The 57989-nt window shown below is 36.2% G+C and overlaps 1 protein-coding gene and 2 long non-coding RNA genes across 3 annotated transcripts in view; 2 read left to right on the forward strand and 1 right to left on the reverse strand.

Annotated features, from left to right (window-relative positions):
* Positions 1 to 1261: 1261 nt before the first annotated feature.
* gli1 (GLI family zinc finger 1) lies at positions 1262 to 49690 on the reverse strand. The gene is made up of 13 exons (XM_051113355.1): positions 49303 to 49690; positions 16596 to 16697; positions 13331 to 13515; positions 13156 to 13254; positions 11502 to 11700; positions 11240 to 11396; positions 9694 to 9801; positions 9446 to 9583; positions 9210 to 9359; positions 8958 to 9122; positions 7336 to 7572; positions 6934 to 7246; positions 1262 to 5409 (listed from the first exon to the last, which is right to left on the reverse strand). The coding sequence occupies exons 1-13, from the start codon at positions 49326 to 49328 to the stop codon at positions 2963 to 2965; spliced, it is 4326 nt and encodes a 1441-aa protein (XP_050969312.1). The 5' UTR covers positions 49329 to 49690; the 3' UTR covers positions 1262 to 2962.
* A 4580-nt stretch (positions 49691 to 54270) lies between these two features.
* LOC127166423 (uncharacterized) lies at positions 54271 to 55860 on the forward strand. Its single transcript, XR_007827905.1, has 3 exons — positions 54271 to 54347; positions 55507 to 55560; positions 55768 to 55860. It is a non-coding gene; the product is annotated as an uncharacterized LOC127166423 (long non-coding RNA).
* Positions 55861 to 56086: 226 nt separating this feature from the next.
* The window catches only part of LOC127166425 (uncharacterized), a 3694-nt gene continuing 1791 nt past the window's right edge, over positions 56087 to 57989 (forward strand). Inside the window, exon 1 of the long non-coding RNA XR_007827906.1 lies at positions 56087 to 56176. This is a non-coding gene — a long non-coding RNA (uncharacterized LOC127166425). The remainder of the gene's footprint in view (positions 56177 to 57989) is intronic.

The following is a 57989-nucleotide window of genomic DNA, read 5'->3' on the forward strand; positions in this document are numbered from 1 at the left end:
GTGAAAACCTCAGCGCTTATTTTGCCATTTCCATTTGTATCAGCAACCTCAGCTCAGTAGATTGTGGCTTAAGTCAGGCTGTAGATCAGAGCTCTGTTAAACCTCTGCACTCTCTCTTTAGAAATCAACTGAATGCTGCGTTCCACAGATGTTAATTATAGAACGACTAGTACGTTTCCTATGCATCTGTGAAACGAGAATTGAGTGCATGCATGTGTAACAGTAAGGGTTTGCACTGATTGGAGTTTCAGCATTTATAGGCATTGCAAAATAAACATAATTTATTTGTGTTTAATGCATTTGAATTTTAAATAACAGCAAACTGTTTTTTTTTTTTTTGCAAAAAATGCAAACATGTCAGCACTCCTCAACACGCCACATGATTTGAGAGATCATTCATGTTCGTAGCACAAACAGTGCGGGACAGCTTCAATACTTGAGGTAACCCTAAGTATGAGCAAAAGTAAAGGGATCCTTGCCTGAGCAAAAACCACTAATGATGAAGAAGGGATAGCGCAAGATGAGAGATGGCTAACGGTGCTCAAGTCACGAAAAGGAGGCTGGCAGGAAGGTACAGAGCGAAAGGAAGAAGCGGAGACGATCAGTCACGTTATGTAGCAAATAACAGATGGGAGACAGGGAGAATTGAGTCAGCGGAGTTGGCGATGGCGATGTCGAGGGCAGGTCTTCATTGGATGCATGCCGCACGCAGCATTAGATCCGTGGGGCCGAATCAGGGTACCAGGGACCGGGAGCCACAGCATTATAGACTCGAACGCACACACTGGCATGTAGTCCAGGAAAATCTTTCGTTTGATCTTATAATCAGGGACAGGGAAAGGGCAAGTATGGAGAGGATTAGCTTTGTCACAGAGATTTCAGTATTAGTGAGCAAAAATGTTCTCTTTGTAACTAAAGAAGGAGGGATCTAATATGCCAGTGTAACATAAACCCTGTGTGTGGCTTTCAAGACCTCACAAAGATCGTGAGCTGTAGATTTGACGCCATCTAGAGGACATTTGACATGCTTTTACCTGAAAAAATAAGGGCGGACTGGTTGAAGCATTCAAAATGCACACAAATGCATCATGTTTTTGTGGGATATCTTGTTTTTCCCAGTGTATATCCTAAAATTAAAATAAAAATAAAAAATAAAATATAATTTTTTTAAATATTACTTAAAAGTATCTTGGTGATACTAAATTAACTTTGACATGGATATGCACAAAGAAACAATTCAACACATAATTTTCTTCCATCACAGGCTCTGTTTATTTATAAACTGGTATAATATAGTACCTTTGTACAAAAATGTAGAAAACGGTACGCAAAAATATCACTTAGTTTCCTTGTAAATAGATGAGATAAATGCTAATATCATAAATCTGTTGCTACTTTATGAACTTTTGCCAGCAAAAAGGTTTGAGTGAACTGTGACAGATATAAAAACACACAGAAATGCAAAAACCACAAAATATGTTTCTTTTTTTTTCTTTAAAAAAGAGGAAATGATAAAAAGAACATTGTTACATTCTTTATCACAGCAATATGGAAGCATATGACGTTGTGTCTTGCAAATATCAAGTGTGGACTCGTCTCAGTGCCGGTCGTCTTTGGTATGCCACAGAAAGTGGAAACACTGGGATTTTAAAAGGGATGCAGCCCTTGATAACACTTAAATGATAAAATGATACTTAAAACGAGTTAGGCACAATGTAGACAAAGTGTCGAAATAACAGAGGACTTTAAAATACCTGCACTGTATGTACCTTTCATACTATATGGAACCTTTAATAAAAATTCATCACTTCTCCTCAGCTCAGTGCTGTTGTCAGTGCAATGCATATGCATGCTAGCTTGGGTTACGTAGCGCAGCGTAGACTAAAAGAAACCTTACAAAAAACACTCAGTGCCGTTACCCTTTAACGTATCTGTCTGAAAGCAGACTAGTCAAATAATCAGAAAACAAACACTAAAACTCTGAATGAATATTATGACTCAAAGGCTCCTGTCTAGACCTAGAGATAACTGATAAAGCTTCAAAATACTGTTCTGTAATCTGCCATTATGACAGTTAGCGATGTGTTTTAGTGAGAACACCCTTTCTCTTAAGCCCAAAGTATATTCATGTACTCTTAATGCTCAGCTTGTCCAAATGCTTTGAATTTCTTTTCACTACTTAGTTGGTCCACAAGGTGGCGACACTGGTTGTTTCGCGGTGGAACAAACAAAGGAGGTGAAACAATCTACTGGAGGCACAACGAGAACGTACAATGATTGCTTGTAACTTCTGTAGAGGAATAGCGCAGACATCGGCAAAGATTAAACTTTCTAGCGCACTACGTGGTGTATACTTTGAAAGGCTATGTGTTCGGCTGTACTCGTACACCAAGTGTTTGTGAACTGAAGTATACTTTGGGCTTTATACTAAATTTATCTATCTGTCGAGTTTTCTCCAACATGTACCTGTGAGGAATCAAAGAGGCCACAATGGTCAAAGGCACTGGAGTCCTGTCTTTACCAATACTTCTAGAGAACGTGCCAGCCAGCTTCTTCCTTTGCACATTCGCTCACTTAGTATTTCAGTCTTCTTATGTAGAGTTCATGTGGCTTTTGTGCCATGTATCAAAAAGTAGATTTTCTTTATACTATCTTGCCAGCATTTACAGTCCAAAGCTCATATTTACATTTTAAACAAAGATTTCCATCGTAAACAGTCTCACAGTAGTGACTGGAATGCCCCTTCGGTAATAGTCATCAATAGGCCTCTGTGGTAATGTTCAGCAACATATTTTACACAATTACAAAACTGTCAGGCAAAATCTGTGAGATCCCCTATAGGACACCTGGAGAGCCATCAGTAACTGGCGTACGAGCAAGAAAGGGGACGTCCAGAGGAAACTTTAGTGTCGTAAGGGCAATAGAGTCTGTATGCTCACTTTGGCCCAAATGTATAAACACTTTAAGACAGTGTGTTCAAATACTTGTTCTCCCCAGCAAGAGATGTCAACATTGAGGTCATGTCCCCGATTGCCATATTAGAAAGGCCACTTGGAAGGGTGATGGAGGTTTGGGGTGTGGTGAGACGGGAGGAGGTCTGAGAGGAGCACTGGTGGAGTCCAAGTGGAGGGTTTATTGGACTGTAAGATGAAGGTTCTGGATCATCAATGATAGAAGCAAAGTCAATCTGAGCATTCTCCAGGTCTAGGTTTTCTAAGGCGTTGGACATGGGTGCAGGGTCCGAGTAGGCCATCGAGGTGGGCTTGGTACTAGGGTCTATCCCTGTCAGGTGCTGCTGGGCCAGGCACGGACCATCCTGAGTCTTCTCTATGTCGTGGTGCATGTGTATCTGGCCTGAGTAGTACATGGGGTTGTTGTTATTGGTGAAGTTTTCCGAATGCTGCTGTTGTTGCTGAACCGGCGGGAGCCGCACTCCTCTTCTGGGACTGGCGGTGGATTGCACCGGGCTGAGGTGAGTCGGGCTGCCCAGGTAAGTTCCACCTGTCTGCTGGGAGAGGCTGTTCTGGCGACTCAGAGGCTTTCGTCCCTGAGGTGGTCGTGGCACCATGTCCGGCCCGTAGCAGGATCCCTGCATCCCAGCTGTATGCTCCTTGATGGAACCGGGAACTCGATTTTGCGGTGGGTTCATCAAGTTCTGATTCGGGTAGCCTTGGTAAGAGTTTCCAGGATAAAGGTTCTGGTTTGCTTGTTGATGCTGCGGGCTGTGCTGCATCATCGCCGCTTGTCCCCCCATGTCCATGCCATCGGGCTTCCCAGAGAGACCATCGACTACCCTTTGCTCCTGCTGCTGTTCCCAAAGGAGTGCTTGCTGGGACTGCACATAGTTCCTCACCATCATTTCTTTCATCTGATGCATTGGCGTCTGCGACCTACGGCTCTCCGCCAGAGCAAGATTTATCCCTCCACCACTCGGGAATGATCCCGCTTGACTCTGCTGCGGAAGACTGGCTTGCGTTCCCATTTGGCCGTGATGGAAGTCACAATTCATATTGGAGGACCTGCCCATGAGGCCCTGGCCTGACTGCGATGGATACGCCTGCATATTCGCGTTATGCCGATGCTGGTGTAGAGGTTTGGTGTTCTGGCAAGAGCTGGATCCTCCCATGGATGGATGGAACTGCTCTGGTTTTACAGTAACTCTTTGATGGCCGGTGTCAGATGTAGGGTCGTATACACCCTGTTGAGGGTAGTGCTGTCCTTGCATGCCTGCACCTTGGTACTGCATGTCATTCTGAGGGCTGTGAAGTTGGTTGGTCTGACCCCAAGGTCCTGATCCATCACCTTGACTGGGATAGTGTGGACCGGAGGGGCTGAGCTGACAGTTGCTCATGCCGTACTCAGCTTGCTGTAGAAGATTGTTCGCAATGTCAGCCTGACCCATCATCCCGGAGGCGCAGATCTCCTCACGCTGGCCCTGGTACGGACCTTGCATTTGAGACTGGTAGACTTGATCCATGCAACCCAGACTTTCTTGTCCGGGAGATTGCTGACTGGCATTGTGAAGGTGGTGTTGAGTTTGCTGGTAGCCCATGTAAGCTCGATCTCCACCTTGGATCATGCCTTGTTCTCTGCCTTCGGCATTCCCATGGGGTTCCATGGCCATGGCCTCCATCATGACATTTTCAGTGATGCTCGGTGGACGAGGTGAGTACATGTGCCTGCTGAGAGCGGCATCAGACCCGCACTGCTGCAGTGCATTGCGGCGACTCATGAGGGACACGTTGCTTAAGCTATTAAAGCGTTGCACCTTGGGTAAACCCTGTGGGTCGGCTCCTGAGCGTACTGGGTCGCTGGCGCGCCTCGTGTTGTTGCCAGGTGCCTGATGCGGATAGATCACTCCTGTGCCGTATTCGGCATTGGCGCTGTGCCTCCTCGTGCCGCCGTGCTGCAGAAATGGAGGAAGAGGTTGGCCGTGGCATTCCCTCAGGAATCGGCCAGGGGTGCTGGGTTGGTCCATGTTGGGAAGTGGGGTTGGCGGTGGACCGCCTGTTGCTGCTGCATATTTCGCCTTCAGACTATACTGCTGTGCAGGAGTCAGACTTGGCAAACCTGGCAGTCCCCCGGAGTTCTGGCACAATCCGGCCCTTTGGCTGTTCTGAGGAGACAGTGGGTCGCCGGGCACATCGGCCCCCATCCCGGACTGGCAGTGACCCACTTGGGACACGTCACTGGAGCGTCTGCTTGATAGGTAGGGCGAGACCATGGACGAACGGCGGCTCACTGTGTAGGCAGAGCTGAGGCTGCTGGTGCCGCTGCCCCGCCGGTCGTTCGGTGGGCAGGGCATTCCCATTCCACTAACTCCGCCCAGATCTGGGGCAGAAAGCTCCATTACACGCCGGTTGGAGAGCAAAGGTGAAGGTGCACACATGCCCATCATCTCTCCTGTTGCTGAAAGGAGCAGAGAAGGAAGTAGAGTTAGCATGAGAATTATTCAATGGCAGATTTTCAGGAAATGCATGAGACCAGAAATGCAAAGTTCATGGGTTTGATTACTATAAAATATAAGGTATTAACCGTTAATCTCACAGCACAGGTCACATGACCTAGCACTATATATATATATATATATTTTTTTGGGGAATAAAAATAACCTGAAAGATGTATATAAAAATAACTATAAATAGAAACAGCCTGTACAGTTTTAGAATAAATTAATACAGCAATAAACTGCAATCAGTGTTTGTACATTTTTTTGTTTTAGTTTTACAATAAAAACAGCATGCATTTTTATAATAAATTAATTGCAATAAATTGTGATCAGTGATAATTTTTTACTGTCAGTTTTTTTTTTACCTGCAAATGTTTTATAATAAATTATTGCAAAACAATAAGTATTTGTAGTTTTTTGTTTCATTTTGTTTTAGTCCTGCAACTGCAACCTTTCCTTTATAATAAATAAATTGCAATAATTGTGATGAGGGTTAAAGTTAAAGTTTTTTTGTTTTAGTTATAGATTGTCTTTTGACAGAAACAACCTGCAAATGTTTTATAATACATTGCAATCTGTGTTTGTACAGTTTCTTAGTTATAGGTTGTTTTACAACAGTTTTGTTTATAATAAATTATTAGCAATAATTGCAGTCAGTGTTCATTTTCATTTATTTTTTAGTCATAATTTTTGTCTTTCGACAAAACGTTCCTGCGAGTTTTATAATAATACATCTAATAATTTTAGTCTGTTTTTTCCATCTAAAATTACATCTAATTTTAGTAGACAAAAAAAACATTTGTGACCCCAGACCACAAAACCAGTCATAAGCGTATTTTTGAAATTGAGGTGTATACATAATCTGAAAGCTGAATGAATAAGCTTTCCATTGATGTATGTTTGTTATGATAGGACAATATTTGGCGATACATCTCTTTGAAAATCTGGAATCTGATGGTGCAAAAAAAATCTAAATATTGAGAAAATCACCTTTAAAGTTGTCCAAATGAAGCTCTTAGCCATGCATATTACTAATCAAAAATGAAGTTTTGATATATTTACAGTAGGAAATTTACAAAATATCTACATGGAACATGATCTTTACTTAATATCCTAATGATTTTTGGCATAAAAGAAAAAATATTTTGACTAATACGAATGTATTGTTGGCTATTGCTACAAACATGCCTGTGCTACTTACGACTGGTTTTATGGTCCAGGGTCACGTTTTACAAATTCTGATAAGCACGAAAATTCAAATTCACTTGTGCAACTGTGTTATTGTGTGCAGAATGTAATATTGTTTACGTTGTGCATTTATCTCACATAGCATTAATCCGCTTTAGCATCATTATGATGCACATTTTTCATCTGATATTTGTTACTGTTAATGAAATCAAAATACCCTTTGTCAATAAAAATTTTCATCAGATTGACACTGATTGCAAACAAAGAGCAAGTGCTTGATTGACTTAGTCCTTTACCCGAGAGAGCTGGAAGTTTATTCCCTGCGCTCCGGCCAGGTGGTGTTGGCCGGCGAATCTGCTTCAGTTTGTCAATCTTCAGGTTCTCCAACCTCTTCAAGGCCTGAACAGACATGCACATTCCCCCCGACCCGCCGCCGCCGCCGGATTCGGCCACACCGGTGTTCCCGCTCTCCTCCTGTGTCGTCAGGTCCTCCAGACTCCCCGCCGCATTGAGGTTCATCTCCACTCCGCTGTCGTTGTTGTTGGCGCTCCCTAGTGGAGAACGTTCACTACTACAGGATGACTGGCCGCCAGGACTTGGCTGCGATTTCTAGAAATGATTCGAGACGTATTGTAGTTATAATGCACACTATCTGTTACAACAAATGGAGAGCAGACTGAACAAGCAGCTCGTCTTACCAGTGTGGTTTCTGGAGCGAGTAATTTGCAGTCCTCTCTGCTTCTCTCCTCTTTTTCTATCAGAAGTTCAGAGCTCTGTCCAGGATTGGACAGACCCGGAGGACGTGGTCCGGTGTCTCCGCGGTGCTTTTTAGTGATGTGAGCCTCGGGTCCGTGTACCGTCTTCACGTGCTTTCTTAGAGAGCTCGGGTCAGTGTAGCGCTTCGTACAGCCTGGGATCTTACAAACGTACGGTTTCTAAAGGCCAGAAACAGGAGAGTGTGGTTGGCATGTTATATACAGCTGTAGCCAAACGTTTGGAAACAAAGCTAAATTTATGCATTGTTAACTACTGGTTTATGGCTTTTGCTATTTCTTGCAGACAGCTTAAGTCATTTGGTGAAGTTAAGAATGATCGTCAGGTTTAGACTGTATTAAATGTTTTGAGGCATATATTTGGTGCTGTATTTATATTGTGAAAAGTGTTTCATCGAAATATAAAAAATCTAAATTTAAAAAAAAAGTTTGCATTCTTTTTTTTTTTTTTTTTTAAAAAAGATGCTGTTTGGAAATGCTTTTAACCAGTACTTTTTTCTGTATTTGTATGTATGGGAAAACAAAAGCAATTAATAAAATTAAAAAATAAACTGGAGCAAAAATTACAAATTATAATATACAATTATAATTACTAAATAAATAAATAACAAATAAATACAAATAACCCGCACGTTTATAAAATATTTAAAAAATAACAAATTAATGCAATAATAAATTGCAATTACTGTTTGTGCCATTTTTTAGTCAGTTTTTGCCCTTTAAGAATTTTACTTTATAATAAATTATTGCAATTATAAACTGCAATCAGTGTTTGTACTTTTTTTTTGTTTTGTTTTAGTAGTAGTTTTTGTCTTTTGGCAAAAAAAAAAAAAAAAAAAACCCTGCAAATTTTTAAATAAATACATTTATTTATTTAAAATTAATTGTTTTCTGTAATTAATGTAATCAATGTTTGCACAGCTTTGTTTTAGTCAGGTTTTGGTCGTGCAACAAAAACAACCTGCATTTCATAAATAAACTGCAATAATAAATAAATTATTATTACATTAATCTAGTTTTTTAGTCAAAGTTTTTGTCTTTTGACATCATTTTAGTCAAACATTTTATCTTAAACATTGTATCTGTTGTCTTAAAACAAAAACAACCTGCAACTTTATACTTTTAATAAAGTGCAAAGATTTCTATCAAGGTTAATTTGACAGTTTTTTTGTCATCGTTTGTGTTATCTGATAAAATGTACCTGAAAGTGTTTTGTAATAAATTGCAGTTAGTGTTTGTACTTTTTTTTCCTTACAGCAAAAACAACCGCCATTTTTGTATAATTAATTTCAATAAATGAAATCTTTTTTAGTTATTATTATGGCATTAATCTAATTTTTTAGTCATAGTTTCTGTCTTGACATCATTTTAGTCAAACACAAACACTGCATCAAATTGCAAGTATATTATAAAAGACAAAACAGGCAAAATGCAATATATAACCAGCAGATAACATCACAATGTTTTCAAAATTCCCAAAGAAAGAAATCAGCCAAAGGAAACAATGTTTTATATAAACCTCTGTTTTATTAAGTGCATGAGTTTACCTCGTTAGAGTGTGTTCGGTTCTGGTGTTTTGCACGGTCCGATGCATTGGAGAAAGCCTTATTGCAGCCCTCGTGTTCACACACGTAGGGTTTCTCGCCGGTGTGCGAGCGCAGATGAGTCTTCAGGTTCTCCAGACGTGAATACGCTTTATTACAGCCTTCAAACTGATACGTACAAACAGAATCATTTATATTATATTGTTTCAAGAGGTTTAAACACAGATATAACTGACAGTCAGAGAGCGCGCTTACAGTGCACTTGTGAGGTTTCTCTCCCGTATGTCTGCGCATGTGGACCACGAGCATGTACTGGGCCTTAAAGGGCCGCTGCTCTCGAGAACAATCCTTCCAGTGACACACAAACTCCTTCTTCTCCCCGTGGATGTGCTCGTTATTGATGTGCTGTACAGAAAAGCCGGGGAAAATCAGATTTAAAAGCATGAAATGACATGCCGGTGCGGAAACGAATCTCTCTTTCTCTGTCTTACATGCACGAGTTGTTCCTGAGTGTCGAACTCTTTGCTGCAGCTCTCCCAGTGGCAGTTGGTCTCATAAATGGCCTCTGGTTCAGGTTTCTCCTCCTTATCAAGATCATCTCTGCCTTCCAGTAAACCCAGAAGAGGATCCTGCAGAACACATGTCAGAACAACATAAACATGGACCCATTTTACTGCAACCAAAATTCTGGAGGATGTGCATCAACTAGTCAAGCATTAGCAAATGTTTGGAAGATTACCTGGGTTCCAGTTGAGGATGGACTCGCTACGTCTCCCTCTGAATGCTCCTCCAAGTTCTTGATGTTAATGCTGTCCATCACACTGCCCAGAACCGGCTCTGTCTTCAGCTGAAGACACACAGCTGGGTTATTATCATTAACTATAACTTAAATAAATCTGTAAATAACTAAATTAAAAATAATAATAAAAAAAGTAAAAAAGCATTCACTTAAAAAAAACTTACTTCAGTTAGCTGACAAGGCAACATTTATAATTTTCATTTAATTAAAGCTGAAGCACAAAAATTACTAACTGGAAATCAAATAAATTAAAACTATAACTGAACTAATACAAAGACTGCAATCAATATAAATCAAATGTAAACTGTTATATTAAAAAATAAAATTAATAAAAATGACAAAAGCACATAAAATTACTCATTTTCATTTAGTTGAAGCTGAAGCACAACAAAGAAAATTAAAATTGAACTAAAAATAAAAGTGGAATACAAATAAATCAAACCTAAATTTTAATAAAAAACGAATGACAAAAGCACATAAAAAAAAGTTTCGTTTACACTGTACCACAAAAAAACTGGAAATAGAATAATTTAAAACTAAACTTGAACTAAAACTAAAATAAAAAAAAAATCCAAACATAGATAGTAATATTTAAAAAAAAAATAACAAAATTACTAATTTTCAAAATGAAAAATTTTGAAGCACTAAAATTACTAATTGAAATAAAATAAATGAACACTAAAATTGAAATAAAAATAAATTAAACCTAAATAGTATAGTATACTAATATAATACATTAATAATAAACATGACAAAAGCTCATATCACTTTAATTAATATCAATTAATAATTTTCATTGAGTTTAAGTTTGAAGCAATAAAATTACTAACTGGAAATACAATAAATAAAAACTAAAAGTGAAATAAAATGAATGAAACCTAAATTTTAAAAAGACAAAAGCAGATAACAGAATCACTAAAAAATGAACTGAAATTAAAATAAAAAAATAAAAACAAAGTATAAATTTAAAATATGTAACCAGGGACCACAAAACCAGTCATAAGGGTCAATGTTTTGAAACTGAGATTTATGCTGAAAGATGAATAAATAAGATGTGTTTGTTAGAACGGGACAATATTTGGTTCATATTATTTTGCCAACTATTTAAAAATCAGGAATCTGAGGGTGCAAAAAAATCTAAATATTGAGAAAACTGTCCAAATGAAGTTCTTAGCAATGCATATTACTAATCAAAAATGAAGTTTTGATATTTTTACGGTAGGAAATTTACAGAATATCTTCATGGAACATGATCTTTACTTAATATTCTAATGATTTTAGCATAAAAGGAAAATCGATAATTTTGACCCATACAATATATTGTTGGCTATTGCTACAAATATACCCGTGATACTTATGACTGGTTTTGTAGTCCAGGGTCAAATATAAAATTTGTAGTATAATACCAAAATAGCACTGACACGGAGTACACGTTAAATCCAGTGACTCTGTGCGCTGTGTGAGAGCAGGACGGGACGGGACTCACATGTGTGTGTTTGGGCGGAGCGTGAAGTCTGGGGTTGTGTGGCGGCAGGCGAGGCGGCGGCCCGTGGCATGATGTGTTGGGATGAGCGAGAGAGCCGTACATGTTCCCTTGTGGTCTGGACGGGTAGTTCATGGAACTGGAGAAACCCAACGACGGACTGAAATCCGAAACAACCCGTATTAATGGATCATATTCAACCGCATTCGTGAGGAATATCAAAAGACTGTTAATCATGAATGCAGGCTGTACGGCAGATCTTCACCTCATGGTGCCCACGGACAGATGCCCGTATGAGCTGGCAGCGTTCTGCCCACAGCGTGAGTTCACAAACGCCACCAGAGAGTTGGGCGAGGTGCGGATGACCGTCTGCAGATCCACGCTGGCGTCGGACAGGGGCGAGATGGACAGCGCACGCTTCTTGCTCAACTTCAGCATGGAGCGAGGCGTCGAGAAACAAGACGCTGCCGGACAGACAGAGAACAAACACATAAAACTACTGAAGATCACATTTAACAGTTCATTAATGATTTTAGAAACACTTTAGAATCAGACTATATTAGTTAGCATGCATAAGATTTAATCAACTAACAAGATTCATTTTAAATGATTTTTAAAATTAAACAAATTTTTAACATTTCATTTTGGATAAATTAACTAGTTAATGAAGGGTTTCACAAACTGGTGTTCACTAATCAATGAAAAGCAAATAATTAATTGAAATTAATAAATGCATAAATAACTTAAAAATAAAAACAATCAAAATTGAACACTTACATCTTCAATTTGGATAAATTATATATATATATATATATATATATATATATATAAATTAACTTATAAGAAAAACAAAATTAAAAACGTTTAAGATTTCAACTTGGATAAATTTTTATGTAATTCTATGTAAGGTGCTTCCAGAAGGTGTGAGTTCATTAAAAGCTAAAAAAAAAAAAATAAAATAAAAGATAATAAAATAAAATAAATAAATAATATATTAAATATTTTAATTAATTAACTTTAATTAATGCAGGGTTTGTGACTTGATAAAAAGCTAATAATGTAAAAAAATAAATAAATTGAAATTAATAAATGCATAAATAAATAACTTAAAAATAAACACAGAATTGAACACTTACATTTTTAACATTTCAATTTGGATAAATGAACTTGACTTGATGCGGAGTTGATGAAAAGCTAATATGTAAATGTAACAAAATTAAAACAAATAAGCAAACCAAAATTAACCAAAATTAAAAACTTTAAAATTTCAACTTGGATACATTTACTTTATGTAAGGTGCTTCCAGAAGGTGTGAATTGATTAAAAGCTAACAATAAAAAAAATATTTAAAAAAATAATCAATAAATAAATATATATTATTATATATATTAAACATTTTAGTTTAGATAAATTAACTTTAATTAATGTAGGGTTTGTGACTTGATAAAAAGCTAATAATATAAATAAATCAATATTTTCCACTTCAAAAAACAAATTGAAAATTGACAAAAAATAAATAAATAAAAATAAATAAATGAATAAATAAAAAACAAATTGAATATTTTATTTGTTTACATGCATGTTATGTGACCATTAATCTACATTAGAGAACCATGTGAAAGCAAATGTGTTGTAAAATAATTGAAAATATTAACTTAAAATCCTAAGCAATTCCTATTTGGGAGTTCATGTATTATGAATGGACATGAATTAACAATGAAAAATAGTATACTTATAACTGAACATTAACCTAGATTAATCAAATGCAGTTTTTTTTTTCTCTATGAAGTTACAGTTTTTTTTTCTAAAGTAAAGTCGTCAACCAAACAGGTCGGCTCATTGTGAAGCTGACTGTGTGGAAGCAGTCACCGGGTGAAGGGTTTATTGTGACGGACTGTAATGCAGGTTTGTCGTCTCACCGTCTCCTGCTCCCATGTGTTCAGATCCCGGCTGGTTATGCGTGAGGTTGTGATGAGATCCCATCATGCTCTGGTTACAGTAGGGGGCGCCGCTGACACCTAAAACAACAACAATGCTTTTAACACACAACCTCTGAGACTCTGCATCTGATGAGTGACAATGACGAGCGCTCACCCTCTGGCGGAGGCATCCCGCGGTGTCCCATCATGCTGTGCGGTGGGGGGGCGTGTGGCGGCCTCATATAGGGGTCCATACAGGCTCCGGGGGTCATGGAGGGGTTGTACATCTCTCTGCTGTCCGGCGGCGCCGCACACACAGACGACACCTCGCTGTAGGGCAATCTTACTGACGGAGCCAGTCTGCACACAAATAATTATTATACAGAAAATACTTAAACAATTATACATGCGCACACACACACCAAAAACATGATCTTTACTTAATATCCAAATGATTTTTGGCATAAAAGAAAAATTAATAATTTTGACCCATACAGTGTATTATTGGTTATTGCTATAAATGTATTCATGGTACTTCTGACTGGTTTTGTGGTACAGGGTCACATACATACACAAAATAATATATATTAATAAAATTAAATACATGCATATAGAGTATATCCAGAGAGTAGAAGAAAATGTAGAAGTAGGTTTAGTACATATATATTAATTATTATACTTTTATATTATTACATTTACATGTAAATAATATATACATTTATATTTTACTAAATGATACATCTCTAATTTACATTCTTTTACTCCCTATACAGTACATACAGAGAGCAGCAGAAGAGCTGTAAATGTGCCATTCATACTTTTAATAACTGTTTTCACATTTAAAATTTATATATATATATATGTGTGTGTGTGTGTGTGTGATTTTAAATACAGAAATATACATAAGTAAATATAGAAATAGGTTTAATACATATATTTATATATACTTTATAATTAAAATATTGTCATTTACAACTTTTTTTTTTTTTTTTTTTTTGCAGTAAATGACAACTGGTCAAAATAAGAATTTTTTTCATTTGTTGTGATTGAAAATCAGGGTTATTCCACCAAACACTGATTTCAGAACTGTTCTGAAGTTAAAACATTGGTACTGTGTTGTCTAAAAATAAATATAAACATGCCATCTTTTGTTGTTTTGACCAATTGTCATTTAATGCACAAAAATAAATAAATAAATAAATAAATACAATAAATTAGGAAGAAGTGTAGTCAGTAGTTTTCTAATAAAACAAAATTATATACTTTATAAATACACGTATATTTTATAAAAGCATTATAGGCTATATATTCTATTTAGCATTTTTTAAATAAAAAAAAGTGGAAGTATGTTAATGTATAGATAAAGTAATAAATGCATAAATGTAAATAATTTATAGCAATATATTCAATACATAATAGGATAAAATAAAATGCATATATATGCATGTTATATATGTGAGTGTCACTATGAGCACGAGTACTACAGATGCTCGACTAAGGGTTTATTGTGATTCATCCGTACGGCCACTAAGAGGCGCCACTTCCTTCAGCTTTTCTTCAAAGTTCCACAAAAGGAAAGACTAGAAACACATCAGTGGGAATCCCCAACATTCCTCCATATTCCTCTTTCTCTACCTTCCCATACCGATCCGTTTTTCCCATCTGTGTGCGAGTGGTGATGTGATGTGATGTAGTGTGGTGTTCAGTGACGGTGGTCTGTCTCCGTCATTCCTCTGAACACTGTGTGTGTGTGTGTGTGTGTGTGTGTATTCCAGCGCTTTAATCTCTTCACACTAATCCAACACGGCTCTCTCTCTCTCTCTCTCTCTCTCTCTCTCTGGTCACACTGCTGTGAATCTGTTGTTCTCTCTTGTGCAAATTCGTTACTGTTCTCTCTCTCTCTGGAAAAAATTATATTCTTAATGAGCTTCTTTGTTTTGTTTTTCTAAACATTCCTAAAAGACAATATGATAAGCAAAACTGCTATTATGAGAGAAATATTAAATATTTAGAATTACTAGATTATTTATTTTTTACTAATATGAATTTATCTTCAAAAAGAGATCTTTCATTTGTTCTAGTTTGTATAAACAAGTGAAAACCAAAACAAAAATTTTCTTTTCTCTAAAAAAAAAGTTTTGTTTCTCAAGTGAACTTAGGTTGGATGTTTGTGCGAAAAAACATTTTGAGACATTTAGAATGTTTTTCCTTTGCAAAGTTTTAATATACAGGAATCAACTTTTGTTGTAGCTATTCCATTAAGATCTGATTGTTTTTTGTTTGACACTGAATAAAGTTGTTATTCTAAAATTCAATTCTCTCTCTGAGGTAACCCGAGTCTGGTTTGGTCAGTCATGCGGAGAGTTTCTGCTCTCTGACCAGTAATAAGCAGCTGTGAGAGAGAAAGCGGTCGAGAGACACAGAGAAACTCTGAGGGAGAGAGAGCGAGCGAGTGTCTGACGCCGGCTCAACATGGGTGGCATTCAGCAGGAGGAGGAGGAAGAGCGGGGGGAGGAGGAGCAGCGATCTCGCTGAGAGGAGGAGTGAGAGACTGTATCTGACCTCATCATTAATAACCATCATTAAACTAAAAAGAGACTAAATGAACCTGGGAATGATGATTAGATACATTGCACTGCTCAGAGAGAATGAGCCAAACACTTTACAAGAATACAAGTCATAAATAATTATAAATAATTAATAAATATGAATTAAAAAACAATTGTGTTGTAATTCTTTAAAAAAAAATGTTTTATATATATATATTTATTTTAAATAAAAATATATTTGAAGAGTTTATTTGCAAAAACAGATAACTCTGTTTTTAACAGTTTTCAAAAATAATAAATGTTTTTTTTTAATAAATGTTTTTTCATTGTGCATTCCAGTTAATCTAAATCAAACTGCAGTTGGGTTATTTTGATATAAAGTAAAAATAATTTTAAAAATACAGCTAACTAATACAATAAAACATAATAACATAATAAAAAACATGATTTTTTTTCCTTAAAAAAAACAAAAAACAATTATATATATATATATATATATATTCATAAATATTATTTATTTCTAAAATAAATAAATGCTATTTAATTTATTTAAATAAATATAATTGTTTTTGTCTTAAATTATTTATGCAAAGTTTATCATTTTTGATTGAACTGATTAACTTTGAATCAACGTACAAACCCTGCAGACCCTCACAAACTCTGTTTTGAAAACCCTATACATAATTCCAGCAAAAGCATTATTTCTGTTACAGAATCAGCGCTTGATCTATACAATATGCATTATCTAACAGTAAACACATGAGCTTCACACTGAACAGGTTTTGTTTGTTGGTTAGTTTTTGCTCTACCTGTCTGTTGATGTGGAGGACGGCTGATATGAATCAGATGTGTTTTACAGTGTGGGATTGTGGGTAATGTGAGTGATCGTACCCTCTGCTCGGCTGGTTGGCGGTGTTGTCGTAGTGGTACAGCCCCTGGTGCGGCTGCATATCCACTGGCATTGAGACGAACACACCCGCTACAGCCACAGACCTCTGCAGGAACACAAACACACGACAACATTAGACCTGACGCAGCACACACAGCAGAATACTCTGTTTTCATCATGCACTTTTCTTTAAAGTCAGTAGGTGTATATTAAAACAACATGGTATGAGTCCAACATAGTACTTTAAAGAACATTTTCATTTTTCTAGACACCTACAAGGATATGCAATACAACACAGCGTCACGCGAGCATGTGTGTGTAGGTGTGTATCTGGTAACGTGCGCTAATGACTTTCAGGCGCTAAATAGAGATCCTGTATGAAGCCACAGCTGCCCGGCCCAATAAATACCATGAGGGAGGTCCACACACACACACACACACACACACACACACACACACAGGACATATGGACACACACCTGTCAGAACTCACAGGGGAATCACAGGCATGACAGGGACAAAAATGTCACTGTGTGACCATCAGTCAGGTAAAAAAATAACCTGTCAAACAGGTGAAATTTTATTTTTAATTTATTTAAATATTTTAAAAAATATTTCTAGAATATATTTTAATATTATTACTTTTTTATTATATGAAATCTTTTTTTTTTTACATTTTGAATGTATGCATTTATCCAAAAGGACCTTTTTTCATGCATTTCCTTGCAATTGAATCCATGGACCTTCTGTTTGAGTTACAGGATGGCTAATTTATACATTTACTTTCTACAAATTTGTTCAAACACCTGGTTGGAAAACCTTGTCCGACAAGCTGCCCTAACCAAACATGATGCCGCATGTTTCCAGAAACAAGCAGGTTTCAATTCAGTGTTACATGATACAATATTTGGAGCGGGACTTTGGACCAATGAGATTTAACTGTGGGAGGAGCTACACAGAACAACAACACAGAAATTAAAACCAAACAATTACAAAAAAAAAAAAAAAATCACTCATCACTTGTTGCTATTTAGGACAAAACTCAGATTGAGTCTGGGGAAATTAATACTTTTATTCATCAAGGACACATTAAATTGATCAGAAGTGACAGTAAAGACATTTGTAATGTCACAAAAGATTTCTATTTTAAATAAATGCTGTTCTTTTGAACTTTCTATTCAATACTGAAAAATAAAATATTGTGCAGCACAAGTGTTTTTAACATTGCTAATAAGTAGAAATTCAGCTGCACGTCACCAAAACAAATTACATTTTACATTATATTCAAATAGAAAAAAGTTATTTTGAATTTTAGTAATATTTCACAGTTTTTACTGTATTTTTTCTCAAGGAAAAACAGCTCTGCATCAGAAGAAACTTAAAATCTGACTGATCCCTGTTTTTGATGATGCATCTTTTCTATGATGTTGAGTGTTGGCGTTTTTAAGCAGACAGACTGTAAAAGGGTGTAAAAGTTGTTAGAGTCTCGTACGCCCTCATCTGCAACAGCTTTTCCCCTCTCTCTCTCTCTCTCTCTCTCTGTTGGCTGCTGGTCTCGCTCCATCTCTCCTCCCTTCCCCCCTCTCTCTCTCTCTCTCCCTGCGGATCCTCCTCCTCCTCCTCCTCCTCCTCTCTGTCGAGGTGGGTGTTCTGGCTGTTATGACTTGGAGAGGATAATGGCAGCTCTAATGTAGCCAGCCGTTCCTGATGTGGCCCAAAACGAGAGAAATGGGCCGGGTTTGGGATCGGACCAACCACAGCCAGATTCCACCTCCATTTTTCCCGTCCGTCTCTCTCAATATCGTTGTTTTTCTTCAATGGTAAATGTTGTTTTCCAGCTCTGGCTTTGTTTTTGTAGCCCGACTCGAACACCCCTCCATCAATTCTTCACTCAGTTATTTCGTCAGAGCGAAGGACTAAACACCACAACAACCCGTTGACAAACCCAACAACTAGTTAACTCCAGCTCCAGCTCATTAAAATGCAAATAATCACACAACAGTCTGATTTCTGCAGCATTTGAGTCTGTTCACAACAGGGTTATTATATAACAAACTGAAACTTCAATTGATGAACTTGACACTTATTTTGTTGTTTATTTTTGTGAAGCTGCTTTGAAATATATGTAATGTATCGTATAAATCACTATTTAAATAATAAATGTGAGTTGATTTGACCTGAGAGAGACTGAAAGCTGAAATATGTAGTGTGAGTGAGTTAATATCTCACAAAAGCATTAATTTAGGTACACGAATGCCAGATCGTTGCAACGAATGTCGCAAGAAAGATTCTTTTGGAATTAAATCGCTCGGCTGTCGTCATGGCAACCGTAAACTGTTTAAAGGAAACTTCAGTGTAAAGGGCGTCTTCTTTTTCCAACCTCTCTCTCTCTCTGTCTCTCCTGTGCCGTCCATACCTGTGGTTTCACCAACCTCACACCTCCATCTGCTCTCCTTCTCCTCACTCATTTCATCGTTTACACACGACCGTACTCAAAATCAGCCCCTCTTCTCTCTGGGCGAACGAGTAAAGCAGCTCCAGCGACACGCTCACAGCTGCCATCCAGCTGCTGGACACACGTGTGCTTACCTTCACACACACACACATGCACTCTTCCTCTATGACCAATCTGGCCTAGAATAGCATCGTAATAACAGCAGAGTTCCTGCGACCACAAGAATCATGTGTAAGATAGACAAAATACCCATAATCACCATGTGCGGCCCTACTGATGTGTGTGAGAGAGATTTCCAGTGCTGGCTAAGTTAGTAATGACTAGTGCTAGCCCACCCATAACACCCTAGCAACTGCATAGCAACACCCTGGCAACCACCCTAAACACCTGAGCTGCAAAAACGACTCTTAATTGGTATTTTTGTGTTCCAGTTCAAATATCAAAACATTCATGAATATTTAAGTTCAAGATGCATTTACAGGTGACACAACGTATGTTTTCTGAAAAATGTATCAAAAGCAAACTATAGTTTTAAAAAAATTTAAATAATATTGTTTTCTCTTTGAATTTTTCCAGAAAATATATCTTCAGTGACTTTGCAGCGCCAGTAAATGCATCTAGATCTGAGAATGTTTAGATATTTGTACTGGAAAACAACACTGAAATACTGAGAAGAAAATTCTGCAATGTTAAAATATTAGCAACCACACAAAAATCTGCATAGCTACACCCTGGCAACCACCCACAGTTGCACAGCAACACCAGAGCAAGCCAATCACCCTCAGCTGCATAGAAACAGCCTGACAACCACACACAGCTACATAGCAACACCTTGACAACCTCTAACAGTTGCATATAAACAGCCTGGCATCCAATAAAAGCGGCATAGCAACACCCTGGAAACCACCTACAGTTGCACGGCAATACCAGAGTAAGCCAACCACCCTCAGCTGCATAGAAACAGCCTGACAACCACACACAGCTACATAGCAACACCTTGACAACCTCTAACAGTTGCATAGAAACATCCTGGCAACCACTCACAGCTGCATGGCAACACCCTGGCAAGTCAACTACACGCAGCTACATAGCAACACCTTGGCGACCTCTAACAGTTGCATAGAAACAGCCTGGCAACCAATCAAAGCTGCACAGCAACACCCTGGAAACCACCCAAATCTGCATAGTAACACTTTGGCAAGTCAACCAACTACATCTGCTTAGCAACATCTTGGCAACCACTCACTGCTGCATGGCAACAGCCTAGAAAGCCGATTGGCCATATCTGCTTAGCAACACCTTGGCAACCACTCACAGTTGTATAGCAACACCTTGGAAAGTCAACCACCAACAGCTTCATAGCATCAGCCTGGAAACCAACCACCCACAGCTGTGTAGCAACAACCTGGTAACCACTCACAGTTGTATAGTAACACATCGGGAAGTCAACCATTCACAGCTGCATAGCAACACCCTGGCAACCACCAACAACTGCATAGTAACATCTTGGAAAGTCAACTACCCACAGCTGCATAGAAATAGCCTGGCAACCATCTACAATTGAATAGCAACACCTTGGCAAGTAAACCACTCATATCCGCTTAGCAACACCTTGGCAACCACCCACTGGCCATATCTGCTTAGCAACACCTTGCTGCATATAAATAACCTGGTATCCACCCACAGCTGTGTAGCAACACCCTGGCAACCATTCACAGCTACATAGCAACACCCCGGCAACCACCCTCAGTTACACAGCAACACTCCAGCAAGCCAGCCACACACAGTTGCATAGAAACAGCCTGAAAAGCACACAGACACAGCTACATGGCAACACCTTAACAACCACTCATAGTTACATAGCAACATCTCAGATAGTCAATCATCCACAGCTGCACATAAGCAGCCTGGCAGCCACTCAAATCTGCATAGCAACACCCTGGCAACCACCAACATCTGCACAGTAACATCTTTCAAAAGTCAACTACCCACAGCTGCAAAGAAATAGCCTGGTAACCACCCACAGCTGTGTAGAAACACCTTGATAACCCACAATAGCCTCGTAGCATCACCCTGGCAACTGCTCAAAGTTGCATAGTAACACCCTGGCAACCATTCACAGCTACACAGCAGCATCATAGCAACGAGTTTTCCACATGCAAGCATCACTTTCATCTTCAGGAAATGTCAATGTAGTTTTTACACTGCTGTGAACCCTTACTGTAAACAAACACACAGCCGCTGCAACACCACAATCACTGCACTTACTGGAAACAGACATGAACATGAACAAGAGGAATCCAGCAGAACATCATGACTGAAGAAACACAGGAGACCTTTAGACAGCACATCAGCCCACAGAGTAACATCCTCTACACAAACACAATTCAGCAGCCCCAAACGCTGTTTGAACACTTCAGTATTTACGATCATCAAAAAAAAAAAAAAAAAAAAAAAAAAAAATCTGCTGAGACCCACAATAATGGTTATTATGAAAAATGACAAAAATATAAATACACAAAGTGTTAAGATTTCACTCGTATCAAGAGTCATTTATTTTAAAGGCAGAAGCACAAAAACATTTTTCCAACATTTTCCAAGTCGATGTTTGTGTGTTCTGACAAAAACAATGAATAAGACGACGGCAGTCGATTCAAAAGCGCTGAAGCTCCTGCAGTGTTGGACTGTGGATCTGACGAAGGCGTTGTAAATGCAGGGCTGCGTGTGCGGATGGGCTCACTGTGTGGTCCTGTTGGGTCAGAACTCATTCATTGCACTGCGATAAAGTCATTCTGAGTGTTTATACGCATGTGTAAATCATCTGTAAGAACGTGTGTGAGAGTCTGTTCAGTGTTACAGTTCGATTGGACTCGAGCCTGAACATCACAGTAACAAACACCGGCCTTTACATGACTCACATCAGCAGGAATCTCAGAGCTTTCAGATATTAATTCATTATTCACACTCGGTTATCACTTAACAATGGTGACACAACTGCAATATGTAATAAGAAAAAATATGAACATTTGACATGTATTGCATGCTTTAATTTCGTACATACATACATACACACATATGATGACTTTATTTGCAAAAACAGATAACTCAGTTTTTAACAATTTTCAAAAATCATGTTTTTTGTGCATTCCAATTAATCTAAATCAAACTGTGATTGGGTTATTCTGATATAATGTAAAAATAACAAAAAAAAAATAGAGATAACTACCTCAATAAAATACAATAAAGACGTAACATCATAAAAACATGATTTTTTTAAAATAAAAAAATGTTATGTGTTTTTGCAAATAAACTCTTCATAAATAAATAAATAAATAAATAAATATGAATATTTAAAAATTTTCAATTTAGTTCTGACTGCTTAAAAAATTATTATAAATATTGGACATTAATAATAGTAATAAATCAATAATATATTTTAAATACAAAAATATATTTTTTAAAAATGTGTTTAATTTTTTTTTCATCTTGATAAAATATTTGTCATTGAAGTGCAGTTGCATTAGTCAGATTTTTGGAGACTGCAGATTTCTAAAATTACAGTAACAGCATGCAGGCCAGTTCTTACAAACCCTGATGTGATAAAACCACATGAAATCATCAAATAATCACAGTTCTTTGCACAAAAACCATCCACAGATTAGTCTGATGACTAATTTTGTGAAATATTTGCACAGTAAACTATGATGAAGCGGGCGATCGCTCATCAGCGGGAACATTCATTTGTTCGCCACACTTCAGCTCCTTCTTTCAGGCGGTGAAAAAGCTTTTGTTTCTTCGCTATACGGATCCCGGGAGCTCTAAACCGAGCCACTCACACAACAGCTCCGTCATCGAGGGCCATTTACATAACTAAACACTAACAAATGAGCACATCAACTCACTGAGAGACACAGAGATGAGAACTAAATGAGTGTTAGCTGTTCTCCGGCTCAGCCGTACCGTGGTATTCCTGCGTGTGTGTGGCCTGTTCCTCAATGATTCACCGATCATATTACACACACACACACAGACAGAGCCTGCCAAACAGCTCTCAACACCCAATAGCAGATAACAGCCTCACATCTACATAAAGAGCACAGAAAGACTTCAGAAGAGCCTCGACCAGAGTTAAACAAACACCAATCACCAGTTTATAAGGGCTGACAACATTTCAACAATCACTTCAACAAGTGTGACAACACTGTAATATGCAATAGGAAAAAATATGAAAATACGACAACAGCATTTCACAGTCATGCCCTTAATTTGTACTGAGATAAATTCATAAATCATTTTGAATAATAAATACTATTTATAAATGCAATTTTATAAAAACTAAATAAACATGAATACTAATATAAATATTATGTATAAATATACATCTAAAGAAACATATGTGAGCCTGGACCACAAAACCAGTCTTTAGCAATAGTCTAAAAAACCATTGTATGGGTCAAAATGATCAATTTTTCTTTTATGCCAAAAATCATTAGGATATTAAGTAAAGATCATGTTCCATGAAGATATTTTGTACATTTCCTACCGTAAATATATCAAAGCTTAATTTTTGATCAGTAATATGCATTGCTAAGAACATTTTGGACAACTTTAAAGGTGATTTTCTCAAAATGTTGATTTTTTTGCACCCTCAGATTCCACATTTTCAAATAGTTGCATCTCAGCCAAATATTGTCGTATCCTAACGAACCACACATCAATGGAAATCCAGCTTTCATTTCATAAAATTGACCCTTACGACTGGTTTTGTGGTCCTGGGTCACATATTCATTAACTAAAACTAAAAAGAAACATTTTTGTCAACTGAAATTAAACTGTAATTAAATATAAATATTAGAAACATTAGTAAAACGTAACTATTATAAATATTATAAAACACTTAAAGCAAATGTTACCTTGGTTAACTACTGATATAAGTTGAATAAAACTTACTAATTGAAATAAAATTAAACTAAACTAAAAGTAGTAAAATAAAAATACAACTAGAAAAAAGTATCATTAAATGATTACATATTTATAAATATCTATATATATACACATATATATTTAACTATTATATTTATCAATAATGTATTAATAAATAAATATAACAAATATTAATAAAAACAAATATTATCTATTTAAAAACAAAAAGAAATAAAAACCAAAAACACAAGATTAAAACTGAAAATACAAAAAGTAAAACCTAAATATTAATAAACATACTTGTAAGCATATATATGAATGTGAATGTATGTTAATATTGTTCTTTATGAAGGTAAAGCTTGATTTCTCCAGGATGGTGAAGCCGTGAGTCAGAACATTCTCAGACAGACAGAAAGAGAGAGAGAATCCAAAGAAATGAAAACTTCCAGCGATCTAAAGAAAAAAAGGAGGCTCAGAGCTGAACATGAGATGGAAAAAATGTGGGAGCAGGAAGTTGGCGGCAGCATGTGTGTGCGTGCGTGTCTGACTGTGTGTGGCATTGAGACGCCCTCCAGCTCCACTTCACCACCACACACACACTCTACATATATATACTGTATGCATACAGACAGACAGCAGATTCTCCGGGGTTCTGAATGGGTTCAGAAATGACTAGAGGAACAGCAGCAGATCTTCATCATCCTCATGTACGGATGTTTTGAACACTAGAGTCTCTCTCTGATTTATATCTGATTACACAGAAAACAATCACTCCAGATCCACTCATCTCAGAGCTAAACATGTGAAATGACCACACACATCTACCTGAGGCAGGTGAAGGCCAAGAAATAGTTTTAGTTAAACAAATCAAAAGTGCATTTATAGTCGGCAGATTACAGAAATTCATATTACTGTAAAAATACACCAGCATTTCATCTTCAAATCACAATAAACAGTGTTCAGGCCTGTTCACACCTGTCTGATGCAACTAAACGATGCAAAATAAAATATTTGCGACCAAGACTAATTTCCAGGATTAGAGCTCAACATAGTCATATTAGGACACCTTCATAAAAAATAGTAATTATTAATTATTATTTATTGTAATAATGTTCTGAAACTCACAAAGGGTAAACAAAAAAGAAATCAATTATTTGCAAATGTTTTGCACCAAAACTACTAAAAAATTTCATCAAGGTTTTTATAGTTAACTAAAACCACTAAAACAAATATGAAGAAATGTTTTACTTCAGCTTTTTATTTTTAATTTAGTTTATCTTGATGAAATTAAATAACTAAAAGCACAACTGAAAAAAATATATAATTATATATATATATATATAATATGAGATAAATAAAATATGAAAATATACAAACATATTTAAAAATTACAAATGTGCCCAAACAAAATTACTAAAACTAAAATGGAAATGAAATGAAAATATAAAAATCAAAACAATTCAAAATATTGATACAGATTATAATAGTATCTCGATGATAATAAAATGTGACTCTGGACCACAAAACTGAGACTTATACACAAATAAATAAGCTTTCCATTGCTGTATGGTTTGTTAGGATTGGACAATATTTGGCTGAGATACAACTATTTAAAAATCTGGAATCCGAGGGTGCAAAAAAATCAAAATACTGAGAAAATCGCCTTTAAAGTTGTCCAAAGAGAATGCATACTACTAAAGAAAAAAACCTTTTGATATATTTACGATAGGAAATGTACAAAATATCTTCATGGAACATGATCTTTACTTAATATCCTAATGATTTTTAAAAAAAGTAAAATTGATCATTTTGACCCATACAATGTTTTTTTGCCTATTGCTACAAATATACCTGTGATACTTAAGACACTATAACATGCACAAACTAAATCCAAACAAGAAACTATGCTTTAAATAAGAATAAGATGTATCACTGAAGAACAGTTTTGGGGGTAACGCAAGTAACGTGAGTAACGTAATCAGATTACTTTTTTTTAAAGTAATTAGTAAAGTAACGCATTACTTTTTAATTTACAATAAAATATCAGAGTTACTTCTTCAAATAAGTAATGTCACAGTAAGATGTTACTTTAGTTCTAGAATAAATGTGAACATGCATTAATTCATCTCACTCACAAAAAGAGAAAAAAAAGATTCAGTATTCCTTAACATGAATAAAAGCAGTGAAATGCAACTCAGAATATGATGCAAACCTGCAATAATTAAATATGTTAAATAATATCAAAATAGCCCTTACAAATACAAATATCCTTTATGTATTTAATCCCATTTTATTAATCAGTGTCTTTGCTGCTGACCTTCGATGATCCAATTCAACCACACTAATAAACAAGAGATGAACTAATATTTGTTGTTCTTTTTTTTTTTTTTTTAATTTCTGAAGAGTGTTCCTCTCATGTGTTCTACTGTATAGATGTGAATTTACGTTTCCTTCAAGCTTTTGGTGTTCATTTGGCTAAAAAATGTAACTTTTTGTATTTAGAACAAACAAGCAAGCCTGTCCAGATTCAAAAAGTAACACATTACTTTCAATAAAAATTAACTAAGCAATGTAATTAGTTACTTTTTTTAGGGAGTAACGCTAAATATTGTAATGCATTACTTTTAAAAGTAACTTTCCCCAACACTACTGAAGAACAATATTAAGGTGTAAAAGGAGTTCACACAGATGTGTGCAGTTTGGTTTAAGCCTTTTAAGCCTTTTATTCATTAGTTTTGAGTGACAAAACTCACTACGAATGCAAATTTACTGCCCAGTTCCACAGCAACCACACAGCAACGTCCTAGCAACCCATCAAAACGCTTAAACTAGTTTTTAAAACTTCCTGCACGCGTCTGATGAGCATTCGCAGCACCGATCTCATCGGTAACGTTTCCACGTCCTCTGGAACGATCAGGATTTAAAGAGGGTCGGCCCACAAAAACAGGTTCCCGCCACCTGATCCTGACGGGTCATCAGCTATTTCCTCATTCATTAGCGCACAAAGAGCCGGAGCGGGACGAGGCTGGAGAGCCGGAGGAGGTTAAACTCTCTCCTACCTGAGGAGCGCCAACATTTACAGATAAGAGCGGGAGAGAAAAGCGAGCGAGCGAGAGCTCTCGAGTCGGCCGGCTGTAGGGCTCTTGGGAAGTTTGTCTTGTAATTGAATCAATTGTTGACCTCCTGTTCAAACTGCCCGAGCTGCTCGGAGAGGAGAGCCTGCGGAATAATAAACGCCTCTCTCTCCCAGTGCGTTGCGGGTTGCGCTCGCCCCTCCTCTCCGCTGCGATTGTGTCGTGAGTCAAAGGCCGTGATTTAGGGGGGAGCCGTACAATCCTTTCACTTTCTCCGCCTTCTGCATTCTCTCTCTTTCATTCCTCCTTTTGTTGCAGCGTGGGATGAATTCTAATCATCCGTCTCACCGCCACCCCGTCTCACCCCTAAACCTCCCGTCTCACCTTCACACTGTACGTCTGTCTGTTTTACCCATCGTGACACTGTCCTGACACACACCAACATCCACCAGTCGAGTTTGGTGAATACTGACTTAGTCAAAAATGTGGTTTAAGTTATAAGGATCATACTACATTTGATTTAAAAGGTTGGATTGAGCAAACTAAATCTGAATCAAACTGATTCAGTCATATAAATCGGATTCGCATTATATGGATCATACTAAATTTGATTCAATTTGATTCATGTTTAATGAATCATATTAACTTTGATTCAAACTGATTTTAATATAAATTTGATTCAGGTTGAACTGGTCAGATTACATATAATTCAGATTGATTAAGTCATATTAATTTGATTTAGGTTGGACTGAGCATACTAAATCTGAATCAAACTGATTTAGTCAAAAATTTGGTTTAAGTTATAAGGATCATACTAACTTTGATTTAAAATCATTCAATCATATACGTTTGATTCAGATTGGATTGAGCATACTAAATCTGAATCAAACTGATTCAGTCATATAAATTTGTTCCACGTTATATGGATCATACATTGATTCAAATTGATTCATGTTTAATGAATCATGTTAACTTTGATTCAGACTGATTTAGTCTCATAAATTTGATTCAGGTTAAACTGGTCATATTACATTTGAATTTAAAATGACTTAGTCATTTCAATTTGATTCAGATTGGATTGAGCAAACTAAATCTGAATCAAACTGATTCAGTCATATAAATTTGTTCCAAGTTATATGGATCATACTAAATTTGATTCAATTTGATTCAGGTTTAATGAATCATTAACTTTGATTCAAACTGATTTAGTCTTATAAATTTGATTCAGATGGATTGAGCACACTAAATTTGAATCAAACTGATTCGGTTGTATACATTTGGTTCAAGATATATGGATCATACTACATTTGATTCAAATGGATTCAGTCATATCAATTTGATTCAGGCTGAATTTATCATCTTAAATTGGATTTTATTTAGTCAAATCAATTTGATTCAGATTGAACTGATCATACAAAACTTGGTTAAAACTGATCTGTCATATCAATTTGATTCAGTTTATATGGATCATATTAAATTTTATTCAGATTGAGACATAAATTAAATTCAGGTTAGTCATTTTAGTCATTCCATTTTGATTTGGGCTGAAGTGATTATATTAAATTGAACTGAAGTGGATTCAGTCACACTGTTTTGATTCCAGTTGAATTGATCATACTGAATTTGATTCAAATTGATTTGGTCATAAAAATTTAATTCAGATTTAACCAGTCAGATTTGATTCAGTTCTATCAATTTGATTCAGGTTGAATCAGTTACACTAAACTTTATGTTTTTGTTCCATTTATTTGTGAATCCTAATTAATTTGATTTAAAAACTGATTCAGTCATACCAGATGAATTCAGGTTACACTGACGATACTAAATTTAATTTGAATTGATTTAGTCATAGAATCAATTAGAATCAGTCAAACTAAGTTTGAATCAAATTGACCGGTCACGTCAGTTTGATTCGGGGTGAAACAATCATATTAAATGTGGTTCAAACTTAAGATACAGATTATAGAAAAACAGGATTGCTCAGTATTGGTCAATAAATTGGACCAATCAGCAGTGTCAGTTCTTCTGCGAACACTTTCAGAGTTTCGGCAGCATTCATAAGGTTTAAGCTGTTTTAGATACACTTAATAATGGGTGAATGGAGAAGAAAGAGGAGATGCTCCTATAATCTGCCTCTGTTTGCTCCAGAGCTTTAGGTTTCTGCTCCATTGTGATGTTTCTCCAGATCATCTCGCATACAGTCTCAATCCAAAACAGAGAGTGGCCTGATATCCAGCTGGAAACAAGCTGATAACAAACCTGTTAAAAACATTCTCTCTTTGTCAGTCTGAGTCATATTTATGATGCAAAATACTGAATACTTTTGAAAAATTCTTTGCATTGACTTCATATTAAATGCTATAATTTACTTTTACATTTATGCATTAGGCAGATGCTTTTATCCAAAATGACACTGCATTCGAGTGCGACATTTTTTTTAATTCATGGATAGATGACTTTTTGCAAATGAGCAATGCAGATATTTGTGGAAAGTAATTTTACAGAATATTAGACAGAAAACTTCTGATAAAAATAATAGGTTGCTTTGGACCAGGATTTATTTCCATACAAACAAACCGCACTGAAGAAATGCATTATTATTATATATATTTTTAATATTAGTTTAATAATTTAATTTGGTTTTGATACTGTACAATGACAACTAATTAATTCATTGAATTTAATTATTAATTAATTATTTAATTAAACAAATTAATTTGTAAACTAGGTTTAAACAATATTGTTTTACTAATAAATATAAATAAATATCTAAAGCAATATTGCATTTGCGTGATGCTTTTTTGTCAATTCATGCAAAGATGATTGCTTTTTGTAAATTATATTGTGCAATTTTTTACAGTAATTCTACACAATATTGACTTACACTAGTATATGTAAATAAATAAATATAAACCAAGTATAGAGCTAAATATCATCCTAGACTGCCACATATCAGTCTGTTTCTAATACTGTGATGTAAAAAAAATAATAAAGTAATAAATCAAAATTCTGATTTTTTAATCGAGCTATTATTTCATACATGATGAATATCTAACTTACACCTGTCATCTGTAAATCATCATTTATTTTACAATCCACAAGACAAACTGTTCTGGAATCAGTCACAGCAGTCACATTTGGACTCCAGCAGCGTATAAACTCAGCGTCCTGATCTAAATGGCACGTCTGACCCGGGGTCAGTGCTGAGGAGAGCGTCTCACCGTCTGAAGGAGTGCGAAGGGTTCTTCAGCCACTCTCATTCACTCTGGATCCTCTCCTGAAGTGTTTGTTGGGAAATCCTGAGTAAATCACAGTGTTTGCTCACGCTTTGTCGGCAGCACGTTTTTATGGACTTCCACTGTTGACAATCGCCTCACTTCTGTTGGCCTCGCACAAGCAGGATAACGCTGTGCAAATATGCTCGTGTACACTCGCACAATCGCTCTCTCAAACACACACGCGCTCCAGTGCCAATGTCCCGAACCGCACGCTGATATCGCAAACGCCGCACAGGTTAGGTCACTATTAACACCACTAACCAGAAGTCATTACCTCACAGCAACAAATAACTAATGATGACAGACGAATATATCAATACGACTGATTGATCAGATCACATCTGCTCAATGCATCTGCATGCAAAATCATCATTAGCCAGACTGCTCTATAAATATCAACAACTGAAAAACACTACAAATTTATTAATAGGCCAATATTTTGTCATATTCAGACGCTTGCATTAGCATTTAAACTTGTTTTAAACTCAAACTCAAGTGTTCAAATTCCCAGACAACAGATCAAAATCCATTATTACAATAATAACACACATTTATTTTCTGTATTTTGAAGTTCATTTTGTGCAAATATTATGCAAAATAAATTATGTGTTAGTCAACATTAATTTACCATCATTAAATTTGGGATTTTACACCTTGGGATTAACAGGCAATGTTTTTCAAATAATTTCTAGTGAACTTTGAGTAAATATAATGCAAAAAAGTGATATTTTATTTTTCGTAATTCTGTTTATCCCTCTTTTGCTGTCATTGCTATAATAATACATTATATATGGAATGTTATATATAATATAAAGGCAAAATATCAGCCATCAGCCAGTGAAAAACACAAACCATGGCTTTTATGATAAAATAATTCAGAAAGTAGTTTCAAAGCAGGGTTTTTCAAACTGGAAAATGCAAAAAATTGCAGAGAAAAAAATATTTGAAATATTAGTCATAAAAAATATTTATTTTGAAAAGGGCATTTAAATAAATTATTTTTTATAATTTATTTTGGCTTGGCAAATTAGTGAGTTATTTAATTAAATGCAATATTTTAATATTATTTAATTAAACTAATTTAATTATTATATAAATTCATATATAAATATTATCCATAACACTGCACTTTTTGTCACATGTGTGCATCAAAATGTGTAAAAGCCCCTATTTTAGTGCATTAAACAACAACGCATGAAGCGCAGTAGTACGTGTAGCTGTTCCAGGTGCATGATGGGTATATGTGCGCGTGTGGCGGTGGGCGGTTCGGATCGGCGGCTCATTAGTAGCTCTTTGACCTGGACTGCAGGCCTGAGTCTGAACACATTCACATGAATGCAGCAGATCATGAGGCTCACCGGGACCCTCGAGCACCAACAATAGACCCCCTACCAGAGCCCAGCACTTAATACCAATGTCCCCGTTTCACACGTCATTTCAAAGGCCGGTCCCTCCCCCATCTGTCCGCCTGTCCTTGTCCCTGTCTGTCTCTCCGTCTGCCTGTCTCTCTCTACAGCTCGGGTTTGTGTATTGGCCAACAAAGCAGACGCGACACAACCGCTGGAACGGCTTCCTCCTTCCACACACCAGTGTGTGCACGGTCAGTGCTAAATGAGTAATTAGCATGTGAAGGTAAAACAGAAGGCCCGTTAATGACGGCTTTAGAGTGACAGTGAAAGTGTGTGAGGATTAATTGCCTCATAGTTCTACAGTTTACTGTATTGTATTTGATGCATGAATTCCTAATGATCAACATAAACTTTGCTGTTGCAGATAATCTACTCCACGCCTTCTGTCATCGATAGTTTAGAGGGGTTTTTTACCCAGTCAAAGGTATTTTAGTGTAACTGTATAAACATTTTGTAAATGTCAGAATTGAGTCACATTTCAAGATGAAATGTCAGAATAACTTGGCTTTACATTTCCAGAATCATTTTTTACTGGAATCTGATCGTCAGGATCTTTTGAGGAATGTTTGTTTCCAGAAGCTTTACTTTCACTGTTTCTCAGTGGAGGAATGATCTTCACAACCCTCCAAAACATCTCACATCTTTTGAGGAACGTTTATTTGGCCCTTTCTCAATCATCATTGGATTGTGTTGCATTATATGTTTGGATCATTTACATCGCATCTTACTAAGACATATTATGGGAGATATGGGAATTATTTGTGATCATGAAAGCTGAATAAATGAGCTTTCCATTGATGTATGGTTTGTTAGGATAGGACAATATTTGGCCGAGATACAACTATTTGAAAATCTGGAATCTGAGGGTGCAAAAAAAATAAAATAAATAAAAATATTGAGAAAATCGCCTTTAAAGTTGTGCAAATAGTAATTCTTAGTAATGCATATTACTAATCAAAAATTAAGTTTTGATATATTTACGGTGGTCAATTTACAAAATTGAAACATGATTGTTACTTAATATCCGAATGATTTTTGGCATATAAGAGAAATCTGTAATTTTGGCCCATACAATGTATTTTTGCTGCTTAAGACTGGTTTTGTGCTCCAGGTTCACATTCTATGTCAGTATCTGCTGTACTGTTATAAATATCTCATTGATTTACATTGCAAGCGTCAGAATTTCATCATATAAAAATCAGCATCAAGTTATTTTTGCTCAGTTTGAGTCTATGAATAAAACTGAGCTGTTTTTTCCTTCTTATTCTGAGTAAAAAAAAACCCTGATGGAGCAAATGTGATACTCATGCAACCTTTTGAAAATGTCTGAAGGTTCAATAAACTATTCCATTTCAAAAACTGCCTATTATTTCATGTGTCAGGGTAAATATCTGGAAAGTTCCCAAGGAAAGGATGATGTGTATGATGCTGCTACGCTTCAGTCTCGCCTCACTCCATCAGGAGCTGGAAAACACAGATCAGCGGTTCGCGTGTCGCTGCGGTGGATCTGAGGTCAGACGTATTAAACCGGTGTTCTGAACCTGGCGCGCCCAGAACCAGATCAACAGATGTGCAACAACCAGCTGAACTCAAAACTCAAAACTCAACACCAGCAGAGATCCAGACAGACTGTGTAATGCGAAACGTGGAAAAAGGTAAAAATGATTTTCTGTAGTCATCAGCATTATGAAACACATACTGTCCATGTCAACTCATGCTGAACGTCAAATATTCATTTTAAAAAATGTATTTCTTCTTGATCTGACAGTTAAAGTTAGTTTAGTTGTAGTGAGGTTGATTCAGTGATGTTACATTAGAATCAGTTTGATTCAGTGTCAATTTGATTCAAGCTGAATCAATCGTATTCAGTTTGATTCAGTCATATAAATTTGATTCAGGTTGATTAAATCATATCAGTTTGATTCAAGTTAATTCAGTCTTATTAATTAGATTAGGGTTGATTAAATCTTTTTCGTTTGATTCAAGCTGATTCAGTTACATGTATTTGATTCAGGTTGATTACACTGAGTCAGTTTGATTCAAGTTGATTCAGTTATTTAAATTAGATTCAGGTTGATTCACTTTGACTAACATTGGTTCATTCAGTTACATAAATTTGATTAAGGTTAAATCGTATCAGATTGATTCAAGTTAATTCACTATTTAAATTTGACTCAGGTTGATTAAATCTTATTTCGATTCAAGTTGATTCACTTATATACATTTGATTCAGGTTGATTAAATCATATCACTTCGATTCAAGTTAATTCAGTCATATCAATAAGATTCAGAATGAACTGATCATACTGCATTTGATTCAATTTGATATAAGTTAAAGTCATTTAAGTCTTTTAAATCTGACTTGGGTTAAAGTGATCGTATAAAGTTTGATGCAGGATGATTAAATAATAAATCATAAACAATCATTGTAAAAAAAATTGGTTGAACTAAAAATTCAGGTTGAATTGACCATACTAAGTTTCATTCAAATTGACTCAAACTGAATCAGTCATATTAAACATGATTCATGTAAATGAAGTCATATCAATTTGATTCAGGCTGAACTGATCATATTAAACTTGATTCACACTGACTCAGTTGATTCAGTTTGAAGTCACTATATTAGATTTGAATTAAGCTGATTCATTGATATCAATTTGATCCAGGTTAAACTGATCTTATTTGATTCATGTTGATTCAGTCTTATCAGTCCGATTCAGGTTAAATCAATCATATTACATTTAATTTGATTCAGTTAAATCAATTTGATTCTAGCTGATTTAATAATATCAATTCAAATAAAAATGGATTCAGTCATCAATTCAGGATGATTCAGTCATACTAATTTGAACAAAATTTGCTAAGTAAGATGTTACCACAAACACATTTAAGATGTGCTAACAAACCACATTTTCAGCTCAGACAGCAGCAGCAGAAGATCCGAATCAGGAAAAGTCTGAACCCTAAAGCCAAATGGGACATTAGCATTTTAACAGGCAGACGGGAGGCTCGTCTAAACCTGTCATCCCACACACACACACACAGGCTGGCTGCTGGACGCTGTTTGTGTGTGTGTTGTGTTCAGACTCACGAATCTCTCAGCCGGACACACGTCCGTCCTCCAGCGACTCCACTCACCGCTAAACATGTTTGCTCTGCTGCTTTCTGTTTACACATAGAGCAGGCCGTGAATCACACATCCGTCAGGACGAGAGGAAAGTCCTTCTCCAAACCCTCTTCTAACTCCTGCAACAAAAGGCCAAAGACAACCAGCTCCTTCACGAGTGTTTGTGCGGCTTTAAGGATGAAGCTGAGCCTGAGGTCTCCGACTGACTAACTGTGTGTGTGTGTGTGTGTGTTTGCGTACAGCGAGGTAAACCACACACACCTCAGAGGTTTAGCAAATACAACTTCACTAACTGGAGGAATCCCAACCGAAGACGGTCAACAACAACAAATAACAGTAACTAACCGTAATCCAGCCACACCAATAAAACACAGACATTAATACTCATGTTTAACCTACTGGATACAACAATCACAAATAAGATTTATGAAAAATCCTGATGGATTAGAGCGGCACGATTACTCAAAATGAAATCAAAGGCCAATTATCAAATTGCTAAAATACAATTTAATTAAATATCAGCGTTGCATGTTTAAGAGTGAAACGTGCCACTTAAATAGCTGTAATTTTAAAATAAAATTATTATTTTTCCTAAAATATTTATATATTTTTTAAATATCATAATTTATTTTAGAGTAAAATAAAAAATAATAAATGTTTTTGGTATTTTAATAATTATTTTTATTACTATTTATTATTATACAGCCATATTAATATACAATATATATAAATTACAAAGTTTTGGCCAAATTGTGTAAGCAAAATCTTTGCAAAAAAAATGTTTGTTTTTTTGAGCACATTTTAAATTATTGCAATTAAAGAAGAAAAAAAAAATTGCAATTCAAATTATTTTCCAAAATGTGCAGTCGCGAAAGTGTTGTTTCATTTCCATTCATATTTCCATCAAAATATCAACACCAAGGTACTCAAAATTAAGGCATTGCACAGATCACATCAGATGAGCATCCATTATTTTTTCTAGATGAGGCAAAACTAAACAGTCAAACTTCTACTGAAATCTCTTGCTCCTCAGATCTTTCTCCTGACAAAAAAACCCCTGTAATCTCAAGTGCGTCTCTTCTTGATTTTCAGGATAAGTCTCAAACTATGTTCAGATCAGCCAAAGTCTGTATCAAAAGTCAGGGATCTCAATATGAACTCAAACACCTCTCATTAAAACAATTTGAGACGTTTCACATTCATTTTACAGCTCTATACTCAATGACAACTAGTGACTCATTTTAAATTTTTTTTTGAAAAAACATCTGAGACAAAGCTGATACTTAAATGCAATAACTGAGAACTCAATCAATCCACAAAACAGCATCTGTGAGAAATGACAGTAGGCTAAAAATAGTCAACGCACTGTATAAAGCAGAATATCGCAACAGGAATCAAAGATCAATCAGACTATTTCCGTTTCATAGATCTTTATGTGTGTTAATAAGGAGGTTCACTGCTGGTTTTATTACTGTTCGACTCGCCAGCAGCTTGTTTGTTCCTGAAAATCACGCAGCGCTGCCAATGAAATTCTTTAGCTGTTGATGAAGGTGAGAAAAAGCTTTTTCTCCTATTCAGTTTCAACACATGCTGAAACGCTCGAGCATATGAGCCCTGAAAATACCTCGTTCACTGAATCGGACGAGCTTCGCCACATTAAACACAATCAGCGTCAAAACACTGCAAACAAACAGACGTGAGCATCATTTGCCTCATCGTCGTAGTAAAGCGACACGCCACCGAGGGTCGTTCCACTTTCACACAAACTCTGCTCACAAGAGTCCAGCTGACAGGCCAGATGAAGCCCATGAGACCAGGTGTCTCCACAGGGAGCCACACACACACACACACCTGCTTATCTGGGAAATGAACAATGGGTGAGGCAGGGAAAGGCATCATCATCATCATCATCATCATCATGATTTTCTGGGAAAGAGTTCCCGCAGTGACTGTTTAACAACCTACAGGTGGGTAGTTCACGTGAAACACTCTTGGGTAGTTGACATTATTATAATCCATCATTTTAACCAGCATTTCTTGTATAATTATTATGCAGACAGTTTTATGGCTCATATTATTAAAAAAAAAATGAAAAATTAATGTAGTAAAAAACTTTTTATTTTAATATTTTTTATTACACTTTTTATCTTATTTCAAGATTTTATCAAATAAACTGAGTGCATTTTAACCTATAATTTCCCAAATTCTGTGTTTTCTGTTTTAATATTTCTGGAGTCCATTTTAATGGGTTAATGACATTTTAATTATTAAAAAGTGTGTCTAATTAACTAAATAATACTAACTTTAAAAACTGAATCCATTTTTATAAAACAATTATAAATAATATATTTCTGTCATAATTTCTTCAAGTAAAACTAAACTTTTAACTAAAACTAAACTTTTACTCTGTTGGTTTGTAATGAAGATGACTGTTATTTTATCAAATAAAATTGTGAAATTTCAATGTCTGCTCTTCTGTTATAGAACAAAAATACTAATGACTCATACTGCACTACACCGATTCTTGTCCAATCAGACGCTCTCCAGATGAGAATGCCCCTCCCACTATATTATAAGTATCAGCTGACAGCAACAGGAAACAGCAAGTAACAAACAATCAAAAAAGTGGGCAAAAAAGTGACGAGTTCTTCAATATTTCTTGATTCAGTTCAAGAAAAAAAGAAACCTGCACTCATTATGCCCTAAACCTCTCTGTATGTGCATGTGAGGTTCCCGCATTCTGGTGTTTACCGCAGCAGTGCGGTAAGTGAAAAGGTAAACACAGCGTCTGTTACCTGTGGAGGAGCTACACACACTGTTTGAGCAGGTGTGACACACACACACACACACACACGTTTTGTTTTTGTGAATTGTGGGGACTTTCCATAGACTTCTATAGATTTTATACTGACCAAACGATATTGTCTATCCCCTAACCCAACCCTAACCCTAAACCTAGCCCTCACAGAAAACATGTCTGCATCGTTACACTTTCAGATAAACATCATTTACTATTTTTAATCATTTTTTAACATTGTGTCAAAAATTTCAGGTTTTACTATCCTTGTGGGGACATTTGGTCCCCACAATGTAGCAAAAACAAGTACACACACACACACACACACACACACACACACACACACACCTCACGAGAGTCTCACTAAACAACACTTGAGAAGACACCAGTGACAATCATACATTCTCTCCAGGGTTATTACTGTTAACTGGAAAATTCAATTAAATTCATTTGTATAGCGCTTTTCACTATACAAATTGTTGCAAAGCAGCTTTACAAAAAAATACAGTTTCCACATTATATTTAGTAGTAGCTTATCAGTAACACTTTACAAAAGGTCACAGTAAGTAACATGATTAATACATTAACTTAAAACGAGTTATACATTTGTTACTGTATTTATTGATTTTTATTAATGTTAATAATAATGCAACTGTTCATTGGTGACATTTGTTAATTAATGGAGTTAATGTATTAAATAACATGAATGAACAATGAACAATACACTACAGAATTGATTCATCTTTGTTAATGTTAGTTAATGTTATTGTTCATGTTAAATAATGTACCTTATTGTAAAGTGTTACCAAAAAAACTAAGAAACATGACAAACATATTACTAAACCTTTTACCTTTACCCAAAATTAAAATGAAAAATATAAAAGTAGAAGCTAAGTCAAAATATTAATAAAAACTATTTAAATTGGGTCAAAGACATTAAGATGTCCACATCAAAATATTTTTTACAAAAGTGATTTTATGTCCATAGAAAACACATTAGATGCAAGTAAAGTGTCTACTTTTAGGTTTCAAATAAGTTTTTGGAGAATAAAATGTCAAAACTTGGTTGAAATAATGTTATATTGTCATTCAGTGTAATAATATTTATGTAAAAATTAATAAACATGCTTATTCTGACTTGTGCATACTAAAATATATAAACTGTAAATTTCACTGTGTTTTAAAAAAAAATTCTTACTAGGACAGTGGCACATTTGTAAAAATGTAGAATTACAACTAATTAGTGTTTGGGGTGAAAGTAATTTGTCTTTTAATTTGTCATAAATTAATTTTTGTTGTAAATATGCCTGACAAGATTGTTACTCTGAATGACATTTTAGTGGGCGTCTTTTTCTAATTTTTCTGGAAAAACAATTTAAAGCATTTTTACACTTATTGTTTTTATGATTAAACCCTTTTTCGTCTTTGACCCATATAACATAAATTGTAACTTTGTAATGTGTAAAAACTATATAGGTATATTTTTTTTAAAAACTAATAAAAATGACAAAAACATACAAAGTTACTAAAACAGAACATATAAAAACAAAAAATACTAATAAACACTAAATGGAGTATCTCAGTGATCTGAAATGACACTGATGTGATCTGATTGGGGAAATCATGACTAATATGAAACCAGAGATTTTCCAGATCAATATCTTACTGACATCACAGATCAAAGTATGACATCAACAGCACAAGACTGACTCACTGCATTCAGACGAGACGCTCTCTGCACATACCTGCGCTTCTGAGACCTTCACCGTCCCACAGTCAGGTGGACGTCCTCCCGACAGAAGGACTCGTGCGTGTGTTTACATGCGCGTGAACAAACATGAAGTCAGTAGCTGAAACAACAACAGCTGCTGCAGCTACGACACTTTACCAACCTGTCCCCTCAACCGGACCGCTAAAGTCCTGACTAAACCACCAGGATGGGAAAACCACGCAGCTGTCCCGTCCAACACCCGCTCAGCAGAACCTGGGACAGTTGTGAGGAAACTCAAATGCAAGAGGTCAAGCCTGGATAACACTTTATCTGTGTCTGTGAGCATAAGAGCTCCGGCGACCCGAAGTCCTGAAACTCAGCGTGTGTGCAGTCCGTGCGTAATTAACGAGCGCAATTATTATAACTCTGAGGAGGAACAGTGTGTCTCAATGAGAAACAGATGCGGCGCACAGGGAAAGGTCAGTCGTTCACACACACACACACACACACAGCGCCGCCTGTAAATAATAACTTACGAGCTCACAAGCACAAACGACTATTACTATAAAAGCCTCATGCTGCATTAGCGGCCACACGGCTGACGGAAGTGTGACCGAACGAGAGACGGCAAGTTATGGAGGAAATCAACAACACAATGACGTATAAAGGCAAAAGACATATTTAAAGAAATTACTCAAATCAAAAATATTAGCTTTTTTTTTTTTGTAGATGTAAGGTGGAAATATTATAGTATTATACATTGAAATGAATACAAATATATGAATTATTAATATGATAAAATGAATAATAATAAATGTTGTTGGTAAATGACTGCTATTTTAAACAATAACAATACATTCAAATAAGTTTAACGCATACAGCGCATTCAGAGCTGAAGGAAGCTTTAGATTAGTGACACAATAATGAAAAGGTTGAGCTGCAGCTCAGGTTTCACGTGTCTATCAGTCACATCTCCTGTACACACTCAAATCCTGCTGGAATTACGGAGGATATGCGGGCCCTGATTTTCCTCCGACTTTTTTTGGTTTTGTAAAACAAACAGAGCAAACTGGCACGAAAACAACATTCTGAGCGGAGCAACTCTTATCAGATCTGCACTTGAACTGGGAACAAGCAGAAACGAGCTCTCGACGGCACGCTAAACGTCTCTAAACGTCTCGCTCTGTCCCTCTGACGCCCACCTTATCTTGAAAGATTTATATTAAATGATTTCTGAGATAAAAATTAACATGAAGTCAATTAATGCATCTACAGACTTTCATACAGAGGCCTGTCAGGTATTTGGGTAGCTGACAAACTATATATGATTTTAAGTTAATGTGTATGTGCATGCAATTTAAAAGTTCATTTTTAAATGGTTCTGTAGTGTGAGACATTTATAGTAAGTGTACCAATAATCCATGCATCCTCTCTGTTAATATGAGCTCATAAAAATGAATGTCTATTAATTATACAAGAATTAGAAAAATGTTGTTTAAAAAAGTTTTAGATGAAATATAGCATATTACTACCCACATACACCTCATCCATACTGCACTTTTGTGGTAAACACCGTCAACCTACAAATTAAAGAAAAGCAGCACGTCTGTTGAGTGAATAGCTCTAATAATGTAAAACGTATTGGCTGTGGTGTAACTCTAGAGCAGTGCATTCCTGCACTGATACTTCACTCTTCAGCAACATAAACACATTTAACCAGTGCTGCGGCTCACGAATCATTTCTGCTCAAAAACAACGAATAATTAGGACAGTGACGCAAACACAGTATTAAAGGAAGTCTCGTGCATCAATGTTACAATTTTTATATTGTCTCTGACAACAGATGGATGCCAGTGTTATTTTAGTATTATTGAGATACTATTATAGTTTTAATTGATATTTTGAGTTAGTTTTCATTTTTAATTTTAGTTACAGTTTTAGTAATTTTGTTGCTTGTTTTTGTCATTTTTACTTTTTTAAATGCACTGTAAAAAAAATTGAGTCAACTTAAAATAAATTACCCTGCTGCCTTAAAATTTTAAGTTCAGTCAACTCAGATAAGTTTAGTCAACTTGAAATGTTAAGTTGTACTAAGTGACAACTTAGATATTTAAGTTGACTAAACGAAAAAACTGGTTCGTTAAACTTAAGAGCTGTGTTTGTTACCGGGCTGCCTTAAAATTGTAAGTTGAATAAACTCAAATATCTAAGTTGTCTTTTTTTGAGTTGACTGAACTTAAAATTTTAAGGCAGCAGGGTAACAAATTATTTTTAACTACTCAACAAATAGTTTTTTTTTTTTTTTTTTACAGTGTATCTAAATAGTTTATATAAATGTTATACTTTGATTTTAGTGTTAGTTATTTTATTACATCAAGTTAAAATAAAACGGCAAAAACTGCTTTTCTTACTTAGAGTTTTTTGTCTTGGTTCCAGCCCAGATATCTAAAAATTCTGAAATCAAGAAGGATTTCTTGACAAGTAATAATTATTGTCTTGGTGTCCAGAAACAAGTCAAAATTAAGTGAGTAACAAACAAATTAAGTGAAACAAGCAAAATACTCTGCCAATGGGGTAAGCAAAACAATCTTGTTTTTTGTTTAAAATAAGATTATTTTGCTTGTTCTAAGCAAAAACTCACTTAATTTTGACTTGTTTTTCCCTGAAAACAAGACAATAATATTTACTCATCTAGAAAATCTTTCTTGATTTAGGAATTTTTAGATATCTTGGCAGGAAACAAGACAAAAAAAAAATCTAAGTAAGAAACGCATTTTTTGCAGTGAGAAATCCATGTCTTGTCCTGGCAACTAGCTAAAATAAGTACAGTTTTAGATTTTATTTCAGCTATTTTATTTCAAGCAATTAACTTTTTTTATGGTTTCAGTTAACTATAATAACTCTGATGATCTCCACACTGCAAAAACAACAACAATAATAATTAAATTAAATTAAATACAAATAATAATAATAATCTCAATGAATGAATATGTTTGTGTTGTTTTCAAGAATTGAAATATCCAAACATCTTTAAAAACAAATAAACAAACAAACAAAAAACTGCACAAAACTTCTGGTATGAGTTTGAAAAACGTGAGATGGTGGGTAAGTTATGCATTTTTTATTTTTGGTGAACTACTTCTAGTTAGAAGAGTTCTGAAAAAAGTGAAGAATGAAAGAAAAGATAAAGAAAAAGAGAGAAAGAAAGAAAGAAAGAAAGAAAGAAAGAAAGCGAGCGTCTGGGCAGCAGTGTGCAACAGCAGGAAAGCAGCACTGACTTTGTGCGTCTCTGATTGGTCGACTGCGTCTGTGCAGCCCACCCAAGAAGCCGCAGCAGCCCATGGGCATAAATCTGAGAGCCTGACTCACAGCGCATTTCAAACAATCTGCAGCTCTCTCTCTCTCTCTCTCTCTTAGTCTCTCTCGCTGCGCATTATTCTCTCCAGTGCTAATAAAACTCAACTCCTCTCAGCTCCGGCCAACAATATTATTTTTGTAAAGACTTAATTGGGTTTGCCTTTGAGTGAAGGGAACATGTGTGCGCATACGTGTACGTAACGGCGGAAGTAATGCGCTCGGCATGCGTGTGAGGTGACGGCAACCTTATGCAATGAGCGCGCTCTGACAAACACATAAAAGCGTGCGCAGGTAAACCTGTGCGTAAAGGTGAACATATGCGTGTTTGTGCATGTGTGTGCGTGCGCATGTTTGTCTGCCAGGGTCTGGATTATTATCTGCGCTGCTGCTGCTGCTGCTGCTAAAACTTACTGGAACCAAATACTCGGAGTAATTAATTTAACGTTCTTTTGATGATTCTTCTGGGTTGCATCTAATTTGTCAAATGCCAAAAATCCAAAGCGCAAGAAACACATCAAAGACGCGTAATTACAATGATGTGAGTTCAAAACTCTAGCGTCTCCATGACAACCGAGTGAATAATAAACACGCCCCCTCGCAGCTCCGGACACCAGTGAGTCATCTCACACACAAACACACACTCGTGCAAGGCACACTCACGCACGATGACATTGGGAAAACATGTACAGATAGAGAGAGACCCCAAACCTTCAATACCGTTTCTACACAAACCAGTAGGGAAGAATAAGCACTAGATATCTCTGTAGTAACACAAATGTTTCTCCTTTACTGTAAAGATAGACACAAGTTACAAATAAAACAAAGACTGTTGGAATAAATCTCATGCAATACATTTTTCTACTTCAAAATTTCACGCATAATGCATTTTAACCCAAAGAGGATTTTCTTTTTGCTAGTTAATGTTATTGCGTTGTATTAAAACCTACTAACTTTGCTCACAAATAGCTTTAAAAATAGCTTTCATCATGCTATATTATCACCAAATACTGGATTCAATCTTTTCGTCAACTTTTTTCTTTTAATTTTTTTTAACCGATTGGTTAATCTGACTTTATACACTTCACCGTTTGAATGAAAATTGCCAAAATTAACCACAAATAATGATTTCCTCACCCATAAAATGGTGCATAAGCTCAGATCAATAAAGCCTACGATCAATCAGAGCGCAAACTGAAAGAAAACAAGTTATCATCAAGTTTTCTTGGATCCAAGACTTGGTGATAATATAGCAAAAGGGATTTACAAGGAATTTTAAAAGGTTGGTCAGCTTTGGGATTTACAGCACAAGGGTTATTTAGCATTTACTACCAATTTCTGAGTGAAAATCATTTCTACACATTTTTTTTTTTTCAGTGTAAACTAATGGAGAGCTATTGGAGTCCCAAATGAGTTATTAGTTGTCATACAGTAAGCATATTGAGTTCATTAATAACAATGAATGTAGAAAGTAGTTCAGATCATTTGATGAGTTCACAATGAGATCTATGAGTTGTGTTTGAGTTTGAGACATTGTTGTGATCTCTTCTGAAACTCCAAAAGAGACACATGTGAGATTAATGGTGTCATTTTCTTAGAAGAAACATCTGAGGAGCAAGAATCACTGGCAGAAAGTCTCCATTTGCTAAAAAAAAAAAACTAATTAGTGATCTTTCATTTTTTTCAGACACCAAACTCTACCTGGAGATGAATTGGACTATTGAAACTTGCTGAGCTGGTTTAAAGTGATTCATTTATTCGGAGACTAGACGTCAAGATGGCATGAAGTGAACAAAGATTGAAGTGAAAGGTAGAATCAGGAGAAAAAAGTTGATAAACAGGTCTCACTGTCTAAATCTCAAACAATTCCTGTCCTGTATCGACAGTATGGTTCATTTGCAGAGCATCTTCTTGCCACCAGATATGTAGATCAATGATGTGAACATGGCACTATCTGAAACACTCATGATTATAATACACGGATAGTCTTCATTATGGACAATGGCTGCTTGTAAAGCTCAATTGTCCGACCCTTTCGTAACATAATCCAGCCTCTAATTTGAAAGCTACACTGCAATCAAAGCGGTTCCTTTCTGAGCTCTCGTTTTTCACCAATGCAAAACGTCCAAAAACCAGTGAAAGAGTTATTGACCACTTTATTCAGATCTAAATCAGAGAGAGAAAACCGATGCAGAGAGACAGAGGTGTGGTGAGAGAAAACAATGGTGGTTTAGTGGTCTGTGCCAGCGCTTCGTTATTTAAACATTTATACATTTGCTTATGTTCTGTTCAAACATGACGTTGCAACATTTTTCCACCCGAATCTGATGACAGATGATCCCGCATTTAATGTCAGCGCAAAGCGAGAATGACCACTGAAGAAACGCTTAGACTTCTCCTGAAATGGTCATTCAGTGACTTGAATATACGTGAAGGAAAAATTCATGCAAAAATTTTATTTATTTTACAAAGATGATTCCGTCATCACCCTCATGTTATTTCAAACCCGTATGAGTGCATTTCTGCTGTCAAACACAAAAGGAGATGTTTGGCAAAATGTTCATGCTGCTCTTTGTTTTTAGGTTTCTTTTACAGGCACTGGGGAAAAAACAGTAAGATAAACATCTACTTTCATGTTCTAGTGCAAAAAGAAAATTATGCAGGTTTGTAAGAAAGACAAAGCAAAAAAGAAGGCAAAAAGACGCAAGTAAGACAGAAATAAAAAAACAAGCAAGTAAAAAGAAGGCAAAAAGCAAGAAAAAGAAAGCAAAAAGGACAGAAAGAATGCAAAAAAGCAAGCAAGAATGAAGGCAAAAAAGAGAGAAAGCAAGAAAAACAGAAAGACAAGAAAGAAAGAAAGAAGGGCCAATCCAGCAGACTCATGCACTGTAAGACTTGAGAAGACGCGCAGCATCAGTCCTGAGCTTTATTCTGTCTCTCTTGTCCTTCATGAATGAAAGAGGGACAGAAAAGAGGATGGAGGAAAAGCCCGAGGGGCATAAAAGAGGGAACAGGGTATTTAGCGGGTTTTACCCTCTCTGACTCCTTCCTTCCCCGCTTCGCTCTCTGAGCTCCGGCTCTGTGCCGCTCGGGCCGCTGACTGGATGGACAGCTGCTATTAAAAGTTGATTGTTTCAGGTTCACGGAGTGTGAAAGGGTGTTATTGGGGTCTACGATCCCCGTGAGGGTGGTCTCCACGCCGCAGAGAGGGCGAGAGGGGGAGGCAAAGGAAAGTGTCACGTGACACAAGTCTTGCTGCGCAGCCCCAAAAAGGAATCTGGCGGAAAAACACACCACTTGTTGCCGCCTGCCTGCCTGGATCCTGCCTTGGCGAGCTTTCGTGAACGCTGTCTCTCACACACTTGGATTCACACAGTAAAACACAGCAAGGAACATCCCACCCACAAATACACACACATCTATTTAGACTAAACAGAAAAAAAGAAAAAAAAATGCACACTATAGTTGCTCGTAGGTGCGGAAGCCTGGTTCCGTCACAGAATTAAAAAACGTAAAAATGTAATGTGACTACTTAATTACACAAGCCTTTCCCCCCTCACTATTCTGAGTTTATATCTTGCATTTCTGACTTTTTCTAGTAGTTAAGAGAAAAAAAACCCCTCAGAATTAAGAGATATAACTCCGATCTGTAAGATATAAACTCAGAACTGCAAGGTATAACTCAGAATTGCAATAAACTCAGAACTGTGATATATATATATACTCAGAATTATGAGATACAAACTCAGAACTCTGATATATAAACTTAGAATTATGATACATAACTCAGAATTGTGAGAAATAAACTCAGAATTATGATATAACTCAGAACTACAACATAAGCTCAGAATTATGAGATATAAACATAGAATTACGAGATATAAATTTAGAATTACAAGACATAAATGTAAAATTACGAGATATAAATGAAGAATTGTGATCTAGCCTAAACTTAGAACTGAGAGATATAAACTCAGAATTATGAGATATAAACGTAGAATTATAAACTCAGAATTGAGATATAAAATAGAACTGCAAAATATAAACCCAGAATTGTGAGACATAAATGTAGAATTCTGAAATATGAAAGGATTTTAAAAAGAAAAGTCAGAATTGTGAGATGTAAACTCAGAATTTTGAGAAAAATATAATAATCGTAAGATAATATATATATACACACACACACACACAGTCAAAATTGTAACTCGAATTGCGAGAAAAAAAAGTCACAATTCAGAGTTTATATTGCACAATACTGAAAAAGTCTGAATTGTGGTACAAAAGGTCACAATTAATCTTCTATACATAGGGCTGTGAGATTTTGGATAAAACTGTTAATGGATTTTTCTGATAAAAATGTATCAAATGATTAAAAATTTGATTTGATTATTTGTTTGCTGTACTTGCACTTCTCATTACAAGTTTAGGAAGATGGTTAGTCCATATTGCATATTCAAATGCACATTATAAGTGACTCTAACTCTGAGCAGATGCAAACCAAGTCGCTCCAAGACACTGAAAACACTGAATCATGAGCTGCTCGTGTGCAAACGAACACACTATGAAACACACTCCACATATATTTATTTAATCAGACCACAAAAACCACACTAAGTCATTTCGCAATTTCAGTTTTTTTTCCAGATTAATCATAAAACTGTTTTTGCTCCAAAACACCCTTAAAACTCAAGACGTCTCTCATGCAGAAGTGTGAATCGCTCTCAGTTTCAGGATATTACAGCAGCATTACTACTAAACCGTCATTTGACAAGTTCAATCTCTGGATCTCCGCCCACAAGTTAGCAAAAGGTGACACACATGCATCGCCTCTTTAGCACTTCCGTGCGTTACATCTCAAGCTGTCTGAAAGCCCGACTCAGAGGGAGGTTTCAGGCCAGATCTGTGTGAGTGCGAGTATGCTAACGGAAGCCTTTTGGCACTAACGCAGGTCCATCAAACACTAATGAGCTCGGGGGGAAGAGGAAGACACCCTACAGAGTCTTTCTCACCTCCAGACCAGATACCACATCAACCTGGAGTGGATTCGTGACCACTCTTCACTGACTACAAACCCAACCAAAAAGAGTAACTGTATTGCACCTAAAAGCTTGACAGCTGTAGTCATGACTAATAGCTGACAACATAACTGAACTGTTGACATATTAGCAAGCCTGACAATTGACAGAAGCCTCCAGAGGTCAAAACGTGGTCAGAAAAATACTTTTTAAAAAGCTTTTCCTAATCACATAATGGACCAGTAACTTCTTTTAATTTGTTGCAGCCTTTTCTTTAATGAAAACTACTTTACGTAACCCTCTTTACATTAATGTTAAGCACAAAATTCAATGAGAAGTAGGGCTTTATGGCATTATGACATCATCCCCTCATTACTGATCTATTACAGTGACTCATCTGAGATTTTCACACGGCAATTACACAGATTTGTGAAGATTATATTAGATGTTTGTTTTTTCCCCATTCTAAACTTTCACAGTCTCTCTTTCTCCCTTGATCTAACATAATATGTAGTTTGTGTTTAAGAACCCATGACCACAATCAAATGCCTCACAACAAAATATGTAATCCCCCTGTCCAGGATGGTTAAAGTCCTATTAATGAAAGTGCAAAAATTCTTTGAGGATTATATAAAGTTTACTAGGGATTATATCGCTTTTTTATATAAAGAATGCTCTTACTTAGAAAATTCTTTATATTAAAACCTAAATAATCAAACATAAACATACAGTATACATGCACAAGAGAAAAATTATGTAGCCTATGGGCTTAAAAAAATAATTCAGTATAATTACATACAACATTTTGTGTATATGAAGACGTCCCCGTCAAAAGACACGTAGCCAGTGTTGTGGTGGGGCTTCAGGTTAGATAGACACATTTGGAAAAGATATTCGGCACTTCAAGTATTTCCCGTTACAAGAAACAGCTGTTGAGATGCGGCCTGTAGAACAGACTGACCTCCACACTGAACTCTCACATCAAACGACAAAATACATTCAGAAGAGAACCAAATGAAACATATGAGCATGCAAATAAACACTGTATACCACACCTCGCCTGCTTAGTTAGTTGCAATGTCTGAGTCTGAGATACGACTGCGAGACCACCGGGATACTACAGTAAAAGCTCCGAGAGACCACCATCATACACGCTTCACAAGCAGAAATAATGTGCAAAATTCAATCCAGGACAACCCCAATAAATCATACAGATATTAAAACTCAGAATAAAGCCGTGCTGAAAAGAGACTGACATTTGCGCAGTTTGCTCTTTAAATGTCCTCCTGTTTAATAAGCTTTAGTTGCTTTAGTAAATACTCCTGTGTTCATCATTTACTCAAGAGCCCCTCAGCGTGAGTGTGTAATAGACACACATGTTTGGATTGTTAATCAATGCGCAAACATTCCACTTGATTAACACTCCAGACAGCACCGAAGAAGATCCTATTCACACTTACACTGACATGATACAAAGTAACATCACATCTGTAAAAGTTCGCATCACATTTGATACATTTCACACGAGTTGCACACATCTGTGTAACAAGAAGGAATAGCGCGTTACCTTTGAAGACTCGATTCTGCCTTCATCAGTCTGTGTGGCCCCGCGCTGATCCCAGCAAACTCCACTTTTCCCTGGAAAACTTGTGCGAGCGGAGCTGAAAGCTGAAAGCCGAGAGCGTCCCGATGGGGGTTCGAGAATTTCCAATAAAGCCCCTCTTTCTCCTCACACACACACACACACACACACACACACACACGCACACACAGATGCAGATGCAGATAGGAGCGCTAAACTCTCCTCTTGTGAATAATATTCTCCGCTTCGGGCTCACATCGGCACAAACTCCACTGAAGTTTTCTCTAAAGTTGGGTTTTGGAACAGAGATTCCATATTCGGTGCCGCCGGTCCCGTGAGCCCAAAGTTGCAGCGGCAGCGCGAGAATGCGAGACCTCCCCCTCCCTCTCTCTCTCTCTCTCTTGCTCTCTCTCCCTCCCTCTCTCAGACTCCGTGGACCACCCCGAAACAGGAAGTTCACTTTTTGTTTTTCTTGAGGGAAAAAAAGAGAAAGCCCTGCCGGACAGCGTCATTCCTGCAGCATCAGTAACTCCAATGATAACAAAAATAAAAATAATAATAATAATAATACATATTAAAAATAACATGTACAGTTATTTAGTCTTATAAGAACAAAAAATAGAAGTGGTGTTTTTTTCCCTTTTTCTTTAGTCTAATTTCTCTAGACCACAGGATTAAACTTTTTTTTTAGTAAACTACTGTTTTACTCAAAGTTGAAGCCCGTCTGGACAGACACGCGGCGCACCGCAAAATCCGGAGCGGAGCGCAAACAGCCACGGGAATGGGTCTGGGTTTGAAGGGGTGAAGATTGGGGAGATAAAGAGGGATGTGGAATAAAAGTCATTAGAGTTAATTAGACTTATGTAAATAATACATGGCTTTGTATCTATCCGATGCAATGAATAAAAACTCCATGTACTGGATAAGAAAATTTGTAGTCATTAGAATTATTTTATTTAACTTTATTTTATCCTTATCCAATATTTATTTTTTCAATACACTGAGTAGCTGACCAGGTGTACATTTTACTTAAAGTTGTATTCTGTATATAGTTAACAGTGTATGTGACAAATAATGTAACATTAAAAAAAAATTAATCGCAAAGTTATGTTTTTTCAACGTTCTATAAACCACATCTAAACATTAAATATAATCTTATCAACGAAACGTTTTGGAAACATAATCATAACGTTACCTTGTAGCCTAGTAGTGGAAAAATACAGGCAGGTCACATGACAATTGTGGAACATTCAACAACGTTTCACTACTTAAAAAAATAAAAATAAACAGAAAATAAAGCTTACAAACGAACTTAAATGGCAAATCTGTGTCTTTAACGCAATATAATGTGTTAAACATTTCTCAAACTGCAAGAAAATATTTATCATTTCAACCGACAAATTTCACTTGCGAAAAAACCGTTAAACTGAGCGGAGAAGCGCGCGAAAACGGAGCCTGACAGGACAAACCATTCTGAGGTAAAACAATAACTTCACAGCGAATTACAGGAATAAAAACTTTTAAAAACTCTTTAAGTAACGTAATAATATTTAGGTGAATGTTACCTACAGGCAAAAAACAAGCATAGCTTTGACATCATTTGAATTACAAACGGTCAGTTGTTATGGAGCACTAGAATCTAACGTTTGTTCCACGTTCATCTCTCTTTCTTTAATTATGTTCTGGTAAACATTTTACACTGAAACAAGTGTTGCTTCATGGCCACATGGTTCCTAAAAACTCGCAAGGGGGCGTGCTGACAACATTATAACAGGTCGAGAAAATTCGTGTTCATAACGCTAAAAACTCAGCGTGAAACTAAAATCAGTCATATAATATGGTCCTGCTATAAATATCACCTTCCCAATCAAGTAAACTCTAATTCAGGTCTATCCCGTTTCTGTCCGGTGGGTTTCCGCACACAGTCCACACTGAATCCTGAAGCACTGGAGGGTTTGTTGCGGGTTGATAAGGTCTGAAAGCAGTGTGTCCGGTTACAGGTGTTTTGCGCTGTAATCCACTAACAAAGCGCTGACCTTGAGCGACGAGGCCATCGGCATTTTGCCAAGATCTTAAGATCTCCACACAAGACCTTACCAACATGCTGGCAATCTGTAGAACTTTCCTCAGGATAGTAAAGGTGGTCACCACAATTGACCTACAAGTGCCCGAGAATCCGGCATAATGACCTAAAGATTGTCAGTAAATATCACGAAGACAGTCAAGAATATACTGGATAGCATGTTTCCTTATAAAACCAGTCGAAAGAAAAAAATAATTATATCTGTATACATTTTAAGAATTATATTTTGCATTAATATAATTTATGCAAATAAACTATATTTTAACTATTCCGTTATTATTTCACTAGGTTATTATTACTGTTATTTATTGCATTGCATTATTTACATTCTATTTATCCATTTGAATACAATATCTAAATTGTGTAGCGTTTAACTGTAATTGTATTCCTTGCTTCGTCATTTTATTGGCGAGAGGGAGAACAGCGCATGCGTGGAGAAAGAGTTTAAATTTCATAATGCAACTTTGTTTTTATTATTTTACTCACGGTCGACGGAGACCTAGACCTGGTGCGAACATCGTATACATTCGCCGTTCTTGAACGCTGAATTACGTTTGTTTTGGTCGTCATCAAAGCTGACAAATCGTTGATTGTTTTATAAAAAGTGATTATCGGCCGATCAATCGGAACATTTTCGGAGTGCTCGCGTTATCGTGGCGCCATCAGCGTTATCGGGATATTTCCTGTAACGCCGGAGCGATCAGTCACGTGACATTTACGACTCAGGTGAGATCCGATCAGGTGCTTCATTGTGAAGTGAGTGGTTACGAACAAATAATGGCAGCATGAAGGTTTGAGGTTTTAATTTAATGATTGGCTTCGAGTGATAAAATATAAAAATACATGGTTTCACCTGAATGGAAAATCCATCCACATCAAGTATTTGTTGACTTAAGTCACTCTGTGCACTCTGTATGTGCAAAGTGTCATTTGTGCAGAAAGTCTCCACAGATTCAGTGTTTGATATGTCATCTTTGATGACTATAATGTGTCACTCTTGGAAGGTCTACAGCAGCTTCTGCAGATTCTGAACTGATGTAGAGGAGTTGGCTGACAGTAAGGATCAAATTAGAATTTGCATATTACTTTCAATATATGCAGTGTTGTGCCTTAATTAAGTTTTAAGTACAATTTAATTAAATTATTCTAAATTAAGTTAATTAATTTCAATTTTAGTTAATGTATTTATTATTTTCTTTAAATCATTCATTTTATTTGACATTTTAAGTGCAATTAATTTAATGAATACTTAATTGTATTATTTAATTTATAATTTAATTTTTGTTATTTTTTAATGCATTTATTATTTGTATTTGTTTTTATTTATTTAATTCTTTTAATGTGAACACAACTTGAATATATCATTGAGAGACAGTATTGTCTGTGTTGAGTGAACATTGTGAATGAGAGTTGATGTTGTGTGATTGGTGTTTGCTGATTTAGACTCACACAGATGCTGTCACCATATGCACAGGCACTTCCAGACAGCCAGGTTAAGCTCTATCACTTGCTCTCTCTCTCTCTTTCTCTCTCTCTCACTCACACACACACACACACGTTTGTTTTTGTGAATTGTGGGGACTTTCCATAGACTTCTATAGATTTTATACTGACCAAACAATATTGTCTATCCCCTAACCCAACCCTAACCCTAAACCTAGCCCTCACAGAAAACATGTCTGCATCGTTACACTTTCAGATAAACATCATTTACTATTTTTAATCATTTTTTAACATTGTGGTGACTGCAATGACCGCAGGCCGGTCCCCACAATGTCAAAAATGTCAGGTTTTACTATCCTTATGGGGACATTTGGTCCCCATAATGTAGCAAAAACAAGTACACACACACACACACACACACACTCAGAGTCATTCTCATTTTGTTCAGTCAGATGGGCTGGTAAAGTTCTATGAATAAGCTATTTTCTACTATCGAGTTGTCAGATGGTGAAATTGTCATTTGTGTTTCATTCTGTTAATTGCAAATTTACTAATTCCCTCATTTGTGCGTGAGTGCACGTGGTTTATTCTTCCCTGCCATTTCAGTCTGTGCTGCTTGGACGTATCTAAAAGAGGTGTCCTAAGAGGCTTTCCCCAGAATGCACCTGTCCGCTGGTTAAATTGGTCCAGTCTAAATCAGGTAAAGGTAAATATCGACCACCTGTGTGAGAATCTCTCTCAGTTCACAAATAAAAGTTGCAGGTGTCCATTCACATAAACCTCCTCAAGCTCATTGAGGGCTTTACAACTCTTTCTGGATTAGCGTGATGGCACACGTTCAGCCGAGCTAAAGGCGAACGCCGCCGATCTATTCACAGAACGTGAGTGAAAAGCAGAAGCTTTGCCCATCACTTTCCAAAGCAGCAGCCACGCCAGTGAAAATATTGAGTAATTCATGCTTCATGCTGAGATAAATGACACTGGAAAAGGAAAGATGGATATTTAAGTATGTATGCATGCACGCTTGCATAAATTCGAGTGTATGTTTTAAGTATGCATGCAAAAGTGCTAAGTGAATAGCCTTTTCATTTTTCCTTTTTTTTTCCTTTTCATTTTTTTCAGCATTTTTAATCACTTTTGCAGTTCACATCAATAGTTTTGTGGTGAAAACTAATTTTTTTAAAGCAAAGATATGTGATATAATTGAGTGTGTGTGTGTGTGTTTCTCTGTGTTAGGTAGAGAGTGCAAAACTACATCTGTTACTCAGGCCTTCGACATCTGGGCAGTTTTCTCTCACTCAACGAAATCCATCCAGTCTTTACAGGATTTGTTTTTCCATTGCAGATGGTCCTGTGCACATGTTTCCCTCCCATTGGCTCTGGGTCCGACCCTGCTACCGGCATAACACACACCGTGCCGCATAAAAGGGCGCTTTCACCCCGTCTGTTCCACCCCGTCTGCACACACACGGTTGAGGAGAGACCGGCAGAGATGCAGAGCCAGGTAAGCATGCATGAGCATGTCTGCATATATGGACACTTTTAACCATTCTTTATTACTGTTTTTGTTGGCTTCATTATAACTTAAATTACTTACAAATTAAAGCTTTAAGAGGTCTTTAGAAAGTCTTAGATTTATAAAGTTTTGGCATTAAATGTTGCATGCACTGCAAAAATTAAGATCTGTGTCAGTATTTTTGTCTTGTTATCTAAACATCCTAAAATCAGCATAAATGTATTTAAGAAGATATTATGAAGATATGAAGTCTCGTTTTTGAGATAACAAAATTCAGTGGGTTTATGCTTAAAACACAAACAAATACCTGTCAATGGAGAATGAAAACTTCACTTTAAGTTGTTGATTTTTTTTTTTTTGAGGCCATTCAGAGATTTTTGCCCCTTTAAATCATAAATTCACTTCATTTTGATGAATTTATCAGAATACAAGATTGCTTATCATACGTCATTTTTGCATCTACCTTGATTTAAGAATCTTTAGAGACATTTGCATTGGAAAACAAGAGAAAATACAGTGTGTGAAACTTATTTTCATATTCTAGTTCAGCTAATTTTTGTGTAAAATTAATTAAAAAGTAATTTTCAAAAGTAATTGAGATTGCTGGAAACTTTGAAGTGCTGCTAATTACATTTTCTTTAATTGGTGTTAAAAAGGTCTTTAAATTTACCTTCTTAAAACTTACAAAAAACCTGCACAAAGCATGCATCTCACTTTAGCTTTAGTTGCAAAGGTTTGCATCTGTATCTGTTAAATACTGTTAAATAGAAATGTGTATATAGTTCTTTAATTCATTATAAGCAGAGAAAAATGAAGTTAAGTTTCTTTAGTATAGCATGATTGATCGGTTCTGTCAGTGATTCCTGTGAAGTCAGAGAGCATTTCTGTGCATTTGAGATGCATTTTTAAGAGACGGTATAAATTATTCTTAAGCTACAGCAATCAATTTGATTCCATGTCTGAGCAATGAAAATTCAAGATATGCGGATTATATTATTATAGAATTCATTGTAAAGGTGGATTTTATCTTCAAGAACTGCATCGAGTTGCATCAAATGAATGAGCAATAAATATTTCATCTTCATTTGTGCAAAGAAATGGCTTTCTAATTGGAAGATAATGCATTTGACAGTATGTTTCTTTTCAGCATCTGTTTTGACTCTGACTGTGGGAGATTCACCTCAGGTTTCTTCCACCAGAGGTCAGTGCTGTTCAACGATACTAATGCGTTCGGTCAGTTTACAGTATGTCAGGCAGTAATGAGTGATCTTATATGATGCTTAATACATACACAATCACAGAAAATACAGTTCTGAATGTTCCTATCACCATACTTTCACATTTGCTCATATTTCATATATAGAATCTATAAGTGTTGTCTGTTATACACTTGTCTCTTTCTTTCTAGCACTAAATAAATGTGAAAAACCAGGAAGTTCAACCGGACAGTCGTGTGAACAATCCGATGGTGCTTTTGCCTGATCAGCTACCATTTTGAATAGGTATACTAACATAATATGCAAACTGAAGTAATTGTGTAATTGAGTTTATTAATTAATTTATTTTTAATTTGTGTCTTTTTTATTGGTGAAATGTGATCTAGACATGCTTTTGTGTGATTCACCCTTTAGTATGCTCATGGATTGGGAAGAAACACTGTGATAGTACAAACTAAACTAAGGCTTTCCCCGTGACCTACTAATATACAAACACTTTCTTCTCTACAGGTTGAAAGTGTCTCTCGCTGTAGCTTAAGAACCTTCCAAGATGGCCTACTAGTTTCCATCCACAAGAATTAGGTCTGCTCAGGAAATTATGTGAGTGGTTGGGGCTTTGGGCCAATAAGGGTTTAGAGAGAATGAAAAGACAGGTGACATTAATTCCCTGACCTGTACTGATGCTAGCTTACTCCAGATAAACTAACAGTGTCGTTCTGAAAACACCCATCACTGTGCTCTCATAATGATGTAGATGCTTACATTTTATATCACAGTGGTATTTAACAGCCTGAATATTGACTTACTAACCGTGACTTACTTTTCAAACTGAACAATAATAATTTATACAACAGTATGTTGTCATACTGCAGATTTAACACCTTTAAGACAATCATCTTAATTTAAGAAATTACAAATTTATTTGCTTGTTGTAAATTACGGTAGAATTGTCACCACACTGCCAATATGCAGTGTTGGGTAAATTGCTTACAAATTGTTATTCGTTACTGATTTCAAGTTACATCACAAAAATTGTAATCAGTAATGTAGTTCATCACATTACTCTCATTTTAGGTAATATAACATAAGACTACTTTTTGATTACTTCTAGATTACTTTTGACCTAACTCGTTTATCACATTGTTTTAAATAAGATAATCTTGTACCATATTGATAAAAAATACAAACAGAAAATAAATTGCATTTGTTGACAGCATGAAGTGCATTAAACATATCATTAACAATTGAGTTAGGCTTAAATGAAAGTTTAACTTCTTAAGATAAAACACTTCTGATTTTTGTAAATCAGTGGTCAAATGCTGTGTAGCTACCTGACTAGTGACTGGTTATTGTGTACATTTCCACAAACTGGAAGACTTTCTGAATGTATGTAAGTGGTAGGCTATTTTAGAAAGGAAAATGTAAAAGATGAAAGAATATTAATAATGTATTAATGTATTAATAATATGTAATCAGTAAAAAAGTAACTGTAGCCTGATTACGAAAATGTAATATAATCTAACGACAAGATTTTTTTAAATTTTTGGAATCTGATTATGTAAACCAGATTACATGTAATCAGTTACTACCCAGCGCTGCCAATAGGGGGCTCCGTTTTTACCTCGGACTCAGCTGACCAATTTAAGTCAATGCTTTTTAAGTCAACGCGTTGAAAACATCAACGCTTTCAGTGGTACTTGTAAAGAAGTGCATTGCTATATTGTGATTGCTCATACTTTGGGTTACAAATATTTCAAAACCACCAACTCAAAGTAATAAAGTTGAATGCATAACCCATTGACACATTCATCATATGCTTTTATCCAAAGCGACGGTGCAATCTTTATATTTTATCAGTGCATGCATCCCCTTGGAATCGAACCTGTGACTTTGTGTCGCTAGCACTATGTTGACCATATAAGGAATGATTCTTTAAATCATGTGTCTGGTTGAAGAGATGCACCATTTTCGCCTACTGGGCCCTAAATATTAAAAGAAAGCTGGAGAGGTTCAGATCCAGAAGGCTAGGATTGAGCCTGATCTCAGGCCAATTGAATCTGTAGTTATTTGTAAAGTACGTCAGCAAGATGTTTTCTTGGTGAGTGGTTTTCTGTCAATCCATATATGCTTCAGTTTTATTGAAATAAGATTTCAGCACTGCTAATGGCAGCAGCTATCATCCATTCCCACAACCACTTGGCTGGACAAAGAGGTTTCAGTGGGCCTGCAGCCAGACAGTAGATCCAAACCACACAAATGTTTCATCACTGATGTATGAGGCTAGAACATTTTCCTTATGTTGCAAAAGAACACAAATGTTTGTAGTTGAATCATTTTCAGCTGGAAGCCAAGAAGGCAGCCATGCACTTTCTCTGTTTATGGTAGTTACACCTCACCTGCTCCGGGGTCTCCA

This window comes from Labeo rohita, chromosome 6, assembly GCF_022985175.1.
Source record: "Labeo rohita strain BAU-BD-2019 chromosome 6, IGBB_LRoh.1.0, whole genome shotgun sequence".
Classification (NCBI taxonomy): Eukaryota; Metazoa; Chordata; class Actinopteri; order Cypriniformes; family Cyprinidae; genus Labeo; species Labeo rohita.

Coding starts and splice junctions, on each gene's coding strand:
- gli1 (XM_051113355.1), bottom strand. CDS start 49,328: ATGAAGGCAGAATCGAGTCTTCAAAG. Junction 7,573..8,957: donor ACCGAACACACTCTAACGAG/GTAAACTCATGC, acceptor TCTGGCCTTTAG/AAACCGTACGTTTGTAAGAT. Junction 7,247..7,335: donor TCGCTCCAGAAACCACACTG/GTAAGACGAGCT, acceptor AATCATTTCTAG/AAATCGCAGCCAAGTCCTGG.